Genomic DNA, 72,089 nt, shown 5'->3' with positions numbered 1-72,089 from the left:
CTCATCCTTTTGACTCCCCTTGTTCCTTGCAATTATTCCTTGAAATAAAATCATTCATCTCAAGCCAATAGACTCCTCTTTATTCCTCACACAAAGATGTTTTTCCAGCATCTCCTGACTCTGCAGCCTTGGTCTGTTTCAGAGGTAGCTTGAGCGGTTTTAATACGAGTCCGACATCCATCTTTACATCATGGCCGCTCTTAGCCATCCTATGCTTTCCCCGCCGCAAGCTTCTATATGTCTGAACTACCTTGTGTTTCTGCTTATATACATATATTAATCAGCAGGTTACTTATCTTCTTTGCACATACGATTTCTCCATATTTGATTACATGTTTCTATTGTTACTTCAGTTACATCTTTATTCTTTGAATATTTGCATATCATTTCAGTGAATCTCAGTATCTCTCCTCTATGACGTCACTCTGCGGTTGTCAGATTTCGCTTATAGCTATATGAAGTCCAATGGTGTGTGCAGCCATCCTTCCACCCTCTCAGTGCGAGGGTACATTTGATACAGTTGCCTGAGTGGTTATCGTCTCTCATACACTCATTATTGTGATATTGGTATGATACCTGGTATCGCACATGGGCTTTTCTCCTTCAGTTCCAGTATGACGGAAGTGAACGTGCAGGAGCTAGGGATAACATGTCCACCTTGTCTTCTACAAATTACTAACTACAAGTACTTCTGTGGTAATGGTCAACTTCACTTCCAATAATTTAGCAATGTCTTTTGCTTCACAACATCAAGTATATGAATTTCTTCAAGGGAAACAAGAACCACAGTGGTGCTGTTTATTACACATATGTGACTGCCACACGAAAATACAGGTTATGATTCACTCCTCCTAAATATCTTCTATCAGAAGGGCAGCCTTCCTGCCACTCTTGTTTCTCCACTTCCGCACTAACCAAATGCTGATAATGATTGTGTTTCACTTTCACACTTCTTTGGTTTTGGCAAAGTAGGTTTAAGCCATCCCCTCTTATGTCTTCCTTCACATATGGGCAACATTTCCAAACAATGACATTCTCAATTGCCTTCTTTTGGCTTCGTCTATACTGGTTGTTCACAAATTGCCTTGATATTAGTCTCTTTTATCTTTGTCAATTGTAGTTTTTATTTTCTTCTTGGTGTATTGCCCTTTCTTTTTGTTGGCTTTTTATATAACATAGTATGTTATAAGCAAACCCTTCTGGTTTGATTATTCCGTTTTTGCTCTGGAGTCTGCTCCCTTTTAAATCAGTGTGGTCCTCAACAGAATAATGAACCTGCTTTACATTAGTTTGGTATTCAAAAAGCCTCTTCATTTGAGTTACTTTGCTTATTGAATTTCTGGGATTAAATTTACTGGACTTGGCCAGTGGGCAGTTAGAGAGCGCTCTGTGGTCACAATGTAACAGTGAACTCACTGGGTTTGGCGTGCGCATCCATTTCCCTCACTGCCTCCAGGTCTTCTGCTTCAATTTAGCTGTGTGGCTCAGTAACCTCTTCTTCGCCGCTTTCCCCGGCCCACGTCTGTCAATTTCAGAGCCCTCTTAGGTCCCACAGATATCTGGTGTTCGCCTGCCACCGGTGCTCGTCTGACAGAAATGGTGCGCTTTCCACTGCGCGACCTGTGCAACTGCAAACTCGAGCATAGGAGACCCTCTCAGGACCAGCATTAGTTTCACACACCCAAATGCTCCTGGCATCTCGGCTCTTAATTACATCTGCTTCTGCTGCCGTGTGGAGGTTACAAAACTACTCCACCCTCTGCTACTGCTCCTCACCGGCCTAAAGGCCTGCACCTGAGGAGGCCTTTTATGTCTCCCAGTTTCGCTCAGGTGTGAGTCATTAATCTTAATGGACTGCAATCTGCAGTCATATGCCTCTGCAGTCCTCTTCTTCGTCCCAGTACCCTTGCAATTGTGGGACTTGAAGGCCACAACATAAAATTAATCTTTTTCAAGGAAACTATGATCACCAAATTCCTTTCTCTCCTTATACATATTCCCTAAAGGAGTACCATAAGGATTCTATGAAATATTTGGCTTTTCAGGGTTTAAATTAGTAACATTTACAGACTCCTCTTCTGTATTTCCCGGGGGCTCATATGGGCTTTCATTTCTATGGCTGCCAGTGACTTTAAAAGGGCTTTTCTTACTCCAAATACATTATTGGTTATAATTGTCTTCACCCACATTCCTTCGGTTAGTTTGAGGGAATAAAAGCAATTTTTGACAACAAGCCCTTATATGTTCTGGTATCAATGATATTCTCTTTCTTCAGGAAGGCAAATACTGCGTCTCGTCCCACGAAGTCCTCCTAATCCCCTGGGGCACTTATTCTTCCGAGATGATCCTTCCGGTTAATGCCGCCCCTAGGATCAGGAAGCATCTGTCTTTCCCTGGCCACCTGGGAGGAGACTTTAGGTAGGGTTTTTGACTGCTGGCAGTGGATACTACTTTTTATATTCGACCGCAAATATATCTCTATGGGATTTCCCATTGTTCGAGGCTACCAACTTTAATTATTTAATTCCTATGGCCTCGAACATACCGCCGGTTTATTTATTTAATATTAATTCTCCGGTTGGTATTTTTTGCCAGAACTCGGTTCTAAAATGGCGTTTGTGTTCACTTCTGTGACTCCAACCCAAGTTGAGCCCTTTGTTCCACTTTTTGGCAGGCTTCTCCACAGAAGCCCTCCAAAGTGGTGCCACTCTGTCTGGGGTACTTAGGAGGGGTGGAGGAGGATTTAGGCACCCTGGACTGAGTTGCCTAGGCAACTCAAGTTGCACTCCATCCTGATTGGCCCAAGTGGTGAGCCGGCCGGCTCACCACTTAGCATGTTTGAGTGACAGCTAGGCTGAGTGAATGGGGGTTTTCTGCATAAAAGCAGGGCTTTAGGGACTGGAACTTTAGAAGTCGCCACAGGACCTAACAATCTGACGAGGGAGAAGCTGAACCGACCTGCTACTACGACACCACCGGTGGAGCCCTGCTGAACCGTCTCACCACTTTTCCCAACGACAGAGGAGATCTCCAACCCGGAGAGTCTTCTTCCTTCGACTGGTGGGGATAGCCAGTCTGCTTCCTTTTTCGCTTCCTTGAGCATCTCGTGGCCGCCTTGCCTGTGCCAAGCACCCCGGCAACCGGGATACCACGTTTACCACTACCTTTAACCGGAAAACTCAGCGGCTGGTTTCTTCCCTGGCAGTGCAACGACCTTCAGCTTTCCTCCACGTCGAGATCTTCTCTTCCTCTGGATGACGCAGTGACTTGCACCCGCTGCCAGGAACAACTGCCCCCACTGTAGCATCCTTTCCACTTAAGGTACCGTGTTCAGCCTGGCTTCCCTTTCAACCGACTGTACGGGGTAGATTTAGCCCACGGCTTTCGAACCTGGGTTAGCCTGGGACACCCTCGCTAAACTTTTCTGAGCCTAACTAAAAACTCCCTGCAAGACTTTTTAAGCCTGTTGTCATTGTGTGATTTGGGTGCATTTGTGCCCTGCTCTCTCCAAGAGTGGGCTCGGCCTATGGACTTTGGCTCAACAAGTAACTTTTGACTTTCCTGCCTTGCTTAAGAGTTCCTAAGTATTAGTGTGGTGTATTTTCCTACATTCTGCCTTTTTCCCTCCCTTTTTCGTTAACTTATTGGAGTGCCATCTATAGTTAAGCGCTCACCTCTGTCTGGAAATAAGTGCTGTTAACCAAGACTTGTCTGATAAGGAATAAGGGATGTATATATAATAATAGTAACAGTGTTTAGAGTGATTTACAATAATAGTGCTGGAGTGTTCCAATAAGTGTGTTTTTAAATAAATAATTATATTCCTTGATCCCAAAGCTCTGGTCAGTGTTTGCTTGTGCTATTGTGTCTGAGTGCCTATTGTGTATACTTTAAATACTGCCTAACTCTTCTTTAGGGAAGTCTGACTGCTCAGCCACAGCTACCAGGTAAATCTGGGTGGTACAGACTGCTACCAAGTGGGTTTACTGCCAACACCTGTAGTCCTAAATCTTTTGCAGTGGTCCCCAAGGGAACTTCATGAAATATTGGAATGCCGCAGGAGAGTTGCATAACCCGAAGGGCATGACTTGATATTCAAACAAGCCGTACTTAGTACGAAAGGTGGTTTTCCATTCATCTCCTTTTCTGACTCGGACCAGGTGGTACGCTCCTCGAAGGTCCAATTTGGTATAAATCTGGGCATCATTAACTTGGTCTAGCATCTCAGGGGTAAGTGGCAAGCGGTAGCGGTTCTTCACAGTGATCTGGTTCAATGCACGGTAGTCAATACAGGTTCTCAAGTCTCCTTCCTTTTTCGGTACAAAGAACAAAGGACTGGCTGCGGGGGACTTCGAAGGACGGATAAATCCATTTGCAAGGTACTGGTCTAAATAGGATTTCAAATGAAGGTTTTCTGGTTCTGTGAGAGCGTAGATCCTGCCGCAAGGGATTTGTGCACCAGGAACAAGGTCGATCTGACAGTCATAGGGCCTGTGCAGCGGCAATGTATTGGCTTGGTCCTTTCGGAAAACATCCTGGAAATCATGGTATTCACTTGGCAAGGTATTAGTTGCTCCAAGGGTTCATACTGTCGCTCCGGGAGTCATGGGGATACAGACGTCGGGTTTCTCCTCGTAATAGCAGGCAGGGGAGCAGTCACCGGGGAAGGTTAATTTTCGTGCCCGTCAGTCTATCAAAGGGTTGTGAGCAACCAACAATGGCATCCCTAGTATTAGCCTGAACTGAGGAGCCTTGATGAGATCGAACGAAATAGACTCCCGATGTCCGTCCTGACAAAGCAAGGTTACCCTGGCTGTGCACTGGGTTACTGGTCCGGAAGCGATTTCTGTCCCATCCACGGTGGTTACCTTGTCCATAGTTGGCTTAGAACACAAAGGAAGCCCCATCTCTGCTGCCAGTTCTTGATCAATATAATTTCCAACTGCTCCGCTATCGATGTATGCTTCAACGGCATGCATTCTTGACGACTGTTGGTGGTTAATTAAGATCACTGGTATTGGAAAGTGCGAGGTCAGCAACTCTTTCTTCACACTCGACAAACTGATCTCTACGTTTGTCGAGCTTGGTAGTTTCCTGATTCCTTAGCTTCATCCTTCTCTATGGCCCCGACTGTTCTTCTTGGGGGTTTTACTGGACAGTCCTTCAGGAAATGTCCTGGTTTCCCACAATACAAACAAAGCTATTGTTGTCTTCTTTTGTCCGGCTCTTGTTTTGTTAATGGAGGCTGTATCCCTCCAATCTGCATGGGTTCTACAGCATTTTCAGGTACACGGGGTGCGTTTTCCCTTGGTCAAACATACACGGTCCGAGGGTCCGTCTTAGACCGGTCTGCATTTCGGTCCTGCAACTGGTGGTCTAGCTGTACGACCAGATTTATGAATTCTGCACAGTCAATGGGTGGATCAATCACCCCAGCTAAGACATCCTTTAATTTGCCTCGTAAGCCTCGATGGATCAACGTGGTTCTTTTGTTTTCTGGCCACCTAGCTTCGGCAACCAGTCTGTTGAAGTTAGCAATGTACGTTAACAAGTCCTGATTCCCCTGTCGGAGGGACAAAAGTTCATTGTCTACTACTTGTTCCTGGGTATGGCGAGCAAAAAGTTTTTCCATTTCTCTCTGGAACCCCCCAAAGTCATGTAATAGAGGATCGTCATGCGTTACCAACGGCACCGACCTATCTGCTGCACTACCACTGAGGTATGATAAAACAAAAGCTACCCGAGCTTGGTCATTTGGAAATGCTCCAGGCCTACAAAGAAAGTGAAGGCAGCACTGACTGATGAATGCCGCATACTTCCGTGGGTCACCTGAGAACCTTTCTGCTGGTGTCAGGGGAACTGTTCCAGGTAACGTGATCTGTACCAGAGTGGGTGGTATGGTGGGGTTTTACATCGTTGGATTGCTTCCAGGCAGAGGCGTTTGTCCTGCCTGTGATTGCAAGTATTGCCTGCTAATCTCTTCAGTGCATTCTTTGGTCACTATTAGGTCTCTCCACAGTGCATTAGTCTCTTGTCGGGCAGAATGAACCTCAGCATGAATCTCTCCTTGTAATTGGGCCAATTGGCCCATTTCTGATGTCTCCATGGCGCCCAGGTGGATTTGTTATGGTAGGCTTTGTGTTCTGTTACGCTCACCTGGTATCCACAGGGACGCCACCCAACAGGGTTACTCGCTGGTATGCTTCTCAGCTTTGCCCTGATGTGGTCTGCGGGAAAGGTTCTGCCTGAAAATACATGAGGACTGTGTTCAAGACTGACAGACTGGGGTAAGTATCCTCCCTCCACCCCCATATGCTTTCAGTCCCTCTGGTGCCCTCTCCTCACCTTGTGATAGAATTAGGCGTGCTCTCCGTCCTGCCTTCTTTGCAGTGGCGCATTGTCTTTCACGGGCGAGTGCGGTCCAGTTACTTCACTGACGCCGGTCCATTTGATATTTTTCAGGTAGGTCTTATTGCTGTTCTTTAGTTTTGTTGCTATCCTGCATGCCTTTCTTTGTTTAAAATGCCTTTTTTTTCTCCCTTAGGTATGCAAGCTTCAGCGCGGTGAACTGGCTTGGTTGAGCCCCGCTGGTAAATGATGGCGCATTAAGAGCGCTATGATGCGGTAAGTAAGCGCTATGCACAGCGCTGCGAAGTCTTCACTTTGCTAGCCTGTGTTTTCCTTCCATGTAGGTCGCTGTCTTCTTCAGCGCGAGTGGAATGTCCGGAGTGGTGCCAGCCGAGAGGTGACCAGCCAGGTAAGCCTTTTGAGCAGTTCGTAATTTGTAAATGTCTCTACAGCTTTCTTTAATGTTGCCTCTATCTTCCTCTTTCAGGTGGTTCTGTCCGGGAGGCGTTCAGATTCGAGGAAGCTGTTCTCAGTACCTGTGAGTGTTTAAAGATGAAGACTGCAGGTAAGATGCTGCTGCTAATGATGTTGCTTTTGTCTCCTTGCAGGTTCTGCTTCTCTGAGGTTCGAGGGAATAGCTGGACACGGTGAGCGTCACGTTGCAAGCTGCAAAGTAACACGAAGCATGTTCTGCAGTCAGGGTGTGGTTTATATAGCCCAGGTAAAGTAGTACCAGGCAAAGTAGTTCCAGGCCTGCCACACCCAAAACACTAGACCGCATAGCTTGGTTCTTAGGGAACCAAGCTATGTGGATGCCTCCATGTTGGCTGACAATACAATAAAGTAGTTCCCAAGCACATTGTTGTTCATGGTGTATGAGCCTGGCGCCCATGGCGCCAGGACTGGCCCCATGAGGGCTTTTGAAGAGGATGCCAGGCTCTAGAGGCCTGAGTCCTGACTCCACCTGGCCAATGGGTTTGCCAGAGTGGGTTTTGGGCGAGGGTCATGACAGTAAGTCCTTTTAAATGTGGTTGAATATAGGTACCGTAATCAAAAACCCAAGCCCTACAATAGTTACATAGGCCTAAAAATTGTTTCATTTCCCGCACTAGTTAGGTTCTGAAGTCTTCATAATTGCTTCTACTGTTTCAGTTATCACTTTTCTCCCCTCTTGAGAAATTAGCTGTCCTATGTACAGGACATCTTCCTGACAATATTGCTACTTTTGTTTGTCCATTTTGTATCCTTTCTCTGCTAATATGGGGCCTCATTACGAGGTAGGAGGTAGACATGGTGCCATTAGCACCATGGCTACCCCCTTGCCGCATTCCGGGTCCGGGTTCTCGAAATAGAGACTTTCCGGGTCATTCCAACCTTGGAGGACCCGGTAAATCCCCATTCCGAGAACCATTCCCCATTCCCATTCGAGCCCCCATAGGGCTCAATGGGAATGGGGATGGAGCTAACAACGGCACCGCTATTAGCGGGCCCGTTGTCAGCTCCCTGGTCGCTTAACGACTCCCACTAGGGGGACCCGCTAAGGAAACTCGGAATACGGAGGTAAGCGGTTACCAGCACCAGCACCCTTACGGTGCCGGTAACCCCTTACCTCCAACCTCATAATGAGGCCCATGGTCTTCAGTCACGCTGCGTCATCACTGCACTTTTCCTCTGTCTCACTGTACACCAATATGTTATCTACGTACTGTATTATTGCACTCTCGAGCTGTCCATTGCCCAGGTCCATCTGAAGAACCCTGTTAAAGATCAATGGGGACTCACAGTACCATTGGGGCAAACGAGTATGCTTCAGATTAATATTTCTATTTGAAAAGGAAGTGAAATATTGTGAGTCCCCATGAAGGCGAATTGAGAACGCATTTTTTAAATCTAGAATTGTGAAATATTTAGCCTTAAATAGAATATTGCATAATATTGTGGGGGGATTTGGAACTAAAGGAAACTCTGCTTCAACAATATTGTTTAGGGGTGAAGATCCTGACTAAATTTTATGACCCCCCCCCGTTGATTTCTTCACTGTATGCACAGTCGTTACATGGGGACTCAGATGGCACCAATATTCCTTGCTTCATTAAAGCGGAAATGGTCATGAATATACCTTCATCCGTATCTCGGGACATGGGATATTGTTTTGTTTGTGGCAGAATTGCTCCTGGTTTAAGCTTAATTTTAACTGCTCCTACTCCTTTCAATAGTCCCATGTCATGTGGACTGATGGTCCATAAAATAATTGGCACTTTCTCCAAATCTTCCTTGAAAAATTATGGTTTCTTTTTTACCATCATCATTCTCTACAGTATTTCCATACTCTCTACTTTAATCCAACATGGTGGACTTATAAAAAATACTAATTCATCATCAGACTAATCATCCCTAAAAACCTCGTCTTCTGACAAATCTGTCAATCTATATGCTTCACCGATGGCGATCACTACTCTCATCCTCCACCCTCATCATCTGTTCCATGGAAAACCACTCTTTCCTCTCTGACTTCTAACTGTAAACGAATAACCTGTCCTTCTTCATCATCCATGGGTATTTCTGGTCTAAACAAAAACTTTTCAGGTATTCTCAATATTTTACCTACCAACTTAGGTAACCAGGATAATTAAACAGTCACTCCATACAAAAATACGTCTAGATCTAAAGGGAATCCTCGAATGATTTATGGCCTGTGAAGGCTAATATAAATGTGTTCACATTCATATAATGTATCCCTGGTTTGGAACACACTAATTGCTCATCAGTAAAAGAAGTTTGTCTATTTTTGTCATCAAGTCACATCCTATTATGTTAACTGGTGTCTGCCGAGAATATAATAAGGGCATAGACACGTCATATTCCCCTATAGAGATTGGTAATTCGTCTGTAAAAGGAACTAAACTCATCGCCCTTGAGAATTCCTGCGCATTCATGGCAATGCCTGACATTGGCTATATTCCCTCCAGGACACAGGAACAAGTTGCTCTGGTGTCACCAAGGAATGAAAATGCCTCCTAGTGTTAACTTGACCCTTGGTTCATTTTGGCAGTCCCGTGTCACTGATAGTACTGAACAAATCTGGTTGTTCTGTGGGCTCTCGTACTGTGGATATAAATTCATCCCTGTACCTGTGAAATGATTTCCCCCTACCACGGTCACACTCCCTAGTTTAGGTGCCTGTGCGTGTGGTATTCCTACATTTGTGTTCCATTGTGGTACCATGGCCTGTTGTGTCTGTGCTTGCTTGGTCTGTATCTGTTGGGCTTGCATAGGCACTTGCTGTGGTTGCCCTTGTGGCGATTGCATTTGTAGTGGAGCTTGCTGTGTTTGCTGTGGTTGCAGCATATGCGCCTGATTCAGCGTGTAATCTTAGCCATAATATTCCTGTGGTTCTGTATTTTATTGTGGAACATAATCCTCTCTTGGAAGTTGCCACTTTTGCTGCATGCCCCCTCTACTTCTACATGTCCTGACTATATTTCTAATCCTCCTACAATTCCAGCATTGTTGCGGCTGTCTGCCATTAAATACTCTGCCTCGCTGAGGGTTCTGAAATGCACCTCGTCCTCCTCCCCTGGATCCATTTCCTCTTCCTCTTGGGCAAAAATGTTACCCACTCAGATCCAGAGGGTAAACTACATTAATCAGCTGCACTGGTCACATCGCTTGTATCGTCAAACCCTCATTACTGGTCAATATCACTCCTTCTATGCAGTGGTAGAAGTGCACCAGAAAAAGTAGTGGAACTGTAGTCTTAGCTGGGGAGAGGGTAGGCAGAAGCCTAGTGCAACATATGACTAGGTGTTGCAGCCAGTGCATTGGAACAGTCTAAGTGACTAGTAACTAAGGCTCCTATTACAACCGTACACTAGCACAAAGACATGAATGGGCAAATCCTCTGTATAGAATGGTGTATATAGTCCTATAAAGTAGCGGAATGGTAAACAGATAAAAATAAAAGTAGTGGAACTCCGGCCCCGACCATTCCCGCTCACTTCAACCACTGCTTCTATGGCGAGTTTTGACAATTTTTTCGCTTCCTCCTGCTTTATACTCTCGGCTTTCTTCTTATTCTTCTCTTGTTACAATCAGCAATGCTGCACAACAGGCAATTATAGTTCTACCCATGGCTTCGCGTCCAACCCTACCTGTTTCTTCATCTGCCTTTGTACTGGATCGGGCAGTCCCTGACATCAAATGTGGTAAAATAACGCCACTGTTTTGTCCCACTGTTCCCTCATCTCGAGACACCATATCTCTTGAATATCTTGAATAAATGCAATAGGACCTTCATCCTCACCTATCTTCCAGGTCATGATTGCACCCATATATGATGTATCAGGATATTGTACTCTGAGCGCTTGCCATATATCTGCTCAGCAATTATTAAATGGCACTCTATCGTGTGTCATTTTTTGTGCAGTCACACCCACATAACCCACTTGCTTCCAAATGTCATCAGCCCTCTCCCATAGGATGGCTGCTAGCAAGCCTTTTATATCACCTATAGCTAACGTCATTAATTATCCTTCTCCATTTGTGGCCACAGAATATATTGTGATCAACCTCCCCCTTTCTCTAATAATGGGAATTGGGAAAACCCTGATCCATAATAATTTCCACCTACACTTCGTGTCTTTCAGGTGTGGCTAGTCTCACCCATTTGTCTCCGTCCTGGTAGTGACCTTAATCTGGTTACATAAGGCAGGGATACATCCCCTGCACTGTGTGACCATGCGGTGGTCACTCAGTGTATGGTGTCAGTTCTGATGTTTTTTTTCTTTAGGGTCCTCTAGCTCTGACCATTTTACCCCTCTACACTCGAATCTTTCAAGAAACCGCCTGCACCCTCTCTTTGCACTTTTTTGTTTTCTTCACTTTCTTCACCTGACATCATTTTGGCCTAGCTTGTAAGACTTTCATCCCTTTCCACATTATCAAGATCTAGTCTACTTAAGGACAGCGCTCTAGGCTCATCTGTTAATGCATCATAACAGATGAGCAGATGACGACACGCAGGTTGTTATTAAACTCACTGGTGAGTATCAAAAAGATGTTGAGCACATCAACTCAATCTTCACTGAAATCCAGAAGTGGATGGCTCTAAACTCACTGGCCCTCAACAATGCAAAAACAGAACTGTTGATTTTAGGTACCCAGAAAAATCTGAAGAAACTTGACACAAAATATGACAACTTTCTGATTGGCCAACATACAATCCCCGTATCTAAGTCCGTAAAGACCTTAGGAGTTTACTTTGACCCGCAGCTATCTTTCACCCGTCAGGCCAATTATCTCAAATCCTCGTGTCATTATTATATTCAGCTTTTATGGCAGATCCGTCCTTATCTGTCTATAGAGAACCTTGCTGTGATTGCAGCCGCCATTGTAAACTGCAAGCTCGATTATTGTAACAGTCTAATGATCGGTACCTCCCAGGCCAACATCAAAACCTTGCAGATCATACAAAACAACGCAGCACGCGCAGTAATGGGCCTTAAGCGCAATATGCACGTCTCTGACGCCAGGCGTAGCCTTCATTGGCTCCCTGTGAAACAGCGCTTACACCACAAAGGCCTTACTACTGTGTTTAAATGCCTTCATGGCCAAGCTCCATCCTATCTCGCTACCAGGATCAAAAAGAAACCTGTCACCCGTTTCTTGCGCTCAAGTAGCAACACCGTCTTGGTTCAGCCCCCATCTATCCTGAAAAGATTTGGGGATATTAGCTTTGACTCTTGGGCTCCAGCTCTCTGGAATGCTCACCCTAAATACCTCTCTAATAGTGAGTCTCTGCCTATCTTCAAAAAGAAATTGAAGACCTTCCTGTTTGATAAAGGATAGGTCCATTTCTGTCTTCTTAGCGTAGTGCTCTCGGTACTTGAAATCAGTTCTCCGTTATCTTCTTCCTCATTCTGCTGGTCTTTATGAGGTTTAGATTTCACCAAGCCTTCATGTCTTTTCGTTCTCCTTGTCTGATATTGTTTCCTGTTGTTTTTGTCCCTTTCCTCCTCTTGTGAGCGCCCTGAGGCCTATGGGTTGGTGGCGCAATACAAAAATATAGATAGATAGATAGATAGATCATCTGACCCTCCTCCTGTTTCCCTGGATAAAGATCCTTCAGCATTGTCTTGGTATCCCTTGGAGATCCCTGCAGGGTTGTAATGACCCTCTCTATCCCTTAGATCGTTCTCGTGCTTCGATCAGCACTGTGCTTCTATGAAATAGATACTCTATCACATCATCCTTTAGTCTCCTACTTCTGTTCATCTCTTCTTCCTTTCTTCTCATCTCATCTCTCTTTTCTCTTGCCTTTTTGTTCAACCTGCATACTTACATTCCCTGTAGTTCCATTTTTTTCTTGCTTCTTCTCTTCTAGACTCTCTTTTTCTGTGCTTACCTCGTACCTTCTTTGTTCTTCCTTTCACTTACTCTCTTCTTCTTTCCCTTCTTTGAATGCTCTCTTGTGTTCTCCTTCTTTTGTTTCCCGCTCTTCTCTTCCTTCCCTTTCTCAAACCCCATCAATGCCCTTATCATCTAATTTAAGTAATATCTATCCTCCCATCCATTCATTCTGTACTATCTTCACTCCCTTAGCCTTATATTTCCCTTCCTTTTGTCGCCTCGCCTCTTCCTCTATCGCCATCTGTCTGTCCTGATTGTCCTTTCTCTCATCACGCTGTTCATTTTCGTTGCATGTAGGCATATATTTGTGTTCTCTACTTTTGCTCTCTTCTGCATTATCCTCACTGTTATAAGCGGGGTGCTCGTATTTCAGATTAATGTACCGTGCCACTGCTTTCAATTCCTTTAAAAGATCAAATCCTTGTTCCTCAGTATCTGTGCTCTTGTTTTCAGAAGTGGAAAGAGGAACGTAAGGCATTATATTCTCCTCCTTATGCTGATTATGCATCAACACCTTCTCAGGCGGATCTTCTTTCTCGCTTTGATACATTTTCCATAATTCTAAAATGGCCAATGTTTTCTGAAACTTCTTCCCCTTGTATGCAGTCTGTAAATATGTTGTCATCTGTCGCAATAATGTTTTTGACAACAAACCCTCCTGAGGCCACGGCCTCTAACCCACTCCACGTGATATTGTCTTATCGTGGCTGTGTATCTCGGCAGTGTCCTACATAGGTGTAAAAGAGGAGTGACCACCATGATGATAAGTCAATCTCGGCTATCAATACTTGCTAGATCTTTTAGTCTCTTATTTATTTTATCAAGTATACCACACTGATTAAGTTGAGCAGGCAACAGCAATCGCCGCGTATTACCAAAAAAAACATTTTTAACCACTTTAAAAATGTATGCAATTATGTTCTTTATGTTCCTTTGTTTGCACTTTCTATCAATTTTAACCATCTTGTTTTTTTATGATTGATATTTTAAGAGTCTCTTATTTATTTATTTATTATTCTATTTTTATTATCACCCTCTTGATTTATGTCAATCTCTTGATTTAAAAATGTAATAATCTCCTTAATGTTTTACTGTCGTTTTATATCTCCTAATCTAGACACAATAAAAGTTTTAGACTGACACATTTATAGCCCCATACACATGTGCACTTTTGCATTTTCTGCATACGCCTTCCTTTACTATCTTAAGTAAATGTATCTCATCTCACTTTTTACTCCATTTTGAGTTTGATACGCATTCTTCTTCTTGTCCTTGACTCAAGAATCCTTAAATAATACCCTTATTTGGAGTTTTAGTGCATACCCCTCCACCCCTCTTGAAACCAGGAATCGAGGTATATATTTCTCTTCTTTCTTAGCCCCAAGAATCCCATTACTTTTGTACAAATATTTGCATGCCCCCCCTATTTTTGCCACCTTCAATGTTCTACTTGCATCCGTGGTTCAGCTCAAGTCCCTTGGCAACGACTCCTCCCCAATGGACCAGTTCGCCTTCAGTCCGCATGCAGGGCACCAGCGGCGTCGGGACAGGAATTTTGTCAACAGGGTATCTGTGGACTGATTCTTCTCACACATGTGCATTTGTGCGCCGATCTCCACAGGAAGCTCGATCTTCTGGCTAGTGGCGGAATCAATCAAGAGTCCAAGAGTCTAGATCTGGGCCTAGGTCGATTAGACAGAACCATCTGCACTGCTACCAAAATGTGCTCTAGCACCTTGAAGTGCCTCATGTGCTAGATGGAATTCCCAAATAACAAGACAGACTCAAAGAATATAGCAAAGTACTACTTTATTATCAACATAGAATAAAGTAGGGCAAGCTGGTGAATAACAGGCAGTAATTCACACACTCACCCACAAATGTGATTATACAAAGGTTTAATACCTCATTGTGCATCATTTATGATGCCATCCTACGTAGCAAACTAAAGCCTATTGAAGGTAGGGATTGGTTAGGAGAACATATGTACCTATAGTATACATAAGTGTTAATAACTTAATTGGCTGCCCCATATCTGGTGGGTACGCATTAAACTTCCTCTAAATACCTATAATAAAACTGATTATAGCGGAATAAATGGCAGCGGGTTGGTCTCTACAACATTGCATAACATGTTGCTACTTAGACCCTCTGATTGGCTGCCATGCTGTCCCAACCTTGGACTTTCGGTTTGTTAGCAGCACGCACGCAAAACGAAACTGAGATGCTGCAAGCAAAGTCAGACTACTCTTCACTTTCACAATTAGTCCATCGTCTCTCATCAGTCAGGCCCCAAGCCAAGGTCTCTCCTTTGTAGTTGACCTCAAACCCTGCTCTCTGTTCTGGGACATTCAAGGGAGTGTAGGCACACTATATTGGCCCACTATTATCTTCATTAGGGCATTAATGACTAGGCCTGGTTTTCAACTTCTGAATCACGTATGAGGAGACCACAAATTTGTCCATCTAGAACTTCTATATACTACTATTTGATTCAATTGCGCTCGGTGTCAGTACACTTCTCGGCCTCTGGTGACTTGCTCACTCCATTTTACATAGACTTTCCGCAGCTTTAATTGCCTAATACTTGGCTTTTTCAGGTGTTTTCTCCTTCGCTTAATCTAAGAGAAATATGTGTTATGTACATGGCTTATCCTTTTGACTCCCCTTGTTCCTTGCAATTATTCCTTGAAATAGCATCCTTCATCTCAAGCCAATAGACTCCTCTTTATTCCTCACGCAAAGATATTTTTCCAGCATCTCCTGACTCTGCAGCCTTGGTCTGTTTCAGAGGTAGCTTGAACGGTTTTAATACGAGTCCGACGTCCATCTTTACATCATGGCCGCTCTAGCCATCCTATGCTTTCCCCGCCACAAGCTTCTATATGTCTGAACTACCTTGCGTTTCTGCTTATATACATATATTAATCAGCAGGTTACTTTATCTTCTTTGCACATACGATTTCTCCATATTTAATTACATGTTTCTATTGTTACTTCAGTTACATCTTTATTCTTTGAATATTTGCATATCATTTCAGTGAATCTCAGTATCTCTCCTCCATGACGTCACTCTGCTGTTGTCAGATTTCGCTTATAGCTCTATGAAGTCCAATGGTGTGTGCAGCCATCCTTCCACCCTCTCAGTGCGAGGGTACATTTGATACAGTTGTCTGAGTGCTTATCGTCTCTCATACACTCATTATTGTGATATTGGTATGATACCTGGTATCGCACATGGGCTTTTTTCCTTCAGTTCCAGCATGACGGAAGTGAACGTGCAGGAGCTAGGGATAGCATGTCCACCTTGTCTTCTACAAATTACTAACTACAAGTACTTCTGTGGTAAAGGTCAACTTCACTTCCAATAATTTAGCAATGTCTTTTGCTTCACAACATCAAGTACATGAATTTCTTCATGGGAAACAAGAACCACAGTGGTGCTGTATATTACACATATGTGACTGCCACACGAAAATACAGGTTATGATTCACTCCTCCTGAATATCTTCTCCCCTTCCGCACTAACCAAATGCTGATAATGATTGTGTTTCACTTTCACACTTCTTTGGTTTTGGCAAAGTAGGTTTAAGCCATCCCCTCTTATGTCTTCCTTCACATTTGGGCAACATTTCCAAACAATGACATTCTCAATTGCCTTCTTTTGGCTTCGGCTATACTGGTTGTTCACAAATTGCCTTGATATTAGTCTCTTTTATCTTTGTCAATAGTAGTTTTTATTTTCTTCTTGGTCTGTTGCCCTTTCTTGTTGTTGGCTTTTTATATAACATACTATGTTATAAGCTAACCCTTCTGGTTTGATTATTCCGTTTTTGCTCTGGAGTCTGCTCCCTTTTAAATCAGCGTGGTCCTCAACAGAATAATGAACCTGCTTTACATTAGTTTGGTATTCAAAAAGCCTCTTCTTTTGAGTTACTTTGCTTATTGAATTTCTGGGATTAAATTTACTGGACTTGGCCAGTGGGCAGTTAGAGAGCGCTCTGGGGTCACAATGTAACAGTGAACTCACTGGGTTTGGCGTGCGCATTCATTTCCCTCACTGCCTCCAGGTCTTCTGCTTCAATTTAGCTGTGTGGCTCAGCAACCTCTTCTTCGCCGCTTTCCTCGGCCCACGTCTGTCAATTTCAGAGCCCACTTATCTCCCACAGATATCTGGTGTTCGCCTGCCACCGGTGCTCGTCTGACAGAAATGGTGCTCTTTCCACTGCGCGACCTCTGCAACTGCAAACCCGAGCATAGGAGACCCTCTCAGGACCAGCATTAGTTTCACACACCCTAATGCTCCTGGCATCTCGGCTCTTAATTAAATCTGCTTCTGCTGCCGTGTGGAGGTTACAAAACTACTCCACCCTCTGCTACTGCTCCTCACCGGCCTAAAGGCCTGCACCTGAGGAGGCCTTTTATGTCTCCCAGTTTCGCTCAGGTGTGAGTCATTAATCTTAATGGACTGCAATCTGCAGTCATAGGCCTCTGCAGTCCTCTTCTTCGTCCCAGTACCCTTGCAATTGTGGGACTTGAAGGCCACAACATAAAATTAATCTTTTTCAAGGAAACTATGATCACCAAATTCCTTTCTCTCCTTATACATATTCCCTAAAGGAGTACCATAAGGATTCTATGAAATATTTGGCCTTTCAGGGTTTAAATTAGTAACATTTACAGACTCCTCTTCCGTATTTCCTGGGGGCTCATATGGGCTTTCATTTCTATGGCTGTCAGTGACTTTAAAAGGGCTTTTCTTACTCCAAATACATTATTGGTTATAATTGTCTTCACCCACATTCCTTCGGTTAGTTTGAGGGAATAAAAGCAATTTTTGACAAGCCCTTATATGTTCCAGTATCAATGATATTCTCTTTCTTCAGGAAGGCAAATACTGCGTCTCGTCCCACAAAGTCCTCCTAATCCCCAGGTGCACTTCTTCCTCCGAGATGATCCTTCCGGCTAATACCGCCCCCAGGATCAGGAAGCATCTGTCTTTCCGTGGCCACCTGGGAGGAGACTTTAGGTAGGGTTTTTGGCTGGTGGCAGTGGATACTACTTTTTATATTCGACCACGAATATATCTCTATGGGATTTCCCATTGTTCGAGGCTACCAACTTTAATTATTTAATTCCTATAGCCTCGAACATACCGCCAGTTTATTTATTTAAAATTAATTCTCCGGTTGGTATTTTTTGCCAGAACTCGGTTCTAAAATGGCATTTGTGTTCACTTCTGTGACTCCAACCCAAGTTGAGCCCTTTGTTCCACTTTTTGGCGGGCTTCTCCACAGAAGCCCTCCAAAGTGGTGCCACTCTGTCTGGGGTACTTAGGAGGGGTGGAGGAGGATTTAGGCACCCTGGACCGAGTTGCCTAGGCAACTCAAGTCGCACTCCATCCTGATTGGCCCAAGTGGTGAGCCGGCCGGCTCACCACTTAGCATGTTTGAGTGACAGCTAGGCTGAGTGAATGGGGGTTTTCTGCATAAAAGCAGGGCTTTGGGGACTGGAACTTTAGAAGTCGCCACAGGACCTAAGAATCCGACGAGGGAGAAAATGAACCGACCTGCTATGACGACACCACCGGTGGAGCCCTGCTGAACCGTCTCACCACTTTTCCCAACGACAGAGGAGATCTCCAACCCAGAGAGTCTTCTTCCTTCGACTGGTGGGGATAACCAGTCTGCTTCCTTTTTCGCTTCCTCGAGCATCTCGTGGCCGCCTTGCCTGTGCCAAGCACCCCGGCAACCGGGATACCACGTTTACCACTACCTTTAACCGGAAAACTCAGCGGCTGGTTTCTTCCCTGGCAGTGCAACGACCTTCAGCTTTCCTCCACGTCAAATCTTGTCTTCCTCTGGACGACGCCGTGACTTGCCCCCGCTGCCAGGAACAACTGCCCCCGCTGGAGGATCCTTTCCACTTAAGGTACCGTGTTCAGCCTGGCTTCCCTTTCAACCGACTGTACGGGGTAGATTTAGCCCCCGGCTTTCGAACCTGGGTTAGCCTGGGACACCCTGGCTAAACTTTTCTGAGCCTAACTAAAACCTTTCTGAACTCCCTGCAAGACTTTTTAAGCCTGTTGTCATTGTGTGATTTGGGTGCATTTGTGCCCTGCTCTCTCCAAGAGTGGGCCCGGCCTATGGACTTTGGCTGAACAAGTAACTTTTAACTTTCCTGCCTTGCTTAAGAGTTCCTAAGTATTAGTGTGGTGTATTTTCCTACATTCTGCCTTTTTCCCTCCCTTTTTCGTTAACTTATTGGAGTGCCATCTATAGTTAAGCGCTCACCTCTGTCTGGAAATAAGTGGTGTTAACTAAGACTTGTCTGATAAGGAATAAGGGATGTATATATAATAATAGTAACTGTGTTTAGAGTGATTTACAATAATAGTGCTGGAGTGTTTCAATAAGTGTGTTTTTAAATAATTATACACCTTGATCCCAAAGCTCTGGTCAGTATTTGCTTGTGCTATTGTGTATACTTTACATACTGCCTAACTCTTCTTGAGGGAAGTCTGACTGCTCAGCCACAGCTACCAGGTAAATCTGGGTGGTACAGACTGCTACCAAGTGGGTTTTCTGCCAACACCTGTAGTCCTAAATCTTTTGCAGTGGTCCCCAAGGGAACTGCACATGTTTCTGCCTAACAAAGGCGCACACATCAATTAACTCCCTTAAGACATCATTCATGAAATAATGGAATGCCGCAGGAGAGTTGCATAACCCGAAGGGCATGACTTGATATTCAAACAAGCCGTACTTAGTACGGAAGGTGGTTTTCCATTCATCTCCTTTTCTGACTGGGACCAGGTGGTACGCTCCTCGAAGGTCCAATTTGGTATAAATCTGGGCATCTTTAACTTGGTCTAGCATCTCAGGGATAAGTGGCAAGGGGTAGAGGTTCTTCACAGTGATCTGGTTCAATGCGCGGTAGTCAATACAGGTTCTCAAGTCTCCTTCCTTTTTCGGTACGAAGAACAAAGGACTGGCTGCGGGGGACTTCGAAGGACGGATAAATGCGTTTGCAAGGTACTGGTCTAAATAGGATTTCAAATGAAGGTTTTCTGGTTCTGTGAGAGCGTAGATCCTGCCGCAAGGAATTTGTGCACCAGGAACAAGGTCGATCTGACAGTCATAGGGCCTGTGCAGCGGCAATGTATTGGCTTGGCCCTTTCGGAAAACATCCTGGAAATCATGGTATTCACTTGGCAAGGTATTAGTTGCTCCAAGGGTTGATACTGTCGCTCTGGGAGTCATGGGGATACAGATGTCGGGTTTCTCCTCGTAATAGCAGGCAGAGGAGCAGTCACCGGGGAAGGTTAACTTTCGTGTCCGTCAGTCTATCAAAGGGTTGTGAGCAACCAACCATGGCATCCCTAGTATTAGCCTGACCTGAGGTGCCTTGATGAGATTGAACAAAATAGACTCCCGATGTCCGTCCTGGCACAGCAAGGTTACCCTGGCTGTGCACTGGGTTACTGGTCCGGAAGTGATTTCTGTCCCATCCACAGTGGTTACCTTGTCCATAGTTGGCTTAGAACACAAAGGAAGCCCCATCTCTGCTGCCAGTTCTTGATCAATATAATTTCCAACTGCTCCGCTATCGATGTATGCTTCAACGGCATGCATTCTTGACGACTGTTGGTGGTTAATTAAGATCACTGGTATTGCAAAGTGCGAGGTCAGCAACTCTTTCTTCACACTCGACAAACTGATCTCTACGTTTGACGAGCTTGGTAGTTTCCCGATTCCTTAGCTTCATCCTTCTCTATGGCCCGACTGTTCTTCTTGGGGGTTTTACTGGACAGTCCTTCAGGAAATATTCTGGTTTCCCACAATATAAACAAAGCTGTTGTTGTCTTCTTTCGTCCGGCTCTTGTTTTGTTAATGGAGGCTGTATCCCTCCAATCTGCATGGGTAATACAGCATTTTCAGGTACACGGGGTGCGTTTTCCCTTGGTCAAACATACATGGTCCGAGGGTCCATCTTAGACCGGTCTGCCTTTCGGTCCTGCAAATAGTGGTCTAGCTGCACGACCATATTTATGAATTCTGCACAGTCTCTGGGTGGATCAACCACCTGGGCTAAGACATCCTTTAATTTGCCTTGTAAGCCTCGATGGAATAACGTGGTTCTTTTGTTTTCTGGCCACCTAGCTTCGGCAACCAGTCTGTTGAAGGTAGCAATGTACGTTAACAAGTCCTGATTCCCCTGTCGGAGGGACAAAATTTTATTGTCTACTGCTTGTTCCTGGGTATGGCGAGCAAAATGTTTTTCCATTTCTCTCTGGAACCCCCCAAAATCATGTAATAGAGGATCGTCATGGGTTACCAACGGAACCGACCAATCTGCTGCACTACCACTCAGGTATGATAACACAAAAGCTACCCGAGCTTGGTAATTTGGAAATGCTCCAGGCCTACAAAGAAAGTGAAGGCGGCACTGATTGATGAATGCCGCATACTTCGTGGGTCGCCTGAGAACCTTTCTGGTGGTGCCAGGGGCACTGTTCCAGGTAACGTGATCTGTACCGGAGTGGGTGGTATGGCGGGGTTTTACATCATTGGATTGCTTCCAGGCAGAGGCGTCTGTCCTGCCTGTGATTGCAAGTATTGCCTGCTAATCTCTTCAGTGCATTCTTTGGTCACTATTAGGTCTCTCCACAGTGCATTGGTCTCTTGCCGGGCAGAATGAACCTCAGCATGAAACTCTCCTTGTAATTGGGCCAATTGGCCCATTTCTGATGTCTCCATGGCGCCCAGAAGGATTTGTTATGGTAGGCTTTGTGTTCTGTTACGCTCACCTGGTATCCACAGGGACGCCACCCAACAGGGTTACTCGCTGGTATGCTTCTCAGCTTTGCCCTGATGTGGTCTGCGGGGAAGGTTCTGCCTGAAAATACATGAGGACTGTGTTCAAGACTGACCGACTGGGGTAAGTAACCTCCCTCCACCCCCGTATGCTTTCAGTCCCTCTGGTGCCCTCTCCTCACCTTGTGATAGAATTAGGCGTGCTCTCCGTCCTGCCTTCTTTGCAGTGGCGCATTGTCTTTCACGGGCGAGTGCGGTCCAGTTACTTCACTGACGCCGGCCCATTTGATATTTTTCAGGTAGGTCTTATTGCTGTTCTTTAGTTTTGTTGCTATCCTGCATGCCTTTCTTTGTTTAAAATGTCTTGTTTTTTCTCCCTTAGGTATGCAAGCTTCAGCGCGGCGAACTGGCTTGGTTGAGCCCCGCTGGTAAATGATGGCGCATTAAGAGCGCTATGATGCGATAAGTAAGCGGTATGCGCAGCGCTGCGAAGTCTTGACTTTGCTAACCTGTGTTTTCCTTCCTTGTAAATCACTGTGTTCTTCAGCGCGAGTGGAATGTCCGGAGTGGTGCCAGCCGAGAGGTGACCAGCCAGGTAAGCCTTTTGAGCAGTTCGTAATTTGTAAATGTCTCTGCAGCTTTCTTTAATGTTGCCTCTATCTTCCTCTTTCAGGTCATTCTGTCCGAGAGGTGTTCAGATTCGAGGAAGCTATTCTCAGTACCTGTGAGTGTTTAAAGATGAAGACTGCAGGTAATATGCTGCTGCTAATGATGTTGCTTTTGTCTCCTTGCAGGTTCTGCTTCTCTGAGGTTCGAGGGAATAGCTGGACACGGTGAGCGTCACGTTGCAAGCTGCAAAGTAACACGACGCATGTTCTGCAGTCAGGGTGTGGTTTATATAGCCCAGGTAAAGTAGTACCAGGCAAAGTAGTTCCAGGCCTGCCACTCCCAAAACACTAGACCGCATAGCTTGGTTCTTAGGGAACCAAGCTATTTGGATGCCTCCATGTTGGCTGACAATACAATAAAGTAGTTCCCAAGCACATTGTTGTTCATGGTGTACTGGCCCCATGAGGGCTTTTGAAGAGGATGCCAGGCTCTAAAGGCCTGAGTCCAGACTCCACCTGGCCAATGGGTTTGCCAGAGTGGGTTTTGGGCGAGGGTCGTGACAGTAAGTCCTTTTAAATTTGGTTGAATATAGGTACTGTAATCAAAAACCCGAGCCCTACAATAGTTACATAGGCCTAAAAACTGTTTCATTTCCCACACTATTTAGGTTCTGAAGTCTTCATAATTGCTTCTACTCTTTCAGGTATCACTTTTCTCCCCTCTTGAGAAATTAGCTGTCCTATGTACATGACATCTTCCTGACAATATTGCTACTTTTCTTTGTCCATTTTGTATCCTTTCTCTGCTAATATGGGGCCTCATTACGAGGTAGGAGGTAGACATGGTACTATTAGCACCATGGCTACCCCCTTGCCGCATTCCGGGTCCGGGTTCTCGAAATAGGGACTTTCCGGGTCATTCCAACCTTGGAGGACCCAGTAAGTCCCCATTCCGAGAACCATTCCCCATTCCCATTTGAGCCCCCATAGGGTTCAATGGGAATGGGGATGGAGCTAATAACGGGCCCGTTATCAGCTCCCTGGTCGCTTAACGGCTACCACTAGCAGGACCCGCTAAGGAACCTCGGAATACGGAGGTAAGCGGTTATCGGCACCAGCAGCCTTATTGGTGCCGGTAACCCCTTACCTCCAACCTCATAATGAGGCCCATGGTCTTCAGTCACGCTGCGTCATCCCTGCACCTTTCCTCTGTCTCACTGTACACCAATATGTTATCTACGTATTGTATTATTGCACTCTCGAGCTGTCCATTGCCCAGGTCCATCTGAAGAACCCTGTTAAAGATCAACGGGGACTCACAGTACCATTGGGGCAAACGAGTATGCTTCAGATTAATATTTCTATTTGAAAAGGAAGTGAAATATTGTGAGTCCCCATGAAGGCGAATTGAGAACGCATTTTTTAAATCTAGAATTGTGAAATATTTAGCCTTAAATGGAATATTACATAATATTGTGGGGGGATTTGGAACTAAAGGAAACTCTGCTTCAACAATATTGTTTAGGGGGGAAGATCCTGACTAAATCTTTACGACCCCCCCAGTTGATTTCTTCACTGTATGCACAGTCGTTACATGGGGACTCAGATGGCACCAATATTCCTTGCTTAATTAAAGCGGAAATGGTCACGAATATACCTTCATCCGTATCTCGGGACATGGGATATTGTTTTGTTTGTGGCAGAATTGCTCCTGGTTTAAGCTTAATTTTAACTCCTCCTACTTCTTTCAATAGTCCCACGTCATATGGACTGATGGTCCATAAAATAATTGGCACTTTCTCCAAATCTTCCTGAAAAATTATGGTTTCTTTTTTACCATCATCATTCTCTACAGTATTTCCATACTCTCCACTTTAATCCAATATGGTGGACTTATAAAAAAATACTAATTCATCATCAGACTAATCATCCCTAAAAACCTCGTCTTCTGACAAATCTGTCAATCTATATGCTTCACCGATGGCGATCACTACTCTCCATCCTCCACCCTCATCATCTGTTTTATGGACAACCACTCTTTCCTCTCTGACTTCTAACTGTAAACGAATAACCTGTCCTTCTTCATCATCCATGGGTATTTCTGGTCTAAACAAAAACTTTTCAGGTATTCTCAATATTTTACCTACCAACTTAGGTAACCAGGATAATAAAACAGTCACTCCATACAAAAATATGTCTAGATCTAAAGGGAATCCTCGAATGATTTATGGCCTGTGAAGGCTAATATAAATGTGTTCACATTCATATAATGTATCCCTGGTTTGGAACACACTAATTGCTCATCAGTAAAATATGTTTGTCTATTTTGTCATCAAGTCACGTTCTATTATGTTAACTGGTGTCTGCCGAGAATATAATAAGGGCATAGACACGTCATATTCCCCTATAAGATTGGTAATTGATCTGTAAAAGGAACTAAACTCATCGCCCTTGAGAATTCCTGCGCATTCATGGCAATGCCTGACATTGGCTATTTTCCCTCCCGGACACAGGAACAAGTTGCTCTGGTGTCACCAATGAACGAAAATGCCTCCTAGTGTTAACTTGACCCTTGGTTCATCTTGGCAGTCCGGTGTCACTGATAGTACTGAACAAATCTGGTTGTTCTGTGGGCTCTCCTATTGTGGATATAAATTTATCCCTGTACCTGTGAAATGATTTCCTCCTACCACGGTCACACTCCTTAGTTTAGGTGCCTGTGCGTGTGGTATTCCTACACTTGTGTTCAATTGTGGTACCATGGCCTGTTGTGTCTGTGCTTGCTTGGTCCGTATCTGTTGGGCTTGCATAGGCACTTGCTGTGGTTGCCCTTGTGGCGATTGCATTTGTAGTGGAGCCTGCTGTGTTTGCTGTGGTTGCAGCATATGCGCCTGATTCAGCGTTTAATCTTAGCCATAATATTCCTGTGGTTCTGTATTATATTGTGGAACATAATCCTTCCCCTCTCTTGGAAGTTGCCACTTTTGCTGCATGCCCCCTCTACTTCTACATGTCCTGACTATATTTCTAATCCTCCTACAATTCCAGCATTGTTGCGGCTGTCTGCCATAAATACTCTGCCTCGCTGAGGGTTCTGAAATGCACCTCGTCCTCCTTCCCTGGATCCATTTCCTCTTCCTCTTGGGCAAAAATGTTACCCACTCAGATCCAGAGGGTAAACTACATTACTCAGCTGCACTGGTCACATCGCTTGTATCGTCAAACCCTCATTACTGGTCAATATCACTCCTTCTATGCAGTGGTAGAAGTGCACCAGAAAAAGTAGTGGAACTGTAGTCTTAGCTGGGGAGAGGGTAGGCAGAAGCCTAGTGCAACATATGACTAGGTGTTGCAGCCAGTGCATTGGAACAGTCTAAGTGACTAGTAACTAAGGCTCCTATTACAACCTTACACTATCACAAAGACATGAATGGACAAATCCTCTGTATAGAATGGTGTATATAGTCCTATAAAGTAGCGGAATGGTAAACAGATAAAAATAAAAGTAGTGGAACCTCCGGCCCCGACCATTCCCGCTCACTTCAACCACTGCTTCTATGGCTAGTTTTGACAATTTTTTCGCTTCCTCCTGCTTTATACTCTCGGCTTTCTTCTTATTCTTCTCTTGTTACAATCAGCAATGCTGCACAATAGGCAATTATAGTTCTGCCCATGGCTTCGCGTCCAACCCTACCTGTTTCTTCATCTGCCTTTGTACTGGATCGGGCAGTCCCTGACATTAAATGTGGTAAAATAATGCCACTGTTTTGTCCCACTGTTCCCTCATCTCGAGACACCATATCTCTTGAATATCTTGAATAAATGCAATAGGATCTTCATCCTCACCTATCTTCCAGGTCATGATTGCACCCATATATGATGTATCAGGATATTGTACTCTGAGCGCTTGCCATATATCTGCTCAGCAACTATTAAATGGCACTCTATCGTGGGTAATTTTTTGTGCAGTCACACCCACATAACCCACTCGCTTCCAAATGTCATCAGCCCTCTCCCATAGGATGGCTGCTAGTAAGCCTTTTATGTCACCTATAGCTAACGTCATTAATTATTCTTGTCCATTTGTGGCCACAGAATATATTGTGATCAACCTCCCCTTTTCTCTAATAATGGGAATTGGGAAAACCCTGATCCATAATAATTTCCACCTACACTTCGTGTCTTCCAGGTGCGGCTAGTCTCACCCATTTGTCTCCGTCCTGGTAGTGACCTTAATCTGGTTACATAAGGCAGGGATACATCCCCTGCACTGTGTGACCATGCGGTGGTCACTCAGTGTATGGTGTTAGTTCTGATGTTTTTTTTCTTTAGGGTCCTCTAGCTCTGACCATTTTACCCCTCTACACTCGAATCTTTCAAGAAACCGGCTGCACCCTCTCTTTGCACTTTTTTGTTTTCTTCACTTTCTTCACCTGACATCATTTTGGCCCAGCTTGTAAGACTTTCATCCATTTCCACATTATCAAGATCTAGTCTACTTAAGGACAGCGCTCTATGCTAATCTGTTAATGCATCATCTGACCCTCCTCCTGTTTCCCTCAATAAAGATCCTTCAGCATTGTCTTGGGTTTTATTCCCATTTTTACCTCTTATTTGCCTGTATAAGTCCCTAATCCTCTTCCCTATGTTTTCTGTTTCATGCTCGTCAGCACCTGTCTGTATTCTTGGTATCCCTTGGAGCTCCCTGCAGGGTTGTAATGACCCTCTCTATCCCTTAGATCGTTCTCGTGCTTCGATCAGCACTGTGCTTCTATGAAATAGATACTGTATCACATCATCCTTTATTCTCCTACTTCTGTCCATCTCATCTTCCTTTCTTCTCATCTCATCTCTCTTTTCTCTTGCCTTTTTGTTCAATCTGCATACTTACATTCCCTGTGTTTCCATTTTTTTCTTGCTTCTTCTCTTCTAGACTCTCTTTTTCTGTGCTTACCTCGTACCTTCTTTGTTCTTTTTTCACTTACTCTCTTTTTCTTTCCCTTCTTTGAATGCTCTCTTGTGTTCTCCTTCTTTTGTTTCCCGCTCTTCTCTTCCTTCCCTTTCTCAAACCCCATCAATGCCCTTATTATCTAATTTAAGTAATATCTATCCTCCCATCCATTCATTCTGTACTATCTTCACTCCCTTAGCCTTATATTTCCCTTCCTTTTGTCGCCTCGCCTCTTCCTCTATCGCCTTCTGTCTGTCCTGATTGTCCTTTCTCTCATCACGCTGTTCATTTTCGTTGCATGTAGGCATATATTTGTGTTCTCTACTTTTGCTCTCTTCTGCATTATCCTCACTGTTATAAGCGGGGTGCTCGTATTTCAGATTAATGTACCGTGCCACTGCTTTCAATTCCTTTAAAAGATCAAATCCTTGTTCCTCAGTATCTGTGCTCTTGTTTTCAGAAGTGCAAAGAGGAGCGTAAGGCATTATATCCTCCTCCTTATGCTGATTATGCATCAACACCTTCTCAGGCGGATCTTCTTTCTCGCTTTGATACATTTTCCACAATTATAAAATGGCCAATGTTTTCTGAAACTTCTTCCCCTTGTATGCAGTCTGTAAATATGTTGTCATATGTCGCAATAATGTTTTTGACAACAAACCCTCCTGAGGCCACGGCCTCTAACCCACTCCACGTGATATTGTCTTATCGTGGCTGTGTATCTCGGCAGTGTCCTATTAGGTGTAAAAGAGGAGTGTCCACCATGATGATAAGTCAATCTCGGCTATCAATACTTGCTAGATCTTTTAGTCTCTTATTTATTTTATCAAGTATACCACACTGATTAAGTTGAGCAGGCAACAGCAATCGCCGCGTATTACCAAAAAAAACATTTTTAACCACTTTAAAAATCTATGCAATTATGTTCTTTATGTTCCTTCGTTTGCACTTTCTATCAATTTTAACCATTTTGTTTTTTTATGATTGATATTTTAAGTCTCTTATTTATTTATTTATTATTCTATTTTTATTACCACCCTCTTGATTTATGTCAATCTCTTGATTTAAAAATGTAATAATCTCCTTAATGTTTTACTGTCGTTTTATATCTCCTAATCTAGACACAATAAAAGTTTTAGACTGACACATTTATAGCCCCATACACATGTGCACTTTTGTATTTTCTGCATACGCCTTCCTTTACTATCTTAAGTAAATGTATCTCATCTCACTTTTTACTCCATTTTGAGTTTGATACGCATTCTTCTTCTTGTCCTTGACTCAAGAATCCTTAAATAATACCCTTATTTGGAGTTTTAGTGCATACCCCTCCACCCCTCTTGAAACCAGGAATCGAGGTATATATTTCTCTTCTTTCTTAGCCCCAAGAATCCCATTACTTTTGTACAAATATTTGCATGCCCCCCCTATTTTTGCCACCTTCAATGTTCTACTTGCATCCGTGGTTCAGCTCAAGTCCCTTGGCAACGACTCCTCCCCAATGGACCAGTTCGCCTTCAGTCCGCGTGCAGAGCACCAGCGGCGACGGGACAGGAATTTTGTCAACAGGGTATCTGTGGACTGATTCTTCTCACACATGTGTATTTGTGCGCCGATCTCCACAGGAAGCTCGATCTTCTGGCTAGTGGCGGAATCAATCAAGAGTCCAAGAGTCTAGATCTGGGCCTAGGTCAATTAGACAGAACCATCTGCACTGCTACCAAAATGTGCTCTAGCACCTTGAAGTGCCTCATGTGCTAGATGGAATTCCCAAATAACAAGACAGACTCAAAGAATATAGCAAAGTACTACTTTATTATCAACATAGAATAAAGTAGGGCAAGCTGGTGAATAACAGGCAGTAATTCAAACACTCACCCACAAATGTGATTATACAAAGGTTTAATACCTCATTGTGCATCATTTATGATGCCATCCTACATAGTAAACTAAAACCTGTTGAAGGTAGGGATTGGTTAGGAGAACATATGTACCTATAGTATACATAACTGTGTATAACTTAATTGGCTGCCCCATATCTGGTGGGTACGCCTTAAACGTCCTCTTAATACGTTTAATAAAACTGATTATAGCGGAATAAATGGCAGCGGGTTGGTCTCTACAACATTGCATAACATGTTGCTACTTAGAACCTCTGATTGGCTGCCATGCTGTCCCAACCTTGGACTTTCAGTTTGTTAGCAGCACGCAAGCAAAACGAAACTGAGATGCTGCAAGCAAAGTCAGACTACTCTTCACTTTCACAATTAGTCCATCGTCTCTCATCAGTCAGGCCCCAAGCCAAGGTCTCTCCTTTGTAGTTGACCTCAAACCCTGCTCTCTGTTCTGGGACATTCAAAGGAGTGTAGGCACACTATATTGGCCCACTATTATCTTCACTAGGGCATTAATGACTAGGCCTGGTTTTCATCTTCTGAATCACGTATGAGGAAACCACAAATTTGTCCATCTAGACCTTCTATATACTACTATTTGATTCAATTGTTCTCGGTGTCAGTACACTTCTCGGCCTCTGGAGACTTGCTCACTCCATCTTACATAGACTTTCCGCAGCTTTAATTGCCTAATACTTGGCTTTTTCAGGTGTTTTCTCCTTCGCTTAATCTAAGAGAAATATGTGTTATGTACATGGCTTATCCTTTTGACTCCCCTTGTTCCTTGCAATTATTCCTTGAAATAGCAACCTTCATCTCAAGCCAATAGACTCCTCTTTATTCCTCACGCAAAGATGTTTTTCCAGCATCTCCTGACTCTGCAGCCTTGGTCTGTTTCAGAGGTAGCTTGAACGGTTTTAATACGAGTCCGACGTCCATCTTTACATCATAGCCGCTCTAGCCATCCTATGCTTTCCCCGCCGCAAGCTTCTATATGTCTGAACTACCTTGTGTTTCTGCTTATATACATATATTAATCAGCAGGTTACTTTATCTTCTTTGCACATACGATTTCTCCATATTTGATTACATGTTTCTATTGTTACTTCAGTTACATCTTTATTCTTTGAATATTTGCATATCATTTCAGTGAATCTCAGTATCTCTCCTCTATGACGTCACTCTGCTGTTGTCAGATTTCACTTATATCTCTATGAAGTCCAATGGTGTGTGCAGCCATCCTTCCACCCACTCAGTGCGAGTGTACATTTGATACAGTTGTCTGAGTGCGTATCGTCTCTCATACACTCATTATTGTGATATTGGTATGATACCTGGTATCACACATGGGCTTTTCTCCTTCAGTTCCAGTATGACGGAAGTGAACGTGCAGGAGCTAGGGATAACATGTCCACCTTGTCTTCTACAAATTACTAACTACAAGTACTTCTGTGGTAATGGTCAACTTCACTTCCCATAATTTAGCAATGTCTTTTGCTTCACAACATCAAGTATATGAATTTCTTCAAGGGAATCAAGAACCACAGTGGTGCTGTTTATTACACATATGTGACTGCCACACGAAAATACAGGTTATGATTCACTCCTCCTGAATATCTTCTATCAGAAGGGCAGTCTTCCTGCCACTCTTGTTTCTCCCCTTCCGCACTAACCAAATGCTGATAATGATTGTGTTTCACTTTCACACTTCTTTGGTTTTGGCAATGTAGGTTTAAGCCATCCCCTCTTATGTCTTCCTTCACATATGGGCAACATTTCCAAACAATGACATTCTCAATTGCCTTCTTTTGGCTTCGGTTATACTGGTTGTTCACAAATTGCCTTGATATTAGTCTCTTTTATCTTTGTCAATTGTAGTTTTTATTTTCTTCTTGGTGTATTGCCCTTTCTTGTTGTTGGCTTTTTATATAACATACTATGTTATAAGCAAACCCTTCTGGTTTGATTATTCTGTTTTTGCTCTGGAGTCTGCTCCCTTTTAAATCAGCGTGGTCCTCAACAGAATAATGAACCTGCTTTACATTAGTTTGGTATTCAAAAAGCCTCTTCTTTTGAGTTACTTTGCTTATTGAATTTCTGGGATTAAATTTACTGGACTTGGCCAGTGGGCAGTTAGAGAGCGCTCTGGGGTCACAATGTAACAGTGAACTCACTGGGTTTGGCTTGCACATCCATTTCCCTCGCTGCCTCCAGGTCTTCTGCTTCAATTTATCTGTGTGGCTCAGCAACCTCTTCTTCGCTGCTTTTCTCGGCCCACGTCTGTCAATTTCAGAGCCCTCTTAGCTCCCACAGATATCCGGTGTTCGCCTGCCACCGGTGCTCGTCTGACAGAAATGGTGCGCTTTCCACTGCGCGACCTCTGCAACTGCAAACTCGAGCATAGGAGACCCTCTCAGGACCACCATTAGTTTCACACACCCTAATGCTCCTGGCATCTCGGCTTTTAATTACATCTGCTTCTGCTGCTGTGTGGAGGTTACAAAACTACTCCACCCTCTGCTACTGCTCCTCACCGGCCTAAAGGCCTGCACCTGAGGAGGCCTTTTATGTCTCCCAGTTTCGCTCAGGTGTGAGTCATTAATCTTAATGGACTGCAATCTGCAGTCATATGCCTCTGCAGTCCTCTTCTTCGTCCCAGTACCCTTGCAATTGTGGGACTTGAAGGCCACGACATAAAATTAATCTTTTTCAAGGAAACTATGATCACCAAATTCCTTTCTCTCCTTATACATATTCCCTAAAGGAGTACCATAAGGATTCTATGAAATATTTGGCCTTTCAGGGTTTAAATTAGTAACATTTACAGACTCCTCTTCCGTATTTCCCGGGGGCTCATATGGGCTTTCATTTCTATGGCTGTCAGTGACTTTAAAAGGGCTTTTCTTACTCCAAATACATTATTGGTTATAATTGTCTTCACCCACATTCCTTCGGTTAGTTTGAGGGAATAAAAGCAATTTTTGACAACAAGCCCTTATATGTTCCGGTATCAATGATATTCTCTTCCTTCAGGAAGGCAAATACTGCGTCTCGTCCCACAAAGTCCTCCTAATCCCCTGGGGCACTTCTTCCTCCGAGGTGATCCTTCCGGCTAATACCACCCCCAGGATCAGGAAGCATCTGTCTTTCCCTGGCCACCTGGGAGGTGACTTTAGGTAGGGTTTTTGGGAGGACTCTGTAAGATTCATCACAGTGGCAAAACAAAAATATATTCAATTGAAAAGCTAAACCATATGGCATTGTCAACAGTTGCTCCTTTTCATTATATATCTTCCTCTCTGATGGATATATATTCATATTTATAAATCTAATTAGCTGCTCGCACTTACACCCATGCCAGTGACAGTCTGACCTTCTGCGTTGATCCTGAAGTCAAACTTGCCACTATGATAACACTTCAACGGATCAGCAGAAAAGTTCCAAACTCATCAAGCAGACCCCTTATCAGCCCCTCACTGCATTGCCTACCTTTGCAAGAGATGTAAAGCAGAGGTGAATCCATGGATGGACCACAGGAAATTATCTAGGAGATACATAAGCCAGCAGGAACTCGCCCCACCAGCTACAGGTCAGATTATACTCAGTCACAAAACAATCGTCACACTCTCGGTCATAAGCCTACTACTGGCTTAGTCATTCTATTTCTGTATTTCGCTGTCTCCTGAAGGGTTCTGGGTTATTGTATCATAGGGCCAGAGAGGTGAGACTGCTACTCAATAGTCCCCTTGGGAGTGGTACTCAGTGGGAGGATCCCATGGGTGGGGACACCCTCTGTGGGAGAAGTGAGGATTGTCGAGGGAGACTGCGGTATGCACACCATCATGCTGCCAGACATGATTCACCCAACCCAATAGATAGGGATCCAACACCCCCTTCCTCTCTGTCTCCTCTTTCTTCTACTAATTTCCTCATACATAGCAGCTAGGCAGATAATACTGTGAGGGAAGAGTGAATATGGATAACTCCAAAAGTACTGCCACGAGGAAGAGCAGTGCGATGAAGAGCCCTACACAGACTGATACAAAAGTCAGTCCTCCATAAAAACTAAAGAGGGACTCTCCTATGGTCAGTCCTGCCCCATAGCAGCCTCAGGATGGGGAGCGGAGCAACGCAGAGAGGCCATGCTGCAGACCCGAACGCCTAGAATAGGAAGGTGGGGACAGAGAAAGCAGAGAAAAGCTGCAACTTACCTGGTTGTTGGGAACCCAATGGCTGGTAGCAGAAAGACAGCCCTCCAAGGGGTCCAAGAGAGAACAGACATGCAGGGACAAAATAGTGTGGTGGAGCCGCCGAAAGCAGAAGGAAATCTGTGAGAGCCCAGAAGCTTACTAGTGCTGTCGAGGACCGGAACCCTTGCAGACTAAGTGGAAAGGAACACGGAGAGGGACCGGCAAAGGCACAGGGAGACCCCAGAGGCTGTGGTTGGGAGGAAGTGCAGACTCATCTTCCTCGTCCCAGTGGGACTAAAGAGAGAGACCAGTTGAGAATGTAGGGGTGAGAGAACACCCCAAAGAGACTCTAGAAGAGGCCTGGCAGGATAGTGAACCAGGCCTAGTTATGAGACATTACAAAGCTGAAAGAGGGGTCTGAGACCCAAACCTTGAGAAACCAAGAGAACAGTAAATGTGAGATAACGCCTGGCAGGTTAATTAACCAGGCTTAAATAATATACTCTACAGAGCTGACTAAGGTGTCTGGGACCCACACAAGTAAAGAGAAATCCAGGGGAAAAGATCCTTTGACACAAGTCACGAGAAGTCCCGGTGAAGAGATCCTTTGGCACAAGTCACGAAGAGCCCGGTGAGCGGGGTTCCGTTGGCAAAAGTTGCAAGATGACCAGAGGAAGGAAGATATATCCTTGGGCAGAAGGTTGAACAATACTAACGCTTGGGTAAGGGTGACCCCTTCCCAATCTTTTTTGGACTTGAGACTTTGCCAAATCATCTGAGAGGGTCTGGAGAGAGAAATATCTCCTCCTCTCCTGTGGGGAACTTCCACTATGGGGCAAAATTAACTGTGTCAAAATGTACATGGCACCAAGGGTCAATCATATCCTTTCAATACTTCCACTCAAGATGCCAAAATGTATCATCAAGGAACTCGAGGCGCTTATACAGAAATTCTTGTGGGATGACAAACCACCCAGGTTGGCCCTATGGAAGATGCAACTCCCATTGAAACAGGGTGGTATGAATTTGCCGAATTTCTACGATTATCACCTTGCATTCACTGTTAGGCATCTGTGTTGTGTGGCGAGGATAAATCCGGGCCAGTGGGACGAATTCAAATTGGAATCTGATAGTGTATCTCAACTGGAATACAGGGCCTTGTTGTTAATGGTTTCGAGGTCATCACAGTCTTTGAGTCCTCTTACAGTGCTGGTGCTGCATATCGAAACGTCTCGGCAGTGAACCGTTCCTGTTTCATGAGGCATCATTTGGCTGAACACGACTTTGACTATACAGGGGAAAGTCTTCTTCTGGCAATCCTGGTTTCTGGGTGGTATTCGGTACATCAAAGAACATGGAATCCCTTTACACGTCTGTGCAGAGAATTTGACTTGAGAGATTGCAGCTATGTGGAACATAGACAGGTAAGGGGGATCATTGCAGCAAAGCTTGCTCTTGCTCAGTCATTAACAATGGAGAGTGCTCTGGTCAGCGCTAGAACTTTGTGGACGTGCAGTCCATCCGGCCGGCACTATGTTCAGTGTTCTTGTGTCTAATCGCAAAGGGGATTCAGAGCTTGCCAATGTCTGGTCTGGTGAACTGGGTGAGTCAGTTGACCCAGGCTGCTGGTGGAGATGCTGTAACAATGTCTGTTTGGCCAGCATGGACTGGGGTCTGTGGGCCTCGCAAACTAATATTCTCTCTAGGACATATTGGGCCCAGGAATTAATGTTTAAGAGATGCCTTTCAGAGAGTGACCAATGCTAGAAATGTAAGCAGGCAAGAGGTACATTGAGCCACTTACTTTGGTTTTGCAACAAGACCAGAGACTTTTGGGAAGGAGTCTGTGAGAGGATGGGCCTGGTGCTGAACTGTACCATTCCAAGGAAAGCTTCCCTTTTGATTCTTGGAATGTGTCTTCATTAGTGGATCTGCCCTTTTCTAAGAAAATCTAGCTGCTTCTGAGCTGCATGATTGCGAAGAGGATGGTCCTGTGTGTATGGAAATCATCCGATTCCTTCTGTATCGATGATTGCGTGGAGGAGTTGTTGACAGTGTCCACGTATGAGAGGGCCATTTTCAAACAGTCTGTACTATACATGTATTGAAAATGTTCTTCCATCTCTAATACGGTATGTGAGGATGGTCTGCTTCAGTTAGTGAAAAGAAGGCGGTGGGGGCCTGCTGACAGCATCCATGATTATTCTTATTATTATGAGACTAGATGAGTTGAGCAATATGGCTCTGTGCCAGGCTGCGACTACGGGAGGTGAACTTTGCCCTAGCTGAGATTGGTTGCAGTATTTCCTGAGGGCACAGAACAAGCATTCAGGTGTTGCAAGGGAACTACGAGGGAATTTGTAGAACTGCAATGTGCAGTCTAGTTTAGTCTCAATATGGCCATTGCAATGGCAAGGGCTGTGATGGTGTGCGGTTGGTAGAGGAAGAGAGGTGTACCTATGGGGAGGGTGCGCGCCAAGGCATGTGTTTGCTGGGTCCAGGCCTCCTACTCTCCAGTGGGTGACTTTATGTATGGCTGCTGATCTGGCATCCATTGGTGCAACAACAAAAGGCCTCTTATGCAGAGTTGGTGGAAGGTGTACAGCTGTTGCTCCCCAATCGCAAAGCTGATCGCAAATGCAGCTATGAGACAAGAAGGGAGAACTTGACCAGGCAGGTAAGTCCAGTTCAACTCTATTAATGTCCACCCAGCAGCACCCCACACACCAACTAACTTGTTCCCAACATTCCTCCCCCAGTGACCTGCCACCATCTGTTCAGCAGTGCAGGTGGCACTACCACGACAGTGGGGCCCAGAGGACAATAGACAGAAAACTAGGTAGCGGAGGCAGGAAGAAAACAATTTAAGAGTGTGTCGTCTGGGGGAGCTATTCAGGAGGAGAGGTAGTTACAGAAAGCCATGTACTCGGACTACGTCGGGAGGTATGAGAGGGCCTGACTGGACCTAAACAGACATAAGAGGTGGGAGGAGGAACGAGCCGTTGGCCAAGCAGAAGCTTATTGTAGAGAAGTGACTGCCAGTGGGTGGCCCAAACCAGGGAAAGATTGGGAACTCCAGTAGGGAGGCTGGGGTCCCCAAGATAGGGACCATCGCAGCAGATCCCCCAAAGGCAGGAACAGAAAGAAACTAAATTGGGAAGTATGATGGGGCCACTGATCAAAATTTGAGAGACCTTTTAATAGGTTTCATCCCTCATTTTTTGCTTTGGTACGGAACCTGTACACCAATCCCAAATTATTCCTTGTTGAACATTAAGTAGGAGTCTGGTTGTCTGTTGATACCTGGTGTCCATCCTCAAAGACATTAAAACTTTTTAATAATTGGCAGTATGTCCCTCCGCCTCTACAATCTTTTTACACTTCTAAATGTTCGGTCTACGATTAAGCAATGTTTTAAAATTTCAGACTGCATGCAATCTCCAGACAGTATTTTTAACATAAACCTGGTTGGGAGATGAGACATCACCAATTTAACCTGATTGAGTCCTCTCCAGCTATAAAATCAGACTAAGAAATAGAACAATAAATCATAGTAGAAGACTAGTGGTTCCTACATTTATTTTTATTTTATTTTGTTAAAAACGTGTTATTAGTTTATTAAGAAAACCTTTACACAAATGAATATATTACATGCAATTCAAGAATCAATGTATAAAATACAATGATACAAAATACAAACAATACGTATTTCAAGACAATATTGCAGGCCCAATAGATTATATCTGTCTGATACGATACTGTTCAGTTATTCCATTCATATCCAGCACAGTTTCTATATATATCCAGACCTGAAAGACAGTGTTTAAAAGAACCCTAAAATGTGCAGTCACGATATTAGCACAAAACTGATCTCCTAATATATCTGCCCCATTATTAACAACCTGTAAAGGTTCCATGTGTTAATATCCCTGCAAAAATATTGCGTTACAAAAATATTGCCATATTTTTGCAGCGATATTGAGCCTTGGACCCTGCGGGGGACAGCCCCGCCACCCCTGCATTCTTTTTTGATGTGCAGGGGACACCCCCGGTAGCTCCGCTCCCACAAATTATCCCCCCAAAATTATCGCATGTGGCGAGACAAACGACCATATTTACAGCGATATTTTTGGTGGGGATAATATGTAGGGATACTGCTGTAAATAGAACCTATATTATACCTCTGTCCTTGCCACACATTGAGTTATCAAGTGCCTAGATAGAAGTCTCCTGCTCCCTTTTACACATTCTACAAACTCTTTCTACATGTGGAAGATGAGCTCTGGAACCAATGACCATAAGAGAGGACAATACATTCAAACGAAATTTCGTTATAAACTGCCGTATATTTTTTATCTAGAGTGTGTATCAAATAATCGGACGTTAACAGGTAAGGAAACGTGTGCATGGCATATTGGTTTAGCAACCTTTTTTTTGACCTGATAGTCAATGTTGCCTATTCTATCCCATAGTTAAGCTTTATCAGTGATCGAATTTCGGGGAAGTGTGATATTAAGGGACAGGTCAAAATTCTAGCCAATAAGTCTGTGGAATTCCATTCAGGAGGAGGTAAACTTCTTTATTTTCAAATGTATTTCCACATTGGACGGGACTAGGTGCCAATACCAGCTAAAAATTGTTTGGTCATTGTCAGTCAACATTTTGAAGAGTAACATACTGATTTTTACTATGGTTAATAGACATATGAACCCCAATTCAATTCTTATTGCTTCTGTTCGGCAAGGCTGCGGAAGTCCTCATGTATACCTCCAAAGTTTCCCTTCCACATTAATTGACTGTCGACATATATCTCCAAACCATGCAAAATGCAGGGACTATGCAAGTTTTACACGCTCTTAGCCTACCCTCCATAGAAAAGCATCCCCTCATTCGTCTAAAGTTCTTCACTAGCCTGAACCTATTTTGTGCCTGTGATACTATCCTCTCCTTTAATGGCTTTGGGGATAAGGATGTAGTCAAGAGTGGTCCCAGTGTACAAATATGACGCCACGTTTTCAATGGATTTACCAACTAACTTCAAGTTGAAATTCCTGTATGCATGCCCCTTGCCAACTATCATAATCTTAGTTTTTGAACAATTTATTTTCAAACTGTTCTCTTCCGAGTAATCATATAGGGCAGTGAGCATGCAGTGCAATTCTGTGGGGGTTTTGTCCAGGATAACTGTATCATCGTAATATGATAGCCAAGAAAGAGGCTCCGTTTCTATTTTAGGAGGATGATTATTACATCTCTCCAAAGCCAGAAGCATTTCTGCCACATGGCGTTTGAAAAGCAAGGGATCGAGAACACAACCCCGTTAAGTGCCAGGCCATTATGTAAGTCTATGCAAAAAGGACGAGCAATCTCGTCCTTGGCACTTAAGAGTTACCCATTTAAAGTAGGAATATATTTTGTATATTGCCCTGCTTGATTCATTCTTACTGCTGCCGAGGTGTTAGTATAGAACTGGACTATCAATTTAAGAAGACCTTGATTGATTCCCAGGCTTGTAATATCTGCCACAACTTGTTTCGAGCTACACAGTAGAATGTGCTGGTGTGATCTATGAAAGCAATATATAACAGGGGTGTCTTGTCACCAAGGGTATTGCGAATCAGGTATTGTATAATCTGGGAGTTGGTTCGTCCATATTTGTAACTCCTGTAATAAAATATTGCAAAACAGTTATCCAGAGATGTCCAACATTGCTAAAAGCCTATAGTTAGTTGGATCGTCTTGAGTGCTCTTATTATATACAGGAATTAGTATTGACGTTCTTTAGGAATTAGGCATAAAATCTCCCATCAACACTTGTTTAAAGAACCTGTTTAATAACTTCGACCAGTTCACCGGGTCCTTCCTTAGCACCAGATTAGCTAACCCATCAGGGCCTGGACCACAAGAGGAATTTGCAAAGCTTGGAAGAGCAAGCTATCTGAGGGGCCTGAGTAATCTGATGCATGAGGGGTTTACCATATAGTGTTTTAATATGCGCCAACCACTGTAACTCTGGAATGAGGTTAATCTGCTTTGTTTGGAATGGTCAGGAATTTCCTAAGCATTTGACAAAATGTCTTGCTGTCATTGGTGTGCATCACATTGTACATTAATTGCCAGCGTGTTACCCTAGTGGAATTCTTGTGAATATGTAGCCAATTTTTGTACTTGATGCGCAGTTTATAGATGGTTTGCCTACGTTCTATTTCAGGAAGTACTCCCACCTTGCACAAATTTATCAGCGACCTTATGTTTCATTTCAGTACTCTTTGTTTTTGCCAATAAGCATGTCATAAATTCTTTGTGTATTGCATCCAGCATGTCGAGCCTCTAGCATGTTGCACCCCTTGAGAGACTGCCAGAGATAGGGAGTTTCCTAACACCTTTTTGAAAACTGATGGTCAATTCAGTCACTTACTGCATGGGCTCTTCCTCCCATTCCTCCTCACTCCACTCTGGGGTAGTCGACAGGGACCCGCTGGGAGCCGCATAATGAGACATTATCACCTGTGCTTGGCAAGGCCAATTTATGGACTGTCGCCTGACAAGAATTAGGCTCCTTAGCAGAGAAAATGCTTGCTGGGCACACTCTGCACCTTGTTTGCTAATATGGTGATTCAATAGTTACAGAAACGTATTTCTTTTTTTATGTGAGACTGTTTAGAACTCAGCCTCTGTGTTGCACGCTAATCCGCAGTAGTTCAGAGGTGCACGATTGTTGGGAGCAGCCCAGTGGATGTTGGGAAGCTTAGAAGCCTCGCGCTCTCCTGGGTCCTGGTGTTTGCTGCTTTCACCGGTGCCCCGCTATACGAGGGATTACGAGTGGAGTGTGTGGAGCAGGGCTGGGACACAGAGAAAGGCGAAGGAGAAGGAGTTAAGAGACGAAAGAATAAGAAGGAAAGACAGACAAAGGCGAGAACAGCTATATCGCGAAGAGCAAGATAGCTCGATCGCAACCCAAGAGTAGCCAATGATCAAGACAGAAAAAAAACAGCAAAGGTTAGAGGAAGAGCAAAGAATGCGTGAGAAAAGAATAAGAAGATGAAGAGATGAGGAAATTCAAAGGGCAGATGAATGTAGAAATGAAAAGAGAAAGGAAGAAGATAGGGTCAGAGAAGAGGCGAGGAAGCGCAAAGAATTTGATGACGATATCAAACGTAAGCGAAGACAGAGAGCATGCGATCTTAAGTATTTTGAGAGGGGGGTTAAAAACCCTGATCCATTTGTAGACTGGGAGGACATCGAAGAATTCTTTCCTGCATACGATTCAGTACTAGGCACCTCTAGGGCAAATATTGAAGATGACTTCGACACCAGAAGCATCAGAGAAACGATCAATAAAATATATGATGAAATGAGGCTAGAACAAATACCCCAAGGAGATGGGGAACACTCGCCCTTGGAAAGCACTCGGCTGTATGACACTGAGGATGTCACCCGAAGTAGTGGGAATAGGGAACTATCCGATCAGTAGAAACAATGAAGACACAAGAAGTTGTGTGAATTGGGGACACACAATGTCTGACTCCGAAAGGGAGGAGCGCGAGGAAAACAAAGAAGGGAGGCGAAGTGAAAGACGACTCCCAAGGGAAAAAGCGATACGATGGTCAGACACTAGCAAGTCTGCACCGAGGGCATCAGAGTCAGCCACGCAGCCTGACTGACATGAAGGAGTATCTAATGGTCAGAGGTGGGTGTCTTCACCGCCCAATGTAGACAGACTAAGGACATTGCCAGTTAGATGATTATGCGGGAATATTACCCCTGCAATAGACAGGAGAACAGTGAGAGAAGAGAAAGAGGGCTACGCATTCTAATTTTCGCTACTAGAGAAGGGAGGAATAAGACCACAATATATTCCATGGCCACACATGGATCGAGAAAACTTGATAAACAAGCTTCCAATGCTGACATCGGGAGCCAGAAAATGGATACATGAGTTAGAAAAAATGACAGGAGGAAATACGCTAGCTATAGGGGACATTGAGGGTCTCCTAATTGCCAAACTTGGTGAGAGAGCAGACGATGTGTGGGCACAAGCAGGCTGCCCTGGTGTAACCACAATTAATACCTCGCATGACGGAGCCCCATTTAACAATTGTAGAACCACAGTATGGAAAGCGCTGCGAGTGCTGTATCCAGATACTTCCGATATGCGAGCTATAATGACTCGCAAAATAAAGGATTCTAAGGATCCGTTAATTTGTATACAGAATTTCCAAGATGCGTGGGTGCTCGAAATGCATGAATCTTGGACGAAATCAATACCTGTGTTTTTCCATATAAGGTTGAGGCTAAATCTTGGGCTGAAATACAGTTGACTATCGCACATTATTATAGACTGCTGCAGGAAAAGAATCACAAAAAGGAAGCAACTCGAAAGGGTGAGGAAGTGAAATTGGTGCAGAAGAAACTATCAAAGTATGTTCTTGAAGGAGCCATGCTAACTAGCGCAGCTGAATCAAGCATGCAGCAGGTGGCTAGTCCACAACAAAATAATCAGGGTAATGTAGGGTTTTAAACAAGGTGAAGAGGATTTAGGGGAAGAGGATGGCAGAGCAATCAGGGAGGTTTTGAAAGTAATCAAGGAGGCTTCCAAAATGCACAAAATGGAAACCCAGATATGTCAAATGGGCAAATAATCTGACCACCACCAGTGGGTTGGCTGTGTGGAATGACAGGGCATTTGGCACGCACATGAAGAAATCAAGGCATGATGCAGAACGGCCAAGGAACAGGAGCAGGCATGATGAATCCACCTGCAGTTTTACAACAGGGCGTTGCACAGAATCACACGGTGCAACAACAAGCGCCAGGAGTGCAACAAGGAGTGCAACCTCAGAGCATGGGCAATTTTCCAGAAAGACAAACCCAACAGGCACTGTTGCAAGTGTCACAAACAATGAGCACAGGGCAGACTCCAAACCCTGGAAGGGGAAGTAACAATGGGAAAGGGAAAATCCACAAGTGCACAGGGGGCCAAATTTGTATATGAACTAGGACAGCTCACTGGGAACCCTAATGTGCTCTATCCTATCAGTGACACCAGACCCTCACAGGCAACCTAGGCTGGATGTCGTTATAGGGGGTAAAGAATATTCCTTCCTAGTAGACACGGGTGCAACATGCTTGTGCATACGTGAAGGCAAGTTTTCCTTGTCTGGCAAGGCCATAGATACTCAGAGTTTTACAGGAGCTCACAGTCGAGTTCCCTTTACAAACGCTCTCCCAGTCTCCATAGGAGAGTGCAAAATGAATGTACCTTGACTATATTCACGTCAGACACCAGTAAACATTTTGGGTCGAGACTTAATGACAAAGTTGAACATGACAATCTCATTCACTGAAGAGGGCATAGTATGCTCCACTCCAGGAATGCACTTCTCAAATATATGTGAAATGATTAGAGCATACTCGGGACACATAGCCATGAGGGCCATACCATTAGAGCCAGAAATGTTTGCATATGACATGCATGTGCTTATGGCAGGATTGCCAGGCCTTGCAAACAAAACCCTGAGAACCCCTGATGAGTTCCTATTCAGACCAAGAATACCAATGCATGAGGAGGAAGGACAAGTATTTCCCTTGATGATACACACAGCTGCAATGCGAGGAAATGTGGCCTTGATTGACAGTTACGATGACGAGGGCAGACAATGGTGCGAGATAATCACCATCGAAGAAGGATATCGAGGGAGTGACGTCACCAATGATGAGCTATTTGAAGAACAAACTGATATCGGAGAGACAATGGTAGAAGTGCGTCTCACCATTTTGGTAAAGATGATCAAGAGAGAGTTACCTCACAGAATGATGCTGGCATTAAACCGTCCTGAATATTTTGATGACGACATATCCCAGTTGCCCGTCCCAGTATGGACTACAAGATCCTATGATGTAGGCCTCTTGAAGGGGGTGGGAGAAGTGAAAATTAAACTGAAACCAGGAGGAATTCTGCCAAAGGCACGACAATATCCTATGTCAAGAGAGGCCGATGCAGGGATTTTTAAGACAATTTCTCCCATGATGGACCAAGGCATTTTAGTGACATCAGAGTTGTTATGCAATACAGCGGTTTATCCGATCAAAACATCAAAGGGGGGGTCTTAGCGTTTAATCCACGATTTATGCCCAATCTGGTCCCTCTGGTCCCTAACCCATCTACAATTCTATGTAATATACCCGTTGAGGCAAAATATTTCACGGTGATTGACCTGAAAAATCAATTTTTCTCAATCCCATTGCACCGTGACTTACAAGATCTGACGTCATTCACGTTTAGACACATGCGTCTGAAAAACAAGATGCTGCCACAGGGGTAATGTGAGTCTCCTTCTATTTTCAACAGTCATGCAGATGGATTTGAGCAATATTGCATTAGAAAGTGTTGTCTTACAATATGTAGATGACATCCTAATTTGCAGCACCACAGAAGAGCAATGCAGGCACGATTCTGTTCAGCTATTATCGATACTGGCTGAGAAAGGATATAAGGTTGACAAGGAAAAGTTACAATATTGTCAACAGGAAGTGCTGTACATAGGCCAGCTGATCTCACATGAAGGAAAGAAAGTAACCGCAGAAAGGGCTGAAGCCATATTGAACACGGCTAAGTCACACACGATAAAGCAAATACAGAGCTTTCTAGGCCTGTGCAACTATGTTAGGGCATGGGTCTTTGACTACAGCTCTTATACTAAGCCTTTACTTGGGGCCCTAAAGAAGGCCAAAGTGATGAAAGAAAAGATTGAATGGTCTGATGCCATGGAGAAAGGGTTTGCTGAACTCAAGAGAGCGATTTGTACAGCTCCAGTTCTTGGAATTCCCAATTATGCAGATTAATTTTACCTGTTTTCACACACAAATGGAAGCGTCATGACGGCAGTGCTTGCTCAAAGAACCTTGTTGGGGTACAAGCACCTGGCATACTACAGTGGGATTCTGGACCTAGCAATGAGAGGCCACTTCCCATGCGAACAAAGTTTAGCTGCCGCAGCGTTCGCCATAGAGAAGGCGACAAGCATTGTAATGGGATGCTCGATGATGTTGTACGTTAAGCACTCATTATTTGCCATTCTAGAGAAACCAAAGGGCACATTGACATCTCAGAGAGCTTCTGCTTATGAAGTGATCATATCAAACCCATCAATTAAAATAGTTCAATGTAAGATAGGATACCCAGCTATGTTCATCGCAGAGCCAGTCACTGAGGGAGAGCCGATACATGACTGCGCGAATTATGAAGAATTCTATGATGAAATTCCCAGGGTAAAAGAAAATGCCTTGGCAGGAGGAGAGATCGTCTTTATTGACAGGTCTTCTAGAATCGACCAAAGTGATGGACAAAGATACACAGGCGTTGCTGTGATAAAGCACACAGCGAATGGAGAGTTTCAAGTGCTTCTCATTCCTCGAATACCATCTCATTATTCAGCGCAGGCTGCAGAATTCTTGGCATTGATACTCGCGATTGAGAATCACGCAGACCAGGAAGTAGCAGTGTACAGTGACTCCGCCTATGTTACGTCAACAGTGCACTCAGACTTAGTGCGCTGGAAAAGGAGGGGTTACCTCTGAGCAGATGCCACGCCAATGCAGCACGCAGCCTTATTGGACAGGCTGATTAAGGCACTACAGCTCCCAGTGGGCATAGCGGTCGTGATATGCGCCACCCACACCCAAGGGACAGATTTCATCTCACATGGAAATCAAGCAGCAGACACGGAAGCCAAGCGTATGGCAACAAAAAGTGAAACGGTTATGGCAGTGGAAGCTATCCATGCCAATGGACTAATGATGCTTACACGAACCGCACCTGAGGGTTACAACAATTTGGGGCAAACACAGTTAATGGAACTCCAAGGGGAGGCACCGCAGGAAGAGAAGAACCTATGGAAATGTCTATGGTGTTCTTTAAACCCCTCCGACAGCTTGTGGTGACAAGACAACACTGGTAAACCAGTAACGCCGGTAGCCCTATTAAAAATAGCACTGGAGCAACTACATTACCCAGCCCATATGACAAAGGAGAACCTAGCAGCAACGTTCACGGAAGACTGGTTCATACTGAATTTAGCTGAGCATATTGTATTCTTTATGGCGAACTGCATAATCGGCCAGCAATTAATCGCTGGGCACACACTAAAAGTAATGAGAGGAGTCATCCCCAGACCAAATGGACCTTTTCAGCACTTGCATGTCGATTACGTCGACATGATTCAAGTATGTAACGGGTACAGATACTAAGTTGTTGCGGTGTGTCCATTCTCTAGATGGATAAAGGCAGGTCCATGTACACACCCAGACTCCACCTGTGCGGCAAAATTTTTAGTGAGGGAAGTGTTCCCAAGGTGGGGGTTGTGTGAAGTCATGAGATCAGATAATGGCCCTCATTTTGTTAATGCAGTGTTCGAGCAGATCAGCTTGTTGCTTGGTATAAAGCACAAGTTCTCGTCGGTGTATCATCCACAAGGTAATGGGGTCTGTGAGAAGCTCAACGGTCTGTTAAAGAAAAGGATTGCCAAGTTGAAGCTTACTCTAAAGAGGGGATGGCTGCATTGCCTTCCACTGGCAATGTACACACTTCGGAACCAACCCGGCTCCGACCATCATCTTACGCCACACGAGATAGCCACAGGAAGAAGAATGAGAACTCCCCTAACACCCCGAAATAGTGCTAGATGTGATGCCCAGTCAACAGGAGAGGTTTTAGGGTCTGAAATGCAAAACTATCTGAACTGTATGACATCTTGCCTTACTGTAATTTCAGACCAGCTGCAGTGACGACGGAAATGGTGCAGCGCAGCACAGAACACAGAAGGAGACATGGCATCAGACTCAGTTCAAGGTCTACGTGTTTCACTCCTCTTCCCTGAAAACGGCATCCTTGTGAGAAACCATACAAGGAAAAGGTGGGACAAGCCAAGATTCAACAGTCCTTTTATCATAGAGGTCTGCACTCCATCCGCTGTGAAGCTACAGGGCAGGAGAGCGTGGATTTTTCTCGGTGATATCAAATCCTACATCGGAGAAGATCCTCTGCCTGCACCCCAACGAGAGGAATCGACGAGCAACGGGGAAGAACCACAGCATGTTCAGACGAGATCCATGACGAGGAAGAAGGACGCATGACCTGCTAGATAAAGCCAAAAAAAAGTGTGCAAAAAGTTGTGGCTTCATTTTGGACATTCCTCTAAGCTAAAAAGGGGATAAGGACATAAAAACGGACACTCTGTGCATCCTAGTTGCAGGGTGAAGAAGAAAATTGCACGTGTAAGCCACAACATAGTCTGTTCACTTTGAACATTGGACTGAGGCACGCTGAAGCCTTGATGAGAAAAAGACGATGCCAAATTTTGACCGAGGACATTTACATTGGAAGCAAATACAGTATCCCGATTCATTCAGCACCGAGACCTTATTCGAAATCACTTATGGTGTCCCACAGTAGAGACATCACAAAGGATGAGGTCACCTATTTCAACCTAGTGCTAAGATCATACCCGTCACTGGTAAGAAGACTCACAAGTGTCACAGACTTTCTCCAAGATCCTGAAAACGAAAAAATAATAAGACAACTGCTTACTGTCATTGCCAAACAATTTATTACACTCCCTGATTACAGTGAGAAAGAAGCAAATGTTCCCAACGCACGCGGAAATAGATGAGCTCATCAACACACTGTTCTTTCGCATAATTGAAGACTGTCCATCTATTGTTGGGAGAACAACAGATGCACTAACATTTCTTTGAGATCCAACAAAAACAGAGAACCTAAGTCATCTCCTAAACAAAATAGTACTATTGGTTGCACTCTATGCGAAAAGCGAACAGACAGTGCAGACACTGTATACATCAAAGAAAAAATATATAATCCTGAACCACAGCAAGACAGGACAGATGTCCCTATACCCAGAATACAGCAGATTGGCACACAATGTCCTTTTTTGCCTAGTCACTTACTTTCCAGAGCTAGTGGGGAGACCAATTGATGTTGACGTCTTCACATTCATCAGAGATCCAGCTAATGTTGCACACATGGGAATGCTCCTGCATGGTATTGTGCTTCAAGTGGAACTTTCTAATCATCAGAGGAGCTATTTGAGGAGATTCTAGAAATGTTCCTCTGAGGGACAGATCGAGGAAGCAGAGTCAAGAGTTTCACTTGTTGTACCTGTTGTTGTACCTGTTGTTATTTTTCCTCCCTATTCTGTTCATACTGATCAGTGTCTAACATGTCCTCAGGACTGAAGCAGATTCGAGGGGTGGTCTGGGAGCTTACCTACTTTGAACATGCACAGTAAAGGGACTCACTGATTTGATTCTTCCCATAGTCTAGCAAAAGAACTGTATCCTGAAATAAAAAACAATTGTCACTCGCAAGAGGGGGAGCACCAGACACTCCTAAACACAGAACTCAAAAGACGATATTGGTTAATGGAATAATGACATTGACATTTGACAAATGATCGAGATGGGGGTCCAGAGCAGCAACCTGGTCCTCCCACAAGCAGAGAGGCATCCCTTCTTCTCTGCAAGAAAATGCTGCCGCCTAACTTATAAAACTATAATGTACCTATTTATCATATTCATTATTATTTTACTGTCATTAACAATCAGAACTGCATTCTTTATTGGTGCACAAATGATGTACGCATGAAACCCACAAAAGCACCCAGAACGTATATAGTCATTCCAGTCCCTAGAAGATCTGATGATGGAGTGAATGAACTCAAAATGGATGTAATTAGCAACGACACACGCACACTTGTGGTAACAAATGAAAAGAAAAGCCGGAGACAGGGTTGGCAAGAGATGAATGAAGTAACATCACTGACAACTACATGCATGCAAACACTGAATGTACACGAAACAGGCTGAGCATCAATGATTGCAAAACCACAAACCAAAGCAGCAGATGAGAAGAGACGGCCTGCCATAAGGAACTTCACAGAAACTGTCATGAGAAAACAAGAAGAGTTAAGAGAAAAGCCAACAGAAGCAGTCATATCAGAAACTCTTGAGAAAACAAGGTCCAACTCCGAAAAACTCTCTGCAAGGACACACATTTTGGTAGACTTACTATTCCTGCCCATAGCCAGAGTGAGGAAACTGCATGAGGAACTGAAAAACAAAACCGCAGAGACTGCATTACCCAGCATATATGTTCCAACACAAGTGACAAGTACCAGTTCCACAATACAGCATATACCGGACCAGTGTCAGGCTGGTTGGCATGGGCATTTGCATGCAGCAGAGAAAAGATGCATGAGGACCAGGAAAGAGCTGCCAGACTCCTGTCCACTCAAATGGCGCAGATGAAGAGACCTGCACCATGGACCAGGATACCTGAGAACTCTCCAGCAAGAAAGAGCCATACAGATGCATTGAGAGATCTAGTAATAGCAAACATGAAAACCTTAAGAATCAAGAGAAGCATGCATGAAGACGACAATGAACTGAATGATTACCTGGATAGGACAGCACACTTAGGTAACACCATTTGGTACCAGCACATGAAAGAAGTTGGAAGACGAAAATCCGAAGGGGAATGCTTTGTTTGCGCACTCCCACCATACAGCATGGGGAATTCCAAGATCTTTGTGGCTGTAGAAATCAATGTCCCGACAGCACACTGTCTCTCACACATAGCAATGTGCAATACCAGAGGCCAGTTCATGGGAAGTGATGCCTCATTGATATGGGCAACTGAAACAGCTTATCCCAATGAAGATGATTATGTCCAAGACATTAAGACGAGAAACAGAGCCCATACTAGGAGTCATGTGGTCAGGTACGAGAAGCCTGGAGTTAAAGGAACAGGAATAAGATGGGAAGTGAACCCAAAACTAAATGTCCAAGGAAAACTCCAGAAGAGGCTCAAAATTGGAAAAACAGAGGCCAAATTCAGATTTGGGGAACCGTGCTTTCACCAGACGGTTGGGAAAAAGGAGTAGTGATCTGCAGAGCATGGATGGTCCTTGGAACCTGCAAGGAGCCAATTGAAAACTCACAAAGACTGTGCAAACCACTATGGCCTAAACTTACAAAATTACTGACATGGGTCGAAGACAGAGGAGGACCCCCGCAGATAATGCCACTAGAAATTCCGAAATTGTGCTTCAGGAACAATGGCGCAAGAAAAATGGGGGAGAATCAAAACTGCGGACACATTTTTGAGGCTCCAGGAATGACTCATGGGACTGCAGTGATCATGGATCATTATTGGGCATGTGGACCCAAAGCATACATCAGACTGCCGAAAAACTGGGGAGGTATTTGCACAATAGTGAACATCCACGTTCCCGCATTAGTGATCCCGAAAAGTGACCTGAACATTGATAGTTTCCCAAAAGCAGATGCTTACCTGAGGAAGAAGAGATCTGTGGAACTGATAACCAAATGAAGAGAGATAATTACTTCTCTGCTAAATCAAAAGAAGCATTTCATGCAATTCCATATTAACACAGGCTGTACAGCCTCACCTCATCAGTGTTCACAACGATTTTCATGCCACGAATCCAAGTTGGAGTAAATACTAAATGGTTGCAGATAACCAGATGGGAGTTACTGCAAATCATCAACATGACAATAAAAGGATTCAATGCAATCAAGGAAGATTTAAGAGCCATCCGACTGATGACTCTCCAGAACAGATATGTACTTGACATGATCACAACTATGGATGGAGGAGTTTGTGGAAAAAATAGGAGAATCATGTTGCACGTTTATACCTTCTCACAATGAGGAAAATGGAACTTTAACAGAAGCTATAAGTATGCTGACAAACTTGCAGAACCAGATGATCAATGAAACACACGAAGTTGATGATCACAACTGGTTTGGATCACTGTTTTCATGGATTCCACAATGGATGGCGGATGCATTCAAATTCTTGGGAGCCCTGATAGTGATGATATTATTAGGATTTTGTGTCATCAAGATAATAATCTCGCAATTCCAGAAAACTGCAAAGAAAGCCATAGGGAGGAAGATCATGATTGATGTCAAACCAGGATGGAAGCCCAGAGATCTGACTGATGATGAAATAACAGACTTTGTGAAGGCTAGGAAGCACGCACCAGAAGGTACAAAGTTCCTTTATCCCAGGAAGCGGAGACATTATGAAGGAAAATGGATTTACTGCAGCCCAAATGGACAATGTCAGCTGATGACATGGAACAAAGACGAACATGTAAAGATGCAGGAAGCCTGAGAGGAGTGATAAAAATATGGACTCCAAAGAGACACTTCTTCAAACCATCATGTACAAACCCTGAAGATGAAGAAGGAATGAACCCAGAAGATGAAGTGAAGATGAATACAGAGGAACCAAGTGAGATGACTCCAAAGGAGGAAGTGAAAGTGGTTGATGAATCGCCTAGAGGGGGAAGTGTAGGGGAGGTCCCAAATAAAGCCTGTACTCCAGTCACCCATTTTGAAGTACCAGGAACATTCACACCGAAATACGTGACGTATGATGGGCAAATAAACCAGCAGAGAGCCGTAGTAGGGCTCTGCCCAGTACCTATCAGAAGAACAATACCTATTGAAGTACCAATAACCGTGGACAGTAAGATACCCATTAAGAAAACCCTACCAGCAAATGAAACAAAATGAAGATTACTTAAGTACTGTCCAAGAAGAAACCAAAAAGTCCATAATGGAAGACGAATGGTGACGTCACAAGGGCCTGGACTAACGTGCACATACAAGATATGATGACCCAAGGATGACACAAAGAGACGAAATGCCATGAATAAAGATATTGTGAAACTGAAAGAAGAGAACGTTGATGAAAGACAAAGGAGCTTAAATTGTAAGCAGGATGAAGATATTCAACCAGCTAATGCCTGTACATATGCTTGTAACCGCAAGAAAGCTAAGAAAACAGTGTGGCTTGCTATGCTAAGTAGAAGAATAGAGCAGCAAGCGCCATTGTACACAATCTACCTCAAAACAAAGCATGTTATATAAGTGCTGGTCCACTTTGCACTAAAAGCAGAACCAACCCAGGTTACTATAGGCCAGATGCTTCAAAAGATTCATATTCTAGCAAACACAAGGAAAGAAGGCTGAATCAAAACTTGGCAGAGGCAGCTTGTGCTAGGGAAGCCAAGGTCACATCAATAGAAGCTATGAACGGTAGCTACTTTTAATTGGAGCTAAGAACAGACTATCCTGCATCTGAAGGATCAAGATAAGACGGTGAAGGCAGGTGGTGGGTGAAACAAAAATCAAATACACAAATTGAGAGAAACGAGGCAAATCCATGGTGTGGTAGATGTGACCATCCAAGCAAGAAGAAGCACGGGTTCATACCTACGCCTGGCATCCACCCAGACAGAGATATCAGAACTTTCTTAAGACAAGAAGATGCAGTTTCAAGGCCAACCACAATGAACTAATTGACACATAGCCCATAAAGTGATGATTGATTGAAGGAAGGCATGGTGAATTGGGGGACACCCTGCACCTGGCTGACCGTTCTGCATGCTGGTAAGCAAAGTGTAAATGTATTCATGGGTTTGATGCCAACTCGATCATCATGGACCAAATAATCTAGGGTCCTATAGTTAGTAGAACCAATGGGACTTCGTACTTTTAGTGATGTCTACAGTAGTCAATTTTGAAGGAAGGGCTTAGACGCCCACCTGATAGTGTTTACCCAATCCCCTCACTCTGTTACCATATACAGATATAACACCTATATTAAAGTTACCTTTTCCTAACCAATAGAATTGCATGTTAACCCTATTAGTGCCCATTGGAAAACACTCAGTGCCATGCTATTTTCTCTGATTCTTAGCTGTTTCATCTCAAATTGCTATAGCTCACTAGAAATCGATAATACTATAGGATAACCATACATTTTTTGTTTCGGTATATTTTTCTCTATAAAATGAGCCAAAAAGCACACGTTTGTGTCACACCCTGAGGTCACATGACATAATTCAATATGGTGGACACATATCACTGTAAAGAGTATATATCACTGACGACAAAGGTAGCACTTTCAGAAAACTATTTTTTGCAGTAGGTAGATGGGCAAATTTCAAGTATATTATGTTTGCTGCTCAGACAAAAAACTGAAGTTTTATGTTTTATTTTATTTATTTATTTTTTGGGGCTTAGCGTAAGTGCATCCCATGAGTGTCAAATGTGAACTTTTTTCCAATCCACAAATATAATGAAAAAAGTGAAAGGAAAAGACCAATAATTTAGAAGCATCATTAGGGAAATTATGTTTTACTTAGTAGCAATATGATGCAAAGGAAAATAAGTATTCTCACAGGTTCTGGGTAGTCTTACATACATTTAAAAATGGCCTACATTGTTTATTTCCCTTGCTGTTTTCCCTGTAAGAATCTCTATTTCAGAACTGGAACTCAATAAAGTCTAGTAAATGGTTTGTTCTGTTATGTATGTTTAGTCAGCAGACAATTTTCGAACGTGTTATATCTGTATGTGAGCCAATGGGTCACAGAGTCTTTGTATCTGACCTTTGACATTAAAATGCACTACATTCAATGTTTTTGTCATCATATCTTTATAATCCTAAATCTGTTTGTCTTAATTGCGGTGTCTTTTGAAAGTTAATGACATGTTCTCCATAATCCATTGTCTAATATGTAGAGAGGTTATGACATTTGACCTTTGACCTCACAATAATCAAGTGCAAAGTGCTTTTTTGTAAATTGTTATACAACCGTGGGACCGATTTTGACAAATGAGGTGTCTTTTCGAAAGTCCTGATTTGTGCTTTTTAATTTATGGATCAGATAAGGTCTCTGGTTTTGTTATTTGACCTTTGACCTTAGAATCTCCCACCCAAAAGTGTTTTAGCACATTTAGCACATTTATATAAAAGAGGTGTTATTGGAACAGTCATGTTGGGTACTTTGACTTGGAGGCATCAAGTGGAGTGTAGGCGGTATGACATTTGACCTTTGACCTTAGAACAAGCACTTTCAAAGTGTTTTTGTAATTTCTCAGCAACCATTCATTTGATTTAGATGTGTGGGGTATCACTGTAATGGACATGGTATGTGCTACTCATCAAAGGGGCAGACAGTCAAAGTGTCCTTTTCGTTTGACCTTTGACCTCAGAAAAAGGGATTGTAAATGTGATGTATTTGTTATATTTTGATAATTCTTGAACAGTTTTAGAAAAGGGTGAAGCCAACAATAATGTATTGGTATGTACTATCAAATCTATTGGATATATAAGTGGAAATTATCGTTGACCTTTGTGCCTTAGAACAATTATTCTCAATGCGTGTTTTGCTATTGCTTTGGAACTGGGTTCGATAGAGACAAATGTGGTGTCATCTCAAACCAATGGTACATTCTTTCGTATAAAAAGGTACAGATAGTTTGAGATGCTTTGGGAAATCATTCAACTAAAAATGTTTGTTTGGCTACGATGTACAACGTTTACACATGGGATGTTGTTAGAATGGTCAAACAACTTCAGCCAATAAAAAACAAAACAAAACCATACAAGGATGGTATCCTGTGTCCTAGAAAGACTCAGGAAGGGGTAAAAAAATATTTCCTTCCCAGTAAAGCTACACGGAGTAGACTTTACCAAAACACAATCACCTAGTCACCCAAATGTCCAAATTCACCTTTGAAATCAATCTCCTTGACAAAGAATTGGTTTTACACGAGCAGTAGAAATACAACCTCTCTCCTTCAAACGCTAAGCCCTAAAAGAGAGATTTGAGTCAGTCGGAGGCTAAATGTACCTATTTTTCCCCTTTCACTGCTGCAAGGCTGAACTTTATTAGCACAGGTCACACACAGTGGACATGACTGGTCACTGTAGCACCCCCTGCTGCCTGGCCATGCCCCATATCTAACATTAGTTATACACATGAACTCCTTTGAGGAGCATTTCTGAGAATACTTGACATGTTTTATAATGTGGTCAAATGCGGGGACTGTGAGTGGATTTGGTTATTTTATTGAAGAATATCAGTACTTTCATAGAGAAGAGAGAAAAAAGAGCTGAATGGGTTGTGTGTGACTGTCATGACAGAAAATGTTTTTGGAGAGCCTTTTTCTTGCACAGTCCCTACAATCTATTACTGTAAAGTGTGTGGTAAAATTATAATTTAACACCAAAAAGCAATTATAAACCAAGAAATAGATCTACATTTTCTGTCACAAACATTGGAGAAAAAAAGTCTACTTCGCCTCACACAGAGAGCCCTGTCAGAAGGCCTGCTGACAGAAAGCAGGTAAATGTATCTATTTCAGCTCTTCTTGGCCGCAAGCTCAGCCCCTTTTCAAGCAGCACCCAGTTCACATGAATACGTGTAACCACATCATATTGGTAATTTATATTGCATGCTTTTTAAATGGAGAAATGGTAGATGTTGTTAGTAATCATGAATGTCAGTAAAAACATGAAATGAATGCACTTCATCTTCTTTTAAAACACCCACTTCACTATGGGCAAAGCCTGCTTGGAAAAGTGCTGTAGTGCAATCAAAGTGTGGCATGAAAAAGCAAGGGTTTCAGGGGAGTACAAACTTTCAAACTGCAGATTTTGTGGGCTGCAAAATCCTTACACCATGACACATATTGATTGTATTGAGGAATCATGGGTGTTGTAGTAAAATGAATAAGATCTCGAGAGCCACATGTTGCAGACACCTGCTGTGTGCTTAGTTACCTCCTAATTATAAACATATTTCATGATTTTAAATGCATTCCATTTCGGTAATGAGCACCATAAACAATAATTTTAAGAGAGCCTGCCCAACCATAGACACAGCTGGGATCACTGATGTGGGCAAAACCCCCTGTGGCGGTAATTTCTGCTTCTCTAACTTCAACATGAAAACATTTTTATGGCATCTGACTTTGACCAGCACTAACACCAAACATGTTGGGAAGATCATTAAGCACATTTTGCACACAGAAAATGTAAACGAGAATAAAAGGTAGGCACTTTTTTATTCAACCTATTCCCTGTGGCCACATTTGGTATAAACTAGCAACACCTGAACAGACTGCCTTCCTGAAGATTGCAAGAGACATGAAAGCGCTTGGAGGAGAAGATCAATTGGACTTTGGAAGGTATACTAAGCTGGGAACCAGAGTGCACCACTCATCCACTAGTTATAGTTTTATATATATATATATATATATATATATATATATATATATATATATATATATATATATATTAATTCACCTACAAAAAATACCATAACAATAGAGAAGCAAGATCAATAGTGTTGTAACATGTCAGGCCACTCAAACTACTATAGTGTAAAGTCTCCTAAAACAGGGAGACATTCCTCCTGAGAGCATGGCGTCCCTGATAATATATCACACACGGCAACCAGGCAGCTCAGGGAGAAAGGGGTGGAGCTGGTTAGTGCAGTGCTCACTCCCATGCTGCAAAGAAAACACACAAAGAATTGGTTGTCACCTACAATACGACTAAAATACTCCCCTACAAACTTATCAATAGAAGATTGCGATGCCCAAATGGGGGTGAAAGTAGGGCAAAATCCTTTTGCGAACCTTAACCACAGCACATTGGAAGTGCAGTGAGTGACTGCATATGTTGTTCTAGTCTCTAGAGGAGTATGCACACTTTGATTAAATGTGTATGGTAAAACAAGGGAGAAAATGAGTAATTAGCCCTCACACACCCATCAATCCCCCACACCCATTCCCTCCCACCTCCCTCAACTCTCAACACCCATGCCCTCCCACCGCCCTCAAAGCCCAACACCAAACTATTTTAAGAAATTACAAATTAAAACATAGATGCTGAAAATCAAACTAAGATTACTGCGAGCAACCAGTAATTTACTGACATATTTAGAAATGCATTAATTAAAATACTGCTGAGGCCTAGTCTAGTGGCAATCCCTGGTCTACTGTGTTGGGTGTAGAGAGGACGATGCTGGTCCACCTGCAAGAAAAAGACAGATGCAGAGATTTGTCCGTCAACCAGCTGCCCAGGGGAGTGCAAGGTGGGAAAACTCACTGCCCGTCAGGCGCCTCAATAGGCAGGTTGGATAGACTCAAACGGCATGTGCCTAATCTAGTGACGAGCCCTGGTCTGTCGTGTGGGATGTAGAGAAGACGATTCCCAGCTCCACCTGCAAAAAAAAGACGGATGCAGAGATTTTGCTGTCAACCAGCTGCCCAGCGGAGCGCAAGATGAGAGAATTCACTGCCCATCAGGCACCTCAATGGGCAGGTTGGATACACTCAAACTGTATGTGCCTAATCTAGTGACGAGCCCTGGTCTGTCGTGTGGGATGTAGAGAAGACGATTCCCAGCTCCACCTGCAAAAAAAAGACGGATGCAGAGATTTTGCTGTCAACCAGCTGCCCAGCGGAGCGCAAGATGAGAGAATTCACTGCCCATCAGGCACCTCAATGGGCAGGTTGGATACACTCAAACTGCATGTGCCTAATCTAGTGACGAGCCCTGGTCTGTCGTGTGGGATGTAGAGAAGACGATGCCCGGCTCCACCTGCAAAAAAAAGACGGATGCAGAGATTTTGCTGTCAACCAGCTGCCAAGGGGAGCGCAAGACGGGAGAATTCACTGCCCATCAGGCGCTTCAATGGGCAGGTTGGATAGACTCACACTGCATGTGCCTAATCTAGTGACGAGCCCTGGTCTGTCGTGTGGGATGTAGAGAAGACGATGCTCGGCTCCACCTGCAAAAAAAAGATGGATGCAGAGATTTTGCTGTCAACCAGCTGCCAGGAGAGCGCAAGACGGGAGAATTCACTGCCCATCAGGCGCTTCAATGGGCAGGTTGGGTAGACTCACACTGCATGTGCCTAATCTAGTGACAAGCCCTGGTCTGTCGTGTGGGATGTAGAGAAGAGGATGCCCGGCTCCACCTGCAAAATAAAAGACGGATGCAGAGATTTTGCTGTCAACCAGCTGCTCAGGGGAGCGCAAGACAGGAGAACTCATTGCCCGTCAGGCGCTCCGATGGGCGGGTTGGATAGACTCAAACTGCATGTGCCTAATCTAGTGACGAGCCCTGGTATAAATTATCATTTAACATGGAGGAGACAAACCTGAGAAAAGTATTTACATTTATAGGGCAAGAATAGTGCAGGTAATAAACTCAGATTCCTAGTAAGTATACCATGCTGCTTCAAAAGTCACCACATGGTGCCCACAACTTGGTATACCCATCTAGTCACTGACTTATCTGGGAGTTGATTTCAATGATCTGCAACACATGCCAGCACGTTGATTTGGTAGTGTAGACATCTGCAGCCACCGTTCTCAGTGAAAACATTCCAAAAACAGAGAGAAAAGAAGTCAGTCATGCAACAGTGGCACAATCCCTCCCCCCACCCACTACAGCTGATTTCACTTGTCTGATTTCCATGTCTCAGGATAACAGTTCAACCTATTACAAAGCCACACCATCAGGAGTCCTCACTATTCTCAAACCCTCACTTCTCCCAACCGACTCAGTTTCACATCTCCAATTACCTTGCACTACATACAGCCACATGCTACCTATCACTTGGTAATGTTTTGCCTTCCAGTACCTGATTATACTTACACAGTAAGACCAATTCAGTAAGGAGAGTGGGCGGAGGGAGAGGAGTAGCGTTGATACAAGTTGGAAAGTGAGGATCATCTGAAGGTATTTCAGGAACCTGAACACAATCCACTCCTTGGAAATGCAATAAAAATAGAATTCTCTGGTCCCCTCCACGTCTCACAACCCTTGACTATTGCAACAGCCTTATCTTGAAACTACCCTCTTCCTTTCTACGACCCCTCCAGCTAATTCAGAATAGGGCAGCAAGACAAATCCTCGGCCTCAAGCCCAGTGACCACATCTCTCCTGCCCTAAAATCTCTTCACTGGCTCCTGCTTGCTGCACAGATTAATTTATAATACCCCTCCATTGTCCACAAGGCTCTCTGGGGCCGGGGACCAAGCTATTTGCAACTTGCTCTTACTAAATACTCTCCATCGCCTCAAGACTTTTTTCACCTCCTCCTTCCCGTCTTCCCTCCTCTGCTAATAACACAGTCGCTGTGATTGGTGACCAGGGTCCTTTTGAGTCCTTTGGGGCCCTGGCAACCCACACCAAATCACCTCATCCTCTGCCTACACACATCACATGCCTCAGAACCCACTGGCCTATGCCAGTGTTGGCCTGCACTTTCCTACTTATTGCAGCTCAATGCTCCCTAGCACTTACTATACTGGGCACTTACATCTGCTGCTCAACCATGAGCATGGACACTCCAGCACTTACCCCCCACTCCCTCTTGCACTCTTCTCTCTCTCTCTGTACTTGCATGTTCTGAATACTCACACGGCCTAGTAAGTTTATCTTTTATCCTGCAGTTAAGATATTGTTTTCAAACCCATGTTCCCTCTCTGTTGCCCTGTGGGTGCTTTGAAACACTTCGAAACACAATTTACTTGTTGTATTAGCACCTAACAAATGCACAGTAAATAATTCAATTGGATAATTGCAGATTAATTACTTACACCATTTAACATCATCAAAACACCCTTCACACGAGGCACTTTGTCAAATGCACTGAAAATGGAAGAGATCCTCCCCCCAGCTAAAGAAACCCATACTAAACCCAAATTACCTACCTAATGTTTGCCCCATCATGCATCTACTCTTCCTCCTAGACATGTGGCAGGTGATACAATTATTCAGAGTGAACCCGAAGACATTCATATCAGATTGGCTTGATCTGAAGTATTTTGTCTGGCTTGGCTTGTGAGGAACATCAATTCAGTTATGGTGAAGTTGGGATGTACTATGTGCTTGGTAGCCTAATTTGAACAAGCACAAATCAGTGTTTTAGCTATGAGATGACTTTGACGCTGCTGACCTTTAGGTACACCTGTGTGTCATTGGCTTATTGATTTCCTTAAGGCCCTATGTTAAAGATGTTAAGTAAATGGATGGAGCTTTGAGGAACTACACATGTGACTGGCTGGCACAGTGTGCTGTTGTTCCCTATCTGGAAGAGTTGATCACTGCCCAACGGGAAGGAGGCAAACCCGTTAAGGTCAGTCTGTGATCCCAACCATGTAGTGACAGAATGTAGTTACAGAACAGTTGAGTGGTTGACAATGTCCAATACTGGGAGAGGTTGAGCAGGCCATAACAGAAGCAGTCTTTCACTTTATGCTTTTAGTTTGCATTCCCAAAAGGGATAGTGTGCCCAAACATGAGTCGACTACTCTGTGCACCACAGTCAACCAAGATGATGCACCCATAAATACGGTTGTAACACTCAACTTTAAAAACATGAGGAATCAAACACTCGAGCTCACGTTTCAAGCCTGCAATGTTGAGGGTCAAGTCATTCCACCAACTTCCACAAAACATGCCCACAGCACTGCACCCTTGCGCTGTTGACACATTCAGGACCTCCTAAGTACATGGGAAAACAAACACTCAATGCTGTATTTCAAACCACCCAGACAAGGACTAGTTCTTGCGAGTGAAACACTCCATGTTGATCGATGTCACTTAATAAAAAACCCAAACAAACCTTGGGGGCGCCCGCTCCCCCATATGAAAACATGGGTAGATGCTATCCAGTGATATCCAAGAGCACAGTACACTCCTCCCCCAAGCCTCTGAATGCATGCACCAGTCTAGCTGTTGCATGCCCCCAAACCACTGCAGGCCTCTGATACCACCTTTGCCCACTGCACTCTCTTGCACCCCACCCTCCATGGCACCTCCATAGGGGGCACTCTCTTACCTGGCGCTACTTGGATTCCTGGTCCAGAGGGGTCTTCTCGAAGCCGATGAGGAGGTGCTGGAAGTTGCTCAAGCTCATGGTGCTCCACTCCTCCTGCTTTGGTCTCTGATAAGAAGAAGCCACGTTCACTGCAGAGGCAGAGACAGGGAAAGGTTAGAAAATAATATAGACCACTTGAGTAAATTGCAATTTGTGGCTTTCCTCGATTGACTATATTCCATGCCTACATCACACGGCTGATTTTTCCCCAACATTTGCACATAGAATCAACGCAAGTATATAGGCTGCAGTATAGATGCAGCACACAGATGAGTAGAGATAAAAAGAGTACACATATTCCATTATTTTGTTTGCTGCCTCACAGAAAGCACAGGTGATCAAGCAACAATAAAGGAGGAATATAGCAGGCAACAATGGATGTATATATCATAGCATAGACCATGGGTACAGACTTGAAAGTTTAGGGGAAGGTGCACGTATCTTAAAAAACGGACGTAATAAATCATATTACCTTCAACACAGTTGAATATCAACTCCCTGTCACTGATCCCCATCAGACTTCCATAGATACATGCATACATACACACTCACACAGGTAGAAACAAGCCTACCTGGCACATGCCCCCACCCACTGTAGGCCTATGCTACCTTGCCCCACTGCACTCTCTTTCACCTTCCACCCCACACTTCATAGCAGCCCCACAGGGTCGCACTCTTACCTGGCTGTACTTGGACTTCTGGTCCAGAGGGAGTTCTCGAGTCCACTGAGGTGCTGGAAGTGGCTCCTGCCAGGGTGTTCCACTCCTCTGGCTTTAAACTGTGATAGGAGGAAGCTTTGTTCACTGCAGGGACAGAGACAGGACAAAGGTGAATGGGAATGGCTTAGATGCAAAGGAATGCCCTCCCCCAGGACTGGCATGTGTTTTCAAGAAGCCCCTTCACACTGGTGGGGTGAAAGGCTGGTTACACGGGGTGAGATAGAGCAGATGGCACAGGGGGAAAGGATGGTAGGTTATATGAGGGAGAAGGGGCAGGTGACATGGTGGAGAAGGGGCAGGTGACAGAGGATGAAGGAGCAGCTGTGTAGTGGAGAATGGACTGCTGACATGGGGGAATGGGCACATGAAATTGGAGAGCTGATGACGTGGGCGAGAAAAAGGCTGTTGACATGGATGAAGACAGGTAACATGGGGAAAAGGAACAGGGGAAGAAGAGGTAAGAATGATTGGGTATAAAGGACATGTAACATGGGCAGGATGGAAGAAAATATGCTGAATTGTCAAGGCAAGAATAAAGAAGAGATACAGAGATGTTGGGAAAGAGGTCAGTTGCATACTAAAGGAACAGTGCTTACTCGCGAAGGGCGGGCCGAATGACTGATTGTGTGTAAAGCAGCAGCGATAACTGGACAGTACGAGCAGTTATAGAAACTGCATAAAAAATGAATGCAAGAATAAATGGCCAAAGATTTCAAAGTTGTTGACATGGGCAGACGATAAAGGAGGACCGTTGCAGATAATACCTCTAGCAAGTGCGTGATTGTGTTTCAGAAATAATAGCACAAGGAAAGTTGGAGAGAATCATCAGTTTGGTCGAATGTTTGATGTACCAGGCATGAAGGATGGAAAAGTCGTCCTGATGGATCATTATTGGGCTTGTGGGTCTTGAGCCTACATGAAGCTGCCCAAAGACTGGAGAGGGATGTGCTCTGTAGTGCTTATCCATGTTCCAACATTAGTGATTCCGAAGAGTGACCTGGACATTTGAGAGTTTCCAAAAGCAGATACCCATTTGAGGAGGAGAAGATCACTCGAATTCCTCAACCGAACAAAGAGGGAGAATTACTTTTCAGCTAAATCGATAGAAGCCTTTGACGCTATTCTATATGACCACAGGTTGTTCAGCCAGACTTCAGCGATATTCACAACTATCTTTATAGCCAGGGATACAGACAATGGCGAGTGCGATGGAAGATGAGACAGAAGACATTGCAGATGACAGTTGGTTCGTGTCTATCTTCTCATGGGTTCCACAATGGATGGTGAATAACTTCAAGCTTCTTGGAGCAGTGTTAGTGATGTTTGGATTCTGTGTGATCAGGATGATAATCACACAGTGCAAGAAGACAGCCAAGAAGGCAGTAAGGATGAAGATCATAATCAATGTTAAATCAGGGTTCGAACCCAAGGAGTTGACAGATGAAGAAATCAGAAAATATATAGAGGCCAGCATCTTAGCACGTGAGGGGACAAAGTTCCGGCATCCAAGAAATCAGTTGATGTCCGTTTTAACTCCCTGATTTAGACAATTGACTATAAAACAGTCGGCAAAGACTTTTTGCCAACTTCCTGAGTCAGTCTTATTGTTTGGTGCAAGAGTTACTCTGCATCCCATCCTGAGTATGACATGTTACTGATTTAAGGACCCCCGGGTTCACTGAACAGAGGTTATATCTCTTTAACAGGAGGAATCTAGGCCCGTAAGGCAAGGAGGGTTTTGGGTCGCAGTGCCAGAGAGAAACAAGCTAAAAGTAAGCAGCAGTGGGAGCGGGGGAGAAATAATCACAAAAAGACATTTTAATGTGTACCATTTTACAAGAATAGGGTTTCAGAATTCAGAAGACCTGATAAACTACCGTATGCAAGCAACAGACATTAAACGTTTCATACTTCACAATCCTAGTTGTTAACAATTTCAAAACAGCGTTTTCAGGTTTCATCTCTGCAGCTTCACACCACAACAAAGCACCAAAGGGTGATGTTAATAAGGCAGGCATGTCAGGAGGGTTGTGTATGTAGGACATCCGCTTTGGAAAAGCAAGAAAAGAAAATTGCATATCCCAACAGCACAGGCCAGATGGGAGCAGCCAAACAGCAAAGCATTTAACTCTTATGGCAGAAATCTGATAAAATGAGAGAACCATTTTGGGGAACTTTTAGCAGCCCTGAATGGCCAGTCTACGAGGACCTGGAGCAGAGAGATGGCACTGCAGGCGCATGCAAAGTATAGAATTCTGGGGCACAGTTACCACTTGCAAAGGGCTTGCTTTACATACCTGTGCAGCAAGATATGGAAACATCGCCTACCTTCTTAAGGTGGTGCAGGCATGCTGATACTGATCTCCACTGACCCTGCAAATATTAGGCTGTGAGAAAGAATCTTAGAATACTGATGCCTGGCAAACGTCATGCCTTTCAATCTCAAGCGCTTTTTCTGAACCTAGGGAGAACATGGCAAGTGCAGCTCTGCCCATCAAAACAGAAAGTAAACCAGAACACTATTATGATAAGTACAGTGCCTTGGACTATGAAAATGACATTAGAATTAACTTTGTGAAGAAAATCTGCTGAGATTCCGCTGCAAGACAGAGTTGGGCCTGAGAAACCATGTTCACCCCAGGCAAATGCACAATTGTCGAGAAGAGTGCCTGCCACATTACCAGCAATAGTTAGACCATGGTCCAGATACTACAGACAATGCTTGCAAAAAACATTGACCCATTCATTCCTGGACTGGCATGCATGGAACGATCATGATATGGAGGCTGCATGCTCTTTGAAGTTTCCCACACACTTCTCACACTCAAGTTTCTGACTAAGCTCAAGCCTTTCTCATTGTTTGTGCACTCAATGTTCGTGCACTTATGAAGGCCGAGGGAGCAGTGCTTCCTGCATGTGCCTCAGCATGCAATCGGAAAATGTGCAAACACCACATACTCCAGCTGAAAGGAAAAGGCAGATTCACATATAGGCACATTGCAATCATGTATTGAAACTTGATCTGTCTGCTGAAGTGTGGCCATTTAATTGCCAGCAGCCCAGCAACCCTTCGGTTTGGACAAGAGTCAAACGCCTAACCAGAAATGCATGCTACACACATTACAGCACATGCCAATGAAGCAAAAAATATTTGCCAACATGGCCCCATAAAATTCGTTTTCATGGGGCCGTTGAAACATATTGAATTATGACTCCAATTAACATTCCTGATGGTTGACAATATATGACATTATAAAAAAGCTATGCCAAAGTGCCATTGTCATCGTTCACTGCAACACACGCTTACTTCCACTAATGCCTGCATGCAGCCCCAGTCACACATGCATACTTATTCTTACTCCAATATTCACACATTCTCACTTGCAGACGAGCAGACACATCCTTTCTTGCATGCACACAAACACGTGTTTACACTATTTTCCTTCACTTACCTTTTGTGCAGTAATGGCGTGGACAGAGGAGAGCAACTTTCGGAGGGAAGACACTGAAGGAGTGAGCATCAGAGATGTTGGCCAGAGTATAATTTAGGAGTTTGGGAATAGAGTCTGAAGTTCCGTGGAGAGGAATCCGGTGGGAGTCAAGGGAACAGCAAGAATGACGGTTGAGTAAATGGCTGGAGCTCACAGAAGGTGTCTTTAGCTGCTGCTTTTTGTTGTGATTAACTTTGCATGCATCTGGTGCAAGTGACTAGAATCTTGAGATGGAATGCAGGGCTTACAATGTTTATCTATGAGTGTGTTCCAGGTTTCTCAGTTGCAAGGATGTAAGCCCTGAGAGAGGATGCCGGTGGGTGTCCTATGTCCCTTTTACTTACCTGACTCTAAGAACTGCATTTGATGTACCTGAACTTAAGTAAATAAGTTAACAGTTGACTGGAGTCTCAGAGTCATTTATGGCCGGACCCTGAATTCAACACTGGCGATGAGGATGAAGCTGGCTGTGCTGAGGTGACAGCACCAAAGGTAGTCACCCACGCCCCCCCCCTAAGAGAAATGATCCTCTCTCAGGTAAGAGCGCTAGATGGCTGAGAGGCACTGCAGGCGCAGTGAGGCCAAGCGTGACCCAGACAGAGGTGCCACAGAGCCAGAGGGGCAAGAAAGGCCCAGACAGAGGCGCTGTGAAGACATTGGAATCATAGAGCAGCCATGGCTGTCAAGAGGTGCTGCAGAGGCAGTGGAGTGCTGTTATGTGCAATGAGGTCCTGCAGAGGCAGTGAGGCGCTGCAACAGGCAGTGAAGAGGGGTTTCAGAGGCAGTGAGGTGCTGCATGAGGCAGTGAAGGAGGGCTGCTTGAGGCAGTGAAAAGTTGCTGCTAGGGCAGTGAGGCACTGCAACAAGCAATGAAGAAGCGCTGCATGAGGCAGTGAGGTGCTGCATGAGGCAGTGAAGTGCTGCATGAGGCAGTGAACAGGTGCTGCTTGAGGCAGTGAAGTGATGCTGCAAGGGCAGTGAGGCGCTGCAAGATGCAGTGAAGAGTCGCTGCATAAGGGGTGCTGGAGAGGCAGCAAGGAGCTGTATGGCACAGTGAGGTGCAGTGAAGAGGTGCTGCGAGGGCAGTGAGGCACTGCAACAGGCAGTGAAGAGGCGCTGAACAGGCAATGAGGTGCTGCATGAGGCAGTGACAAGGTGCTGCGAGGGCAGTGAGGTGCTGCATGGGGCAGTGAAGGAGTGCTGCATGAGGCAGTGAAGAGGTGCTGCAAGGGCAGTGAGGCGCTGCAATAAGCAGTGAAGAGGCGCTGCAGAGGCAGTGAACATGTGCTGCTTGAGGCAGTAAAGTGATGCTGTAAGGGCAGTGAGGCGCTGCAAGATAAAGTGAAGAGTCACTGCATAAGGGGTGCTGCAGAGGCAGCAAAGCGCTGTATAGCACAGTGAGGTGCTGCAAATGTGAAGAGGCGCTGCAGATGTGAAGAGGTGTGAAGAGGTGCTTTGCTGAAGTGTAGCGCTTTGCTGAAGTGAAGAGGTGCTTTAGTAAGGGCAAGTGAGCCCTTATATGATGTGCTGCAGTGTGCAGTGAGGCGCTGCAAGAGGCTGTCAAGCAGCGTTGCAGAGTAAAAGTAATTGGACAGGAGGTCCAAGGGAGCTGCTTAAAAGTGGCAGTGGAAAGTCAAGAGGTCCATTGGTTAGGAATGGCAGAGGCTGGAGTCTCTAGGAAGCGCTACAGGGAGCTGTGAGGAGCTGCAGTGGACTGGTGCTCAGTGTAGCGCTACAGGCACTGTGAGGAGCTTAAAATTGAAGTGACTTTGGTTAAAGTTTAAATGAGAAAATGCTGTGTCAGGGAGTCACGTAGATGAACATTGCGGCGGTTGATGGGAGAAAGATGCAATGGAAGTACCTTTGTTATGTGGCTGGATTACAGAATAGGCTGGCGGAAGTCCACGGCTATGAGTTGGGCGTGTTCCAGAAAAGTTTGTTGGAGCGGGCAGCTCCACTCTAATGGGTGTCTAAGCCTGAATGATGACGTCATTCAGAATACAGGGGGTGATGGCGATGACTACAGCGGAGCGAAGGCAACACTAGTATCAGCGTTTGCTCCTTTGGAAATGAAGTGAGGATCTGTAAAGGAAAAGAAAAAGGAGCCCAGATTACGTGTCGAGTCGTCATGATGTGGCATCTGCATGTGATTAGGTTCTGTTCTTTGAGGATACGTGCCAAGGCAAAGTGCCTTGCTGGGTCAGATGATGGTGTTTTGTTAGGGCAAAAAGGAGCCGGAAGAGAGGAATTCTGTGGAGCACTAGTGGTTGTTGCTAGCAATGAAGAGGAAGCCAGTGAAGGTATTAGGGAAAGTTTAAGTCAGTGACTTGTGTTACGTATTGGTACTGCATTTCCACAAGAATGACATTTGGGGCGGTGATCTCCTTCCTGAAGATTTTTGCTGCAGATGCCAAGGGATACGTTTCATGGAAAGGGGGTGCACAATTTAATTTTGATGGAAATGTCGCACTATTGATGTTTGGAGTTAACATTCAATGATGCATATCTGTGATGATGAGGCCTATTAATGTTTTCTTACTTGGTGGTTGGATGTCTGTTTTGGAAACCTCAAGGAACCGACCAGGAGGGTGATGTATGGTTTATCACCATCTGGTGGAAAGTTCTAGTGTTCATTGTGGTTGGGCCACACTTCAAGTTTGGTGAGTCATGCTATTGCCATGTGGGTGAAATTCGCTAAAGAAGTTCAATACATGTGTTTGAGTAACTTAACTATCATTTCTCCACAGGATCTTACCATTAAGACTCTGCAGACTTAAAGTATGGTATCATGATGCAATGTTTTTTGTTATTTTAAAGCATGTTTAATGCTCAATTCGTCATTTTGGTATGTGTGTAGTATAAAGCATGGTGCGGGACTCCTACTTGTGAGTTTTGCAGGGGCTGACGTGTACTGTCTAAGGTTGGGGACTAGTGGTCCTTAGTTAGTTGTGCTGTGACACAAATTTGGTGGGACGTGGTCCCTGAGTGGCTGGCTGTAGTTCCTGGTTATGTGGTGCCTTTGTATTTGGCATATGTGGTCAGACATGTGTGCAGACATTTGTGTGGGTCTGGCTGGTTTGTTGTTTGATGTGCATGATCCAATGTTCAAAGTAGATATGCATGACTATGTATCCTAACCTAACATTTATATCCACAGGTACACTCCGAGATCAACCCTGCAAGTTTAAACTATGGACTCTTATCTGGCGTTTTTGTTTTACTGTTAACCATGTTTAGACTAAATTCGTTGTTCCGGGTGTTGTGGAGTAGAATTGTGTGTGGGTTCCATGTGCAAGTCTGAGTGGATAGCATAGCATTGTGTTGGATCAAAGGGTGCAATTTATGTGCTCTCTTCATGGTTTAAGCCAAGTTGTTTGACAAATTGGTGTCACGGTTGTGTGGTACCAGTGGTGCCAACGTGACTGAGACCTAATCTCAGTGTGTGTTTGATAGGGTACAATAGGTGTTCTCTCATCTAGTTAGGTCGAGTTGTGTGAGGTAATGGTGTCTAGTTTGGTGTGTTATCAGTGGTGCCAATGTGACTAGAACTTATTCTCAGTGGGTGTGTTAGGCTAGGTGCAAGTTCTTTATGCAAGTTCATGCAAGTGGATTTCTGGTGGAGTGTTGTGGGTTTGATGTTAGTTGATTTTGGGGTTGACATTGGTTGGAGGCTGGCTCCTGTTTTGAAGTTTGGTGGTATTGGCCGGCCACGTGGAGGTTGCTGGGTTCAGTGTATTGAGTACAATTATTGCTGGTAGGAATGTTGTGTCTAACAAGTTTTCTTGAACAGGTGACTTTAAAGTTTAAAAGTGCCGATTTCACGTGGAGATAAAACGTTTTGGCAGCATGCAATTGGCATTTTAGTTACGTTAGATTAAGATAGGAATAAGCTGACATGAGAGGTCTATAGTATCGGAATTTTGAGCATGAGTGCAAGATGACGTAGCAGTAAATTTTCAGAATGGAGGGCAAGCTGGCCACAGTTATAAGTCGTGGCCTTTTCAGGGATGCATTTAGTGAAATGGATGTTTGTGAGTTTAACGCAAGAAAAAAAAAAAAGAAATGTTTAGCTTTCCCATGTAGGCAGATTAATATGTTCTCTCCACAGGTGGACTTTAAAGCTTAAATGTTGGTGCACTATTTCATTTTTGCTTTGACACACGTGTGATGTTGGATGAGTGTCAAAACAAGTGTTTTTGGGAACTGGTTCTTTAACCCTACATTTTCCCACAGGCACATTATCAGTATGGGCCCTCTCGGCTTGAATTTTGGACATTGATGGGGCGTTTCTTTTACTTGGTTACCATGTTCAATGCTCAACCGGCCTATACGTATGTGGGGAATGGTGGTTGTTGACTCAGGTGCAATGTCAACGTTATAGTGTTTAACTCTTGCAAGAACAGTGTGGTTTTAAATTCAGCTAGAACAATGTGATATATATGGCAATGCAAATGTAAACTACTTATTGGTGATGTAGCAGGAGTAGGGAGTGGTGATGTGCATGGATTTTTAGATCTAAGTGTACGAGGTGTAGCTTCAGTGGATGTGGTGTGAAGGGAGTGAGATGAGATATTAGTGTTATGAGTGGTGATTATTTCTTCATTAGAGTTATTAAGTTGATAACAGTGTTCATCATTAGCTGTTCCATGTAGGTAGATTAATATGTTCTCACCACAGGTGGACTTTTAATTTTATTCCACAGATGGACATTAATGTTAATAGATTTTTGAAGTGGTGACAAGGTCTAAACTTTTTGGAGTTGTTTTTGGTTATTGTGAAATGCTTTCTTTAATCTTTTGTTTTTCAGGTGGGACTTTACTGGACTAATTTCTTTGATGAAATGTTGATCTTGTCACTCATTTTACTGCTGTTGTTTTTGTCCCTATGGGGGAAGATGTGTTGTGATTAACTTTGCATGCATCTGGTGCAAGTGACTAGAATCTTGAGATGGAATTCAGGGCTTACAATGTTTATCTATGAGTGTGTTCCAGGTTTCTCAGTTGCAAGGATGTAAGCCCTGAGAGAGGATGCCGGTGGGTGTCCTATGTCCCTTTTACTTACCTGACTCTAAGAACTGCATTTGATGTACCTGAACTTAAGTAAATAAGTTAACAGTTGACTGGAGTCTCAGAGTCATTTATGGCCGGACCCTGAATTCAACACTTTTCTGACTGCACGTGCACAAGCATGACCCTTTCTTCTCCTCTGCACAGATCTGACTCGTGTGTCAATTCCGCACTATAGGGTATTCTGTCATGCATAGATAATGCTACAGACCTTTAATATTCATTTATCTGAACATTTCGAATGAGCCAGCATTACCAGCTTCAAGGAAACAAGGCTTCTAGGAGCATTCTGAAACATCGGATTTTGTTCTGGCGACAATCCGAGTATCTCCATAACTCTTTTGCCAACCCAAAGGCAACAAGCATATTTACAGTGTGCAGCACCTTTGTTCTGCTGAATTTGTGACCCGCTTTGCAGTGCAGACTATAGCGCCTGCTTACTTTTGGGTGTGCATTCCATCTAACGTTGATGGGTGGATTTATTTGAAAGCCAGTCGGAACACTTGCCCCTTCCCAAGTAATGAGCATGTGTTTATGCTCACAACAGAAATGTGCTGTATGCAGTTGTGCTGCCTCAGTCATCAAGCATGAGGACAGCCCCCCTTCCTCGCCCCCCATGCTCGGCAGCAGGCTGCCTGGTCACCTCTCATCCCGGCCTCTTCCTGCTCAGTGGGCTGCAACACTCTGCCATCTGCACCAGGCAGCCCCTGACTGCATGGGAACTAGCGGCATAGTGTAACCACACCGGCTTCGGCGGCCCACACCGTTGCTCTATTTAGGCATACAAGACCGCATGTAATATCAAATTGTGTCAGTGGTTGTTTACTTTGGCTGCAATAGAAACAGCAGACACGGCCATATAAAGCAAGCAGCTGGATTTGAACAGGAGAACCACTGAACATTAGACCAAGGCCTCAGTCCGAACAAAATGCGCCAAATTGACCTGCTATACAAAAATCGGATTGCACTGGAGCTGAAGACCAAAGTTTGAAATTAAATTTTGAAAATGCACATATTTTTTACACGTTACATTTCCGTGCTTTTAAGTACGAACATTTGAAAAAAGTGTTTTTCAGATGCATTTGAATGCTAATGCTATATTTGAATATCTTTTCTCCTCTACTGTTCCCCCGATCCCCTCTCGCCTGCGAGCAGATTGGGGCACAAAATCGGAAACACAGAGGAGGTTGTCAGGGAGGAAGAACAAACATTTAATAACAAATGCTGCAGGAGCTGTGCGTGATTCATTAGGGCACAACGTGCTTGTAAATACACATGCAGATTAACAAATGTACACACAGATTATTTTTAAATGTACACTTTCTTTTTTGATCGTGCAATGGTTCTGCAGCTCAGCTCCTGCTCACGGCCCACGTGCTCTGTCTCCCACTGCAGACTCACGTGTGTGCGGAAATGCCCCACCTCGAGTTTACCTTAATCATAGCTCTCGACTCACCCGCTTTTGGCAGGTGTCACCCGCCTTGCAAATGGCTGACTCACCCTCCAAGCTTCCTGCACGCCAATTCATTCCAATGGGCGTCTCACCCGCCAGAAACAAAATCGGGTGATTTCACCCGCCTTTGCGAGACAAATGGTTGAGAGCTATGCCTTAATTTTCCATGTTGAATTCCACATTTCCCAGGGACATCAAACTGCAGAAACGTAATCCAAAGTGAAAGTAGGCCTCCTGAAAACACCTACGCTGTGCACCGGGTCAGTTATTCGTTTTGCACGTGCAGGGCCTCTGCTCTTGCAGCAGATGGACTAAACCAATTGAGTTATGTCAGTGGGGATGAGACGGTAAGTTACAAAATGCACGGATTACACACATCATGTAATGCAGAGCCCACAGCTGCGTGTGCCCTTATAACAGACAGCACTGCAGCATAACAAAATACGCAGTGTTCTAAAAAACATGTATATTTACCTCTGTATTAACATCATGAAATGGTTGGTTCTTGGATTGGGACTAGAGTGTGGGGTTAGAGGGAGGGGTCTAAAACATGTTTCCATTTAAACAAATGGACTCTGCTCTGAAAACAGTCAGCAAAACTCCTCCTACATGGGGGCGTTGCTGAGGGCCGATAGAAACGGCCGGAGCAAATTCATCATCATACCACGGCCGATTTGAATGGCCCGTGGCACTAACTGGATTAACTTTTGTGTGTTACACGTCAATGATGACGAGTTTTGGGTATAAATGTTACTGTTTGTATGAAGTTCGAGGGAGTTGAAGCGAGACGGACTATCGCATCACTGTTGATGTTCATGTTTCCCCGTTTATTGTACTGGTCATTAAACGGACTCCCCTTTGCCAATCCATTGAGTTGTCCTTATTGATTGGTGTTGGAGTATTAAATCTGCACCCCCATCCGTCTCAAGGTACAGCTATCTTGTCTTAAAGTACTTCGGAGCAAACTCTGACTCTATGGGCCAGCCGCGGGTCTCCCCAGTACACTTGGTAGCAAGATCGGATGGTTTATTGACTATCGAGTATTGATTAAAATAAGACACCTATTGACCGTTGACATAAAGTAACTTTAGGTCTTCGGCAATATCACAAGTGCTTTGCCATTCGGCTGAGTAGACTGTGAATCTCCCCGTAGACAGTGGCAGATAAAGAAGAGACTGCAGTCAGGGCCTGAAGAGACCCCGTTTTCCCAACACATCCCTTCCCATCCCTACGGGCAGCTGAACAGGCGAAAAGCTGATGAAGGCGGCAACGAAGGCGGTGATCCCGAGGGTCGGGAGATGAACCATGCGGACGGTGAGTGAAGCAAAAAATGTAATGCT

The sequence above is a fragment of the Ambystoma mexicanum genome, chromosome 6q (genome assembly GCF_040938575.1).
Source record: "Ambystoma mexicanum isolate Mex_15411 chromosome 6q, UKY_AmexF1_1, whole genome shotgun sequence".
NCBI lineage: Eukaryota > Metazoa > Chordata > Amphibia > Caudata > Ambystomatidae > Ambystoma > Ambystoma mexicanum.
This window is presented reverse-complemented; position numbering follows the sequence as displayed.